The following is a 72,089-nucleotide window of genomic DNA, read 5'->3' as shown; positions in this document are numbered from 1 at the left end:
TCGCGTTTTTTGTTGTTGCGACCGCCGGTAAACGGTTAATTACCGGCGATCGCAACTCGGAAGTCGGTAAAAACCCCCGAATCATGTTCTCTGGGGTCTCGGCTACCCCCGGCAACTGAGACCCCAGAGAAAATCCGACTCTGGGGGGCGCTATTCACTTTTTCCACAGCGCCGTTAATTAACGGCGCTGTGGTTTAAGTACCCTTAGCGGCCGCCGTTAAAAGGCGTATCGGCGGTCGTTAAGGGGTTAAGGCCCTCCATGAAAGACAGTAGCATGATTTACACTGCAATGTCCCACATTCTAACATCAAACCCACAAAAAGAGGAATTGAAAATCCTCCAAAAAAATCTATAAAAAAAAATACCAAGAAACAGGCAGAGATGCTTACCTGCCCCGGCCTCGAAACAAATGCACTAACAGGGTGCAGAAGACCCATTTAAAGATGGCGGCTACACAGGTGCAGTAATACCGATGAGACCGTCAGCCTACAATCAGGGGACTGGCCGTTTGGTACACCAGTGCACAAAAAGATACAGTCTGTATGCAGCAATGTTCACAAACATTAAACGTTGCCACATACAGAGTATCTATTTGTGCACTGGTGTACCAAACGGGCAATCCCTGATTGTAAGCTAGTTGTCTCATCGGTATTACTGCACCTGTGAAGCCATCTTTAAACCCTCCATGACCTTGGGATTTTCCGTTTTTCAGTGTTCGTTTTTTGCTCCCCTTCTTCCCAGAGCCATAACTTGTTTATTTTTCTGTCAATATGGCCATGTGAGGGCTTATTTTTTGCGAAACAAGCTGTACTTTAGAACGACATCATTGGTTTTAGCATGTCGTGTACTAGAAAACGGGAAAAAAATTCCAACTGCGGTGAAATTGCAAAAAAAAGTGCAATCCCACACTTGTTTCTTGGTGTTTTTTAATGTCCCGCATTAGCCATAAAACTACATTCAGCATCTAAGTACCACCCAGATCATATGTACTTACCATTCATCTTTCTCTTTGAGTCATCTAATAACTTCTGAGTTGGTGGAAACAATTTACCAGGTATGTAGAACAGGTGGGGTTTGGTTTTGGTTCTTATATACTTGACAATTTTCACATTATGTTCATTCCATTCTTCTTGCTGAAATTAACCAAGTACATTAGAAACAATAAAAGCCGATATGTACAAACCCAGAAGTTGATGTTGAATAATTACTCACCAAGTGTGCCAGTTCAACTTTTTGCTCTAACAGACGCAACTCTGTCTGTTTGGCACGCCTTTCCTCAAAAAGTTCTCTCCTCTCGTTTTCCACCTGTTTTTTCTCTTCTTCTGCCTGCACTTCAAGCTTTTGTTCAATTTCTTGTCGTCTCTTTTGCTGGAAGACAAAAAAATAAATAAATAAATAAAATTATACTGCAGAATTGTTCTAGGGTCTCTGACTGCCATTTAAACCATTGCAGCCATTTGGTAAATTCAAGAAAGTTCTTTTTTTTCCCCTCATTAATGCACACTCTGCACCCAATCTTTAAACTCGTTTATTAAACATAAAAGAAACCACAACAAGGTGCACATGATATTGTAACCAAACTAATACACAAGTATAATTCCAGTCATCTTAATACGCAACTTGTTATACAGCTTCGTTCATAGAAATGTTAGGACATTACAGTACACCCAAGGAACCTATAATAAAACTTTGAGCTTTGAAAAACCCATCATCTTGCTGCCAAAAGGAAAAACAGAAACCAAAATCCACTGTAACGAACATATATTTTAAATATTGAAAAGAGGCGGTGACCAATGAAAATTCTGTCATTTAATGTAGGAAAGCTAGGCTATCCATCACGTGACGACATGGTGAGGTACGATGAGTTCCATATATCCCAGATCTTATCAAATTTTCCCATACAACCCCTATTCTGGTATAGTGTGCGTTCGAAAGGTATTACTGAGTTCACCAGATCGACCCATGCTCTGAGTGACGGATTATTGTTCCCCATCCATCTTAAAGCTATTATTTTCCTGGCTAAAAAAAGTGTTTCTCTCAGAAAAATTTGTACATGGTGCCCCCATATCTCATCATCTAGTACTCCGAATAAACATGTTAATGGATCTAAAGGGACAGAAATATGCACTAGAGAGGATAGTAAGGATATCACCTCACTCCAAAAGGATTGAATGATTGGACAGCCCCAGATCATGTGTAGAAAATCCGCCTCCTCTGTATGGCATCTCAAACATTCCGAAGAGCCACTCCTACCCATTTTAAATAGCCGCGACGGGGTTAGATAAGCTTGATGTATTATATATAGCTGGATCATTCTATTGTTAGCCGAGGGGGATACCTTGGATGGGGACTCTAAAATTATTTCCCAGTCCTCATCCTGAAGATCTGGAATTAAAAGCTTCCATTTCCCTTTAACCGGCAATACCTCAGAATCCGCACCCACAGACAACAGATGTGTATATAGCGTGGATATGAGACCTCGGGGCCCCTGTGATTTGAGGATCCCTATTAACGGAAGGGATGATATTATTGACATAGAACCCATTCTGCGTATATATGATTGTAACGCTGATCTAAGTTGCAAATAACGAAAGAATTGGGATCTTGGAATATCACATTTAACTCGTAGCTGTTCAAAAGACATCAACACACCCTGTTCATATAAATTATTAATGGAAGCAATCCCATGCGAGATCCAAAATTGGGTGGATGGGTGATCTAACAGCTCCCGGAGACACTCATTATTCCATAATGGCATTTCGGCTATAATATTTTCAAAGTGAACGACTTTTTTCCCCTGACACCAGACCGATCTTGCCAGGCGAAGGAGTGGTAACAATTTAGGGGTATTGGGTTTGTCTATTTCCAAAAAACCCAGTAAACACTCCGTTTTTGCAGCATGGGCCAGATGACTTTCCGAATTTGGAAGATGACCCCCAGGCATCCACGCACTCAGAGCTCTTAATTGTCCGGCTAAGTAATACAGAAAAAAATTTGGTAACGCTACACCCCCCATCTGTTTGGATCTATGCAGAGTAGATAGCTTAAGTTTAGGTCTAGATTTCCCCCACACAAAAGATGATATCAAGGAATTTAGGTTTGAAAAAAAGGATCTGGGGACAGGAACTGCACTGTGCTGAAGGGAATAGTTGAGCTTCGGAAGTAGTATCATCTTAATCAGATTTATACGGCCAGAGACAGACAATTGCAATTTCTCCCACACCGTAAATTTATATTTAACTAGATCTAATAATGGCAGAATATTAAGTTGTAAATCAAGTTTGCTACATCTAGGTATATTTATTCCTAAATATTTAAAGTGGGACACTACTGGTAATGGTGATAGCTCCTCAAGGTGATCAGCCGGAGCATGGGAGAGGGACATCAAGGAGGACTTATCCCAATTTATATATAATCCGGAGTACCCACTAAATTTATTTATGATGGAAATCACCTGTGGCAGTGTCTCTTCTACATCATCCATAAATACTACCATGTCATCTGCATAAAGGCCAACAGTCTCTACACGGTTAGCTATCTCAATACCTTTAATAGACGGGGTAGATCTCATACGTGTCGCTAGTGCTTCGATAGCAAGGGCAAAAAGGGCCGGCGAAAGGGGGCAACCCTGCCGGGTCCCTCTCATTAGGGGGAAAGCATCTGACTGGGACTCTGCACCCAATCTTGCCCGAAAAAAAAAAACAACAAACAAATGTAGAAATTTTTAAAAATGTATTAAAGAAAAACTGAAATATCACATGGTTATAAGTATTCAGACTCTTTGCTCAGTATTGAGTAGAAGCACCTTTTGAGCTAGTACAGCCATGTGTCTTCTTGGGAATGATGCAACAAGTTTTCCCACACCTGGATTAGGGGGATCATCTGCCATTCTTCCTTGCAGATCCTCTCCAGTTCCATCAGGTTGGATGGTGATTGTTGGTTGACAGCCATTTTCAGGTCTCTCCAGAGACGCTCAATTGGGTTTAGGTCAGGGCGCTGGCTGGGCCAGTCAAGAATGGTCACAGAGTTGTTCTGAAGCCACTCCTTTGTTATTTTAGCTGTGTGCTTAGGGTCATTGTCTTGTTGGAAGGTGAACCTTCGGCCAAATCTGAGGTCCAGAGCGCTCTGGAAAAGGTTTTCATCCAGGATACTTAGCCGCATTCATGTTTCCTTCAACGACAACCAGTTGTCTTGTCCCTGCAGCTGAAAAACACCCCCACAGCATGATGTTGCCACCACCATGTTTCAATGTTGGGATTGTATTGGGCAGGTGATGAGCAGTGCCTGGTTTTCTCCACGCATACCAGTTAGACCTTTTTGGTCATAATTCTATCTTCATCTCATCAGACCAGAGAATCTTATTTCTCATAGTCTGGGAGTCCTTCATGTGTGTTTTAGCAAACTCTACGCAAGCTTCCATATGTCTTGCACTGAGGAGAGGCTTCCGTTGGGCCTCTCTGCCATAAAGGCCCGACTGGTGGAGGGCTGCAGTGATAGTTGACTTTGTGGAACTTTCTCCCATCTCCCTACTGCATCTCTGGAGCTCAGCCACAGTGACCTTGGGGTTCTTTACCTCTCTCTCACCAAGGCTCTTCTCCCACGATTGCTTAGTTTGGCTGGACGGCCAGGTCTAGGAAGACTTCTGGTGATCCCAAACTTCTTTCATTTAAGGATTATGGAGGCCACTGTGCTCTTAGGAACCTTGAGTACTGCAGAAATTCTTTTGTAACATTGGCCAGATCTGTGCCTTGCCACAATTCTGTCTCTGAGCTCCTTGGCCGGTTCCTTTGACCTCATGATTCTCATTTGGTCTGACATGCACTGTGAGGTCTTATATAGACAGGTGTGTGCCTTTCCAAATCAAGTCCTATCAGTTTAATTAAACACAGCTGGCCTCCAATGAAGGAGTAGAACTGTCTCAAGGAGGATCACAAGGAAATGGACAGCATGTGACTTAAATGAGTGTCTGAGCAAAGGGTCTGAATACTTATGACCATGTGATATTTCAGTTTTTCCTTTTTAATAAATTTGCAAAAATTTCTACATCTGTTTTTTTTTTTCAGTCAAGATGGGGTGCAGAGTGTACATTAATGAGACAAAAATATGAACTTTTTTTAAATTTACCAAATGACTGCAATGAAACAAAGAGTAAAAAATTTAAAGGGGTCTGAATACTTTCCGTGCCCACTGTGTATGTGTAATTATATTTACTAGAAATCAGTTTAGACACATGCTGCTTATTTGACAGCTTTTCATCGATCTACTATAGGTAAGTGGTTTATCAACAGTGCCCGAACAAACAGACAATCTTATCTTTGGCTACCCTTACAGAGTAATTTAACTTTGCTCCTGTTTTTTTCCCTCATTTTTTAATCTATAGAAGATTGACAGGAGTCTCCATGCAGTGCACAGCTCAGGAGCCAGGAGCACAACTGCCCAAGAGCTCACACAGCCCAGAGTAAGACTACATAGCTAGAGATGATTGAATAGCTTGGGATAAGTGTGTATCCGAATAACTGTAGTGCTTACTGAATAGCTGCATCAGTGACCTGGAGCGCTCCCGATAATCAGCTGTTCAGTGCAGCAGCTGCATGTGTCGCGGCTGTGTGACAGTCACAACACATGCATAGAGAGATCAACAAACAGGCTATCCATGCATGTGTTGTGACTGTCACACAGCCGCGACACATACAGTGCAGAACAGCTGATTATCGGGAGCGCTCCAGGCTACCGATGCAGCTATTCAGTAAGCACTATAGCTATTCAGATACATACTTATCCGAAGCTAGCAGATCAACCCTATATATAGCCTAAGCTTCGTATTGAATCCATACACCACTGTGTGCACACTCAGGCGTGAGAAAAGCACCATGGGGGTGGGGGAGGTGTCTTGATCTATTGATGAGGGAGTTATAGCCCCTGCTATATAAGAATAAGAAGGAGGGTTTGTTACTCTTTAAATATGGTACAATTATTAACCCCTTCACCCCCAAGGGTGGTTTGCACGTTAATGACCGGGCCAATTTTTACAATTCTGACCACTGTCCCTTTATGAGGTTATAACTCTGGAATGCTTCAACGGATCTTGGCGATTCTGACATTGTTTTCTCGTGACATATTGTACTTCATGATAGTGGTAAAATTTCTTCGATATAACTTGCGTTTATTTGTGAAAAAAACGAATATTTGGTGAAAATTTCGCAATTTTCCAACTTTGAATTTTTATGCCCTTAAATCACAGACATATGTCACGCAAAATACTTAAGTAACATTTTCCACATGTCTACTTTACATCAGCACAATTTTGAAACAAATTTTTTTTTTGTGACGGAGTTATAAGGGTTAAAAGTTGACCAGCAATTTCTCATTTTTACAACACCATTTTTTTTTTAGGGACCACATCTCATTTGAAGTCATTTTGAGGGGTCTATATGATAGAAAATACCCAAGTGTGACACCATTCTAAAAACTGCACCCCTCAAGGTACTCAAAACCACTTTCAAGAAGTTTATTAACCCTTCAGGTGTTTCACAGGAATTTTTGGAATGTTTAAATAAAAATGAACATTTAACTTTTTTTCACACAAAATGTATTTCAGCTCCAATTTGTTTTATTTTACCAAGGGTAACAGGAGAAAATAGACCCCAAAATTTGTTGTACAATTTGTCCCGAGTACGCTGCTACCCCATATGTGGGGGTAAACCACTGTTTGGGCGCATGGCAGAGCTCGGAAAGAAAGGAGCGCCATTTGACTTTTCAATGCAAAATTGACTGGAATTGAGATGGGACGCCATGTTGCATTTGGAGAGCCCCTGATGTGCCTAAACATTGAAACCCCCCACAAGTGACACCATTTTGGAAAGTAGACCCCCTAAGGAACTTATCTAGATGTGTTTTGAGAGCTTTGAACCCCCAAGTGTTTCACTACAGTTTATAATGCAGAGCCGTGAAAATAAAAATTCTTTTTTTTTTTTTTTCACAAAAATGATTTTTTAGCCCCCAGTTTTGTATTTTCACAAGGGTATCAGGATAAATTGGACCCCAAAAGTTGTTGTCCAATTTGTCCTGAGTACGCTGATACCCCATATGTGGGGGGGAACCACTGTTTGGGCGCATGACAGAGCTCGGAAGGGAAGGAGCGCCATTTGGAATGCAGACTTAAATGGATTGGTCTGCAGGCGTCACGTTGCATTTGCAGAGCCCCTGATGTACCCAAACAGTACAAACCCCCCACAAGTGACCCCATATTGGAAACTAGACCCCCCAAGGAACTTATCTAGATGTGTTGTGAGAACTTTGAACCCCCAAGTGTTTCACTACAGTTTACAACGCAGAGCCGTGAAAATAAAAAATCTTTTTTTTTCCCACAAAACTTATTTTTTGGCCCCCAGTTTTGTATTTTCCCAAGGGTAGCAGGAGAAATTGGACCCCAAAAGATGATGTCCAATTTGTCCTGAGTACGCTGATACCCCATATGTTGGGTTAAACCCCTGTTTGGGCACAAGGGAGAGCTCTGAAGGGAAGGAGCACTGTTTTCCTTTTTCAACGCAGAATTGGCTGGAATTCAGATCGGATGCCATGTCCCGTTTGGAGAGCCCCTAATGTGCCTAAACAGTGGAAACCCCCCAATTATAACTGAAACCCTAATCCAAACACACCCCTTACCCTAATCCCAACAGTAACCCTAACCACTCCTCTAACCCAGACACACCCAACCCTATTCCCAACCGTAAATGTAATCCAAACCCTAACCCTATCTTTAGCCCCAACCCTAGCCCCAACCCTAGCCCTAACCCCAACCCTAACCCTAACCCTTGCCCTAACCCTAACGCTAGTCCTAACTCTAGCCCTAACTCTAGCCCTAACCCTAACCCTAATGGGAAAATAGAAATAAATACATTTTTTAATTTTTTTTTTATTTTTACCTAACTAAGGGGGTGATGAAGGGGGGTTTGATTTACTTTTATAGTGGGTTTTTTAGCGGATTTTTAGGATTGGCAGCCGTCACACACTGAAAGACGCTTTTTTATTGCAAAAAATATTTTTTTCCTTACCACATTTTGAGAGCTATAATTTTTCCATATTTGAGTCCACAGAGTCATGTGAGGTCTTGTTTTTTGCGGGACAAGTTGACGTTTTTATTGGTAACATTTTCGGACACGTGACATTTTTCGATCGCTTTTTATTCTGATTTTTGTGAGGCAGAGTGATCAAAAACCAGCTATTCATGAATTTCTTTTGGGGGAGGCGTTTATACCGTTCCACGTTTGGTAAAATTGATAAAGCAGTTTTATTCGTCGGGTCAGTACGATTACAGCGATATCTCATTTATATCATTTTTTTAATGTTTTGGCGCTTTTATACGATAAAAACTATTTTATAGAAAAAATAATTATTTTGGTATCGCTTTATTCTCAGGACTATAACTTTTTTATTTTTTTGCTGATGATGCTGTATGGCGGCTCGTTTTTTGCGGGACAAGATGACGTTTTCAGCGGTACCATGGTTATTTATTTCAGTCTTTTTGATCGCGTGTTATTCCACTTTTTGTTCGGCGGTATGATAATAAAGCGTTTTTTGCCTCTTTTTTTTTTTTTCTTCTTACGGTGTTTACTGAAGGGGTTAACTAGTGGGGCAGTTTTATAGGTTGGGTCGTTACAGACGCGGCGATACTAAATATGTGTACTTTTATTGTTTTTTTTTTTATTTAGCTAAAGAAATGTATTTATGGGAATATTAAATATTTTTTTTTTCTTTATTTAGGATTTTTTTTTTTTTTTTTTTACACAAGTGGAGAATTTTTTTTTTACTTTTTTACTTTGTCCCAGGGGGGGACATTACAGATCGGTGATCTGACAGTTTGCACAGCACTCTGTCAGATCACCGATCTCACTGAGAGTGCAGCAGGCTTACCAGCGCCTGCTCTGAGCAGGCACTCGGTAAGCCACCTCCCTCCCTGCAGGACCCGGATGCCGCGGCCATCTTGGGTCCGGGACCTGCGGCGAGGAGGGAGGTAGGAGACCCTCGGAGCAACGCGATCACATCGCGTTGCTCCGGGGGCCTCAGGGAAGCCCGCAGGGAGCCCCCTCCCTGCGCGATGCTTCCCTATACCGCCGGTACACCGCGATCATGTTTGATCGCGGTGTGCCGGGGGTTAATGTGCCGGGGGCGGTCCGTGACCGCTGCTGGCACATAGTGCCGGATGTCAGCTGAGATATGCAGCTGACACCTGGCCGCGATCCCCCCCCCCCCCCCCCCCCGATCGCGTATGACGTACTATCCCGTCGGTGGTCATACGGGCCCACCCCACCTCGACGGGATAGTACGTCAGATGTCAGAAAGGGGTTAACTTGCAGAAAAAAAAGGAGATTTTTGTATACTCACCGTAAAATCTTTTTCTCCGAGCCACTCATTGGGGGACACAGGACCATGGGCGATATGCTGCTGCCACTAGGAGGACACTAAGTAGACAGAAAGATTAACTCCTCCTCTGCAGTATACACCCCTTCACTGGATACAATTTCAACCAGTTCGGTAGTAAAGCAGTAGGAGCATGAACAAAGACACTATGTCAAAACCAAGAAGTAACAACAAGCCAAAAAACAGGCTAACAGGGTGGGTGCTGTGTCCCCCAATGAGTGGCTCGGAGAAAAAGATTTTACGGTGAGTATACAAAAATCTCCTTTTCTCCTACGCCTCATTGGGGGACACAGGACCATGGGACGTACAAAAGCAGTCCCTGGGTGGGGAGCAATATGCTAATACCCCATGTACCACTGGCCTACGGCTTAAGGAACTGCCGCTTGCAGAATGCGCCTGCCAAGGGCGGCGTCTGCAGAAGAGATAGAATGAATGTGGTAATGCTTGGTAAAAGTGTGCAAACTGGACCACGTCGCAGCCTTGCAGACCTGCTGTGCTGACGCCTGGTGCCGAATGGCCCACGAGGCGCCCACCGACCGAGTAGAATGGGCCTTGATCCCCTCTGGGATAGGAACACCTTTGACACGATAGGATTCTTGAATGGCTGACCGAATCCATTTAGCCAGAGTGGCCTTTGAAGCGGGAGAACCCTTCCTGGGCCCCTCTGGAAGTACGAACAGGACGTCCGACGTGCGGAAGGGAGCCGTCCTCGAGACGTACCGACGAAGAGCCCTCACCACATCAAGAGTGTGTAGAGCCTTTTCGATGCGATGGGCTGGTGCCGGGCAGAACAATCTCCTCATTGAGGTGGAAAGAAGAGACAACCTTGGGCAAAAAGGTGGGAGAGGTCCTCAATACCGCCTTGTCCGGATGAAAAATTAGAAAGGGAGGGCGGCAGGAGAGTGCAGCCAACTTCGAAACCCTTCTGATGGACGTAATGGCTACTAGGAAGACTACCTTCCAAGAAAGGAAGGTCAAGGAAACGTCCTGTAGCGGTTCGAAGGGAGTCTCCTGAAGAGCTCTGAGAACCAAATTAAGATCCCACGGATCCAAGGGCGATTTGTAGGGAGGCGCCACACGGGAAACTCCCTGGAAGAAAGTTTTCACCGGCAACCTATTGGCAATCTTCCGCTGGAAAAGGACTGACAAAGCCGAAACCTGACCCTTTAGGGAGCTAAGGGCAAGTCCCGACTCTAGTCCAGACTGAAGAAACTCTAGTATGGAAGGGATAGAGAATACCAGAGGAGATCGTCCCTGAGCATCACACCATGAGAAAAAAATTCGCCAGGTACGGTGGTAACTGCGCATGGAAACAGGTTTCCTGGCTCTGATCATGGTGGAGGACACCTTGGGAGTGAAACCCGCTTGGCCTAGAATCCAGGACTCAACGGCCAAGCCGTCAAAGACAGGGCCCCTGAGTTCTGGTGGTAAATCGGGCCCTGTGAAAGAAGATCCACGCGATCTGGAAGACGCCAGGGGACATCGGCTACCAGCTGAACCAGTTCGGCGTACCATGCCCGACGCGGCCAGTCTGGCGCGACGAGAATCACTGGTACCCCCTCTGCCCTGATCTTTTTGATGACCCTCGGTAGCAGGGGAAGAGGAGGAAAAATGTACGGGAGGCGGAATTGGCGCCAAGGCAAGACCAGGGCGTCTACTCCGAGGGCCCGTGGGTCGAGGGACCGAGCAAAGAACTGAGGAACCTTGTTGTTCATCCTGGAAGCCATGAGATCCACATCCGGGGTCCCCCAGCGATGGCAAATCTGCTGGAAGACCTCCGGGTGAAGGGACCACTCTCCGGAGGCGAGGCCCTGGCGGCTGAGGAAGTCCGCCGCCCAATTCTCCACACCTGGAATGTGGATCGCCGAGATGGGCGAATGGTTTGACTCCGCCCAGTGAAGGATGTGAGACACCTCGAGCATGGCCGTCCTGCTGCGGGTTCCGCCCTGACGGTTGATGTACGCCACGGCCGTGGCGTTGTCGGACTGGATTCTGACTGGGTGACCCGCCAGAAGGCGGTGAAACTGGAACAATGCTAGCCTGATCGCTCGAATCTCGAGGATATTGATGGCAAGGCGAGACTCTTGAATGGACCACCGCCCCTGGGCTGTGTGATGGTTGAAGACCGCTCCCCAGCCTACAAGACTGGCATCGGTGGTCACCACCAGCCACCATACTGGGAGAAAGGACCTTCCCTGGGTTAGGGAGGACTTCAGCGTCCACCACCTGAGGGTCTTCCTGACCCGTGGGGACAGGATGAATCGGTGGTCGAGGGAGGACGGGTTGCCGTCCCAAGCCGACAGTAGCACATGCTGCAGGGGACGGAGGTGAAACTGCGCAAATGGGACCGCTTCCATGGCAGCTACCATCTGCCCGAGAACTCGCATGCTGGCACGAATGGAGTGGGAGACTGGACGGGAAAGACTCTGGGCTCCCTGCTGCAAGGCCAAAGCCTTGTCTTGAGGGAGTATGACCAGACCGAGGGAAGTGTCCAGTATCATCCCCAGGAAGGAGATTTGTTGAGCCGGAATTGGAGAAGATTTTTCGAAGTTTATCTTCCATCCCAGGCGAGAAAGGGTATCCACCGTGAGAACGACGGACTCTTCGCACGCTGGGTAGGAAGGACCCTTTATCAGTAGGTCGTCCAGGTACGGAATTACCACCACTCCCCTGGAATGAAGAATGGCCATGGCAGCCGCCATGACCTTCGTGAAGACTCTGGGAGCGGTGGCGAGACCGAAGGGCAAGGCCACAAATTGGAAGTGCTCCCCGCGAAAAGCGAAGCGGAGGAACTGCTGATGCGGAGGGAAGATCGGTATGTGCAGGTAGGCATCCTTGATGTCTATGGATGCCAGGAATTCTCCTTTTTCCATGGACGCGACCACAGAACGGAGGGATTCCATCCTGAAGTGTCGGATTTTTACGAATCTGTTTAGTAGCTTCAGGTCTAGGATCGGACGTAGTGATCCGTCCTTCTTTGGGACCACGAATAGATTCGAATAGAAACCCTTGAATCTTTGTTCTAGGGGGACCGGAATGATGACTCCGTCCCTTTGTAGTGCCCGTATGGTCTGGAGAAACGCTGTGGCCTTTGACCTTTGAGGGCAAGACTGGAAGAAGCGCGTGGGGGGGGGGAAGGAAAATTCTATTTTGTATCCGGTGGACACCAGTTCTCTGACCCACTCGTCGGAAACGACTGAGAGCCAGGCTTGACGGAACAAGAGCAGACGTCCGCCTACTTTGTTGGTGCCCACCGGATGATGCAAGGAGTCATTGTGCGGAGGATCCATGGGATGTGGATCCCTTAGACCCGGGTGGTTTAGGCCTGGGTCTCCAGTTACAATTAGGTCTGTAAGAGACCTGGGTGCCTCGGCCACCGCGCGAACCTCGTCCTGATGTGGGGGTAGAGGATGTAGAAGACCAGTTGGTATTGGGCCGAAAAGGCCGAAATGGAGGTTGCTGCTGGTACCGAAAGGGCCGGGTAGGTTTTTGCTGGGGGAGAAATTTACTTTTCCCTCCGGTAGCATCCGAGATCATTTGGTCCAATTTTTCTCCAAATAACCGACCAGCCTGGTAAGGCAGGGCTGTTAGAGAACGCTTGGAAGCCGAATCTGCTCGCCAATCCCTGAGGCACCGGGCTCTCCTGATGGAGATTGCATTGGCGGCTGCCTGTGCAGCGCAATTGGCTGCGTCCATAGAGGCGTTGACTATGAAGTCTCCGGCCTGCGCTATCTGGTTAACCAGAATGCTGGCTTCTGGAGGTAAGTCAGTGGCTTGGATGTTAGAGGAAAGAGTCTCGGTCCAAGAGACCATAGCCTTAGCCACCCAAGAGGCGGCGAAGGATGGGAAGAGAGACGCTCCTGTGGCCTCGAAGGCGGAACGAGCCAGATAATCAATCTGGCGATCGGAGGGGTTCTTAACGGAGGAACCGTCCGAAAGAGACAGGATGGTCTTGGACGCGAGGTGTGACACAGCAGGGTCCACTGAGGGAGACTGCAGCCAGTCCTTGACTAATTCCCGAGAAAAAGGGTATTTGGCTTCGATGGACTTTTGTCCCATGAAACGTTTATCTGGGCGATCCCTATGTTTTTGTACAATCTCCTTGAAGTGAGGGTGAGTGACAAAAGCCTTTTGAACACGTTTAGTCTTTTTGAAAGACACCACGTGTTCGGGTTCCGATACGGAGTCCTCAGTCACCTTCAGGGTCTGGTTGACCGCCTCGATGAGAGAGTCGAGAGACTCTTGGGAGGAGGGGGAGTCCTGAACGTAGGCAATGTCGGACTCATATTCAGAGTCATACGAGTTTGGGGAAGGGGACCGGGAAGCAGAGCTTGCAGGTACTGAAGGGCCCGCTAGCTCATGGTCAGGGGATGAAGCGTGAACACGTTTTCTAGAGCCCCGGGTAGAAAGTGACCGGGTACGCCCCCTGCTGGTAGACGGATCCATACCGTCGTCTGAATCCTCCACGGTCCGACCTGGAGAGGGGCCCCGGAGGGAGTCAATTGCCCTGGCTAGGGAAGCCACAGATCGTAAAATTAAAAATCAAAAATTAAAATAAAGTTGGGGTCTGAAAAAAAGACCCAAGTGCCTCCTACAGACACTAAGCAAGAACTGGTTGAAATTGTATCCAGTGAAGGGGTGTATACTGCAGAGGAGGAGTTAATCTTTCTGTCTACTTAGTGTCCTCCTAGTGGCAGCCGCATAACACCCATGGTCCTGTGTCCCCCAATGAGGCGTAGGAGAAAAGAAAAGCACTATTCATATCAGGGTAAGTAGATTAGAAATTGGTAAATCTACTATATAATTGTCTAAGGGGTACTTCCGTCTTTCTGTCTGTCCTTTCTGTCACGGTTATTCGTTCGCTGATTGGTCTCGCCAGCAGCCTGTTATGGCTGCCGCGACCAATCAGCGACGCGCACAGTCCAGAAGAAAATGGCCGCTCTTTACTCCCCGCACTCACTGCCCGGCGCCCGCATACACCCCTCCAGTCGGCGCTCACACAGGGTTAATGGCAGCGGTAACGGACCGCGTTATGCTGTGGGTAACGCACTCAGTTACCGCTGCTATTAACCCTGTGTGACCAAGTTTTTTTTACTATTGACGCAGCCTATGCAGCGCCAATAGTAAAAACATCTAATGTTAAAAATAATTAAAAAAAATAAAAAATGATTATATACTCACCTACGTCGCCTTTCCCGCTCCTCGCGATGCAACCGGCACGTTCCGGTGCCACGGATGGTCTGGCAGAAGGACCTGCCATGATGTCACGGTCATGTGACCGCGACGTCATCACAAGCCCTGCTCGCCTGCGCGGAAAGGACCTGCCGTGACGTCACGGTCATATGACTGCGACGTCGCGGAAAGGACCTGCCGTGACGTCACGGTCATATGACTGCGACGTCATCACACCCTGGGACCGGAAGCTGCCGGCTGCACCCCACACAGGCGACACAGCTACAACGCACCAGCGGAAGGTGAGTATATGTTTATTTTTTATTTTTTTAACCTGTGTCATACGTGGCTGGGCAATATACTACGTGGCTGGGCAATATATTATGTGGCCGGGCAATATACTACGTGGCCGGGCAATATACTACGTGGCCATACATATTCTAGAATACCCGATGCGTTAGAATCGGGCCACCATCTAGTTATACCAATAAGGTTATACCAGGAATTGCCCATTTTAAAGCATAACATCCTTATGTATATTTACATTAAATATGCACACATCTATAGGGAAAGATATACAAAACTTACCCTCTCTGTGGAAACATTAGATTCTTGTTTGAATTTTTGAAGGGTACCCATCAACAGGCCAAATATACGCCGATTTCTAAAGGGGAACAAAATCAATAAAATTACAACATGATAGTACAATTACTTTTTAACTACACTGGGCTGGTAACGAGTATGAGGAGAGATTCAAACACTATAAAAAAAAAAAAAATAAAAATAAAAAAAGCAGCTGCAGAAATTTTAGGAGTTGTCATGAAGACAATCCGCATCTAAATTCCCTTATTAGGACATGATGTCAGATATACAAGTCATTACAGAGTAAAGGCAGAAATGGCTTAACAAAAAAAGCAAAGCATTCCGTAAAAATATCTGCAACACAACATGGCCTTTGCAAGGAATATGGATGCAGTTACCCCTTTGTAAAGGCTTGGCTGCTGTCACATGGCACTCAGATGTATGTATGTATGTACAGTCATGGTCAAAAGTATTCACACCCCTGCAATTCTGTCAGGTAATACTCAGTTTCTTCCTGAAAATGATTGCAAACACAAATTCTTTGGTATTATTATCTTCATTTAATTTGTCTTAAATGAAAAACCACAAAAGAGAATGAAGCAAAAAGCAAAACGTTGATCATTTCAGACAAAACTCCAAAAATGGGCCAGACAAAAGTATTGGCACCCTCAGCCTAATACTTGGTGGCACAACCTTTAGCCAAAATAACTGCGACCAACCGCTTCCGGTAACCATCAATGAGTTTCTTACAATGCTCTGCTGGAATTTTAGACCATTTTTCTTTGGCAAACTGCTCCAGGTCCCTGATATTTGAAGGGTGCCTTCTCCAAACTGCCATTTTTAGATCTCTCCACAGGTGTTCTATGGGATTCAGGTCTGGATTCATTGCTGGCCACCTTAGAAGTCTCCAGTGCTTTCTCTCAAACCATTTTCTAGTGCTTTTTGAAGTGTGTTTTGGGTCATTGTCCTGCTGGAAGACCCATGACCTCTGAGGGAGACCCAGCGTTCTCACACTGGGCCCTACATTATGCTGCAAAATTTGTTGGTAGTCTTCAGACTTCATAATGCCATGCACACGGTCAAGCAGTCCAGTGCCAGAGGCAGCAAAGCAACCCAAAAACATCAGGGAACCTCCGCCATGTTTGACTGTAGGGACCGTGTTCTTTTCTTTGACAGCCTCTTTTTTCTCCTGTAAACTCTATGTTGATGCCTTTGCCCAAAAAGCTCTACTTTTGTCTCATCTGACCAGAGAACATTCTTCCAAAACGTTTTAGGCTTTTTCAGGTAAGTTTTGGCAAACTCCAGCCTGGCTTTTTTATGTCTTGGGGTAAGAAGTGGGGTCTTCCTGGGTCTCCTACCATACAGTCCCTTTTCATTCAGACGCCGACGGATAGTACGGGTTGACACTGTTGTACCCTTGGACTGCAGGGTAGCTTGAACTTGTTTGGATGTTAGTCGAGGTTCTTTATCCAACATCCGCACAATCTTGCATTGAAATCACTTGTCAATTTTTCTTTTCCGTCCACATCTAGGGAGATTAGCCACAGTGCCATGGGCTTTAAACTTCTTGATGACACTGCGCACGGTAGACACAGGAACATTCAGGTCTTTGGAGATGGACTTGTAGCCTTGAGATTGCTCATGCTTCCTCACAATTTGGTTTCTCAAGTCCTCAGACAATTCTTTCGTCTTCTTTCTTTTCTCCATGCGCAATGTGGTACACACAAGGACACAGGGCAGAGGTTGAGTCAACTTTAATCCATGTCAACTGGCTGCAAGTGTGATTTAGTTATTGCCAACACCTGTTAGTTGCCACAGGTAAGTTACAGGTGCTGTTAATTACACAAATTAGAGAAGCATCACATGATTTTTCGAACAGTGCCAATACTTTTGTCCACCCCCTTTTTTATGTTTGGTGTGGAATTATATCCAATTTGGCTTTAGGACAATTCTTTTTGTGTTTTTTTCATTTAAGACAAATTAAATGAAGATAATAATACCAAAGAATTTGTGTTTGCAATCATTTTCAGGAAGAAACTGAGTATTATCTGACAGAATTGCAGGGGTGTGTGTGTGAATACTTTTGGGTATGTATGTATGTATGTATGTATGTATGTATGTATGTATGTATGTATGTATGTATGTATGTATGTATGTATGTATGTATGTATGTATGTATGTATGTATGTATATATATATATATATATATATATATATATATATATATATACACACACATACACACATATATACACACGCACACACACATACTAGAGTATAAGCCGAGACCCTTAGTTTTGCCACAAAAAAACTGGGAAAACTTAATGACTCAAGTATAAGCCTAGGGTGGAAAATGCAGCAGCTACCGGTAAATGTCAAAAATAAGAATAGATACCAGTAAAAGTAAAATTAATTGAGACATCAGTAGGTTAAGTGTTTTTGAATATCCATATTGAATCAGGAGCCCCATATAATGTTCTATATAGTTCATGATGGGCCCCATAAGATGCTCCATAGAGATATTAGCCCCCATATAATGCTGCACATGGCCCCATAAGATGCTCCATAGAGATATTTGCCCCAATATAACGCTGCACATGGCCCCATAAGATGCTCCATAGAAATATTTGCCCCCATATAATGCTGCACATGGCCCCATAAGATGCTCGATAGAGATATTTGCCCAATATAACGCTGCACATGGCACCATAAGATGCTCCATAGAGATATTTGCCCAATATAAAGCTTCACATGGCCCCATAAGATGCTCCATAGAAATATTTGCCCCCATATAATGCTGCACATGGCCCCATAAGATGCAACATAGAAATATATGCCCCATATAATGCTGCACATGGCCCCATAAGATGCTCCATAGAGGTATTTGCCCAATATAATGCTGCACATGGCCCCATAAGATGCTCCATAGAGATATTTGCCCCCATATAATGCTGCACATGGCCCCATAAGATGCTACATAGAAATATATGCCCCATATAATGCTGCACATGGCCCCATAAGATACTCCATAGAGATATTTGCCCCATATGCTGTTGCTACGATTTAAAAAAAAAAAAAAACAAAAGAAAAAAAAAAAAAACACACTCACTGCTCAGGACCCCGGCACTTGCTATACTCACCTTTCCCGTTCCGCCGCCGAGCACCGCTGTGTCTTCCCCGTCCTCCACACCGACACTCAGGCAGAGGGCGGCGCACACACTAATTGCGTCATCGCGCCCTCTGACCTGAGCGTCACCGCAGAGGACGCAGAAGACACAGCGGCGCATATAGCGCACTGCCCCAGTTATACTCACCTGCTCCCGGCGTGGTCCCTGCACATCCCTGGTTCTCCGGGCGCCGGCAGCTTCTTCCTGTATTGAGCGGTCACATGGTACCGCTCATTACTGAAATGAAAATGCAGCTCCACCACTATGGGAGTGGAGTCGGGTCCATATTCATTACTGTAATGAGCGGTACCATGTGACCGCTCAATACATGAAGAAGTGGTCAGCGCCCAGAGAACCAGGGACCGCTGAGTATTAGACAGCTGCTGCTCCCCCTCCCCTGCTGACCCCTGGGAATGACTCGAGTATAAGCCGAGAGGGGCAATTTCAGCCTAAAAAAATGGGCTGAAACTCGCCAGCAATGATGAAATGGGGTTTGGAAATTTGATAGGGGCCAGTTTCCAAATTTTGCTATTAAACCCAATTGTTTCATCATCACTAGATGTATTATTTTGCACTGTGACATAACTATTTTTACCTGATCTTGCCATGTTGTTTACTGCATGGTAATATTTCTCTATGCAATAATCAAGTTTTAGAATTGTATATGCAATAGCCATGTACATGGACGTCCCTGTTATTACTATCAAATCAATAAATATTCTACCTTTGTTTTCCTTTCTCATCCATGTTCTGATCCTGTATGAGATCTCGGCGTGTTCGTTCTTTGGAGGTAGCAACAACAGAGGATTGCAACGCTGGCTGTTAAATATGACAAAACACAATTCAGTTGATATATTCATAATAAGCTACAGGTTTTTACTTCATTACCAATTAAATGTCAAACACTTACTTTCTTATCATCCTCTTCCTCAGCGTCACTTTCCTGGCGCGACTCTCTCCTCTGCCGACGCTCTCCACCCAGCCTGAAATATTTTTTAACAAAATTTCAAACTCAAGTAAAATTGTTTATCTTTGTAATTTCTAGATGTATATGCCAGAGTATATTCCATGGAAGGGAAATTTAGCTTTATAAAGGGGTCACAGTGACATGCTTGTATATTTCCTAACAAAATGACCACAACTACATTATGAACAAAATACAACATGTCGGGATATCACGAATTACCAAATATACAGTACATAAAAAAAAAAAAAGTATATATTACCTGCTCAGTGCACCCTCATAGTCCCGTTGTTTGGCTGGGGGTCCTCCTCCTCCATCTGAGAGTCCACGCCTACAGAGAAGAACATATCAAAATATTTAACACACAACACCAAGGTTTGATAGCAAAGCTTAGCACTTCATGCAACACCCACACCTGACACCATGACAAAACTCAACAAACTCCAATCTAAGTCAATGATATTCTTCAGTCCATTTAGATAAACAGATTTGAGAACTATGTTTATTTCCTCACTTATCAGACTGTAAGCCTACATTCAAGCACTCCATTTCATTGTAGCAGATTTTTTTTTGCAACAATTTCAGAAAACTGCAGTAAAACAACGTGCAAGAAAAAAGTGTAAACACATCGTAAGCAGGCTAGCAATCTGCCTAACCAGCAAAATTCTTGTTAGTAATGAGCAAGCTTAAAATTAATTGTTCTCGGCCGCACATCATCCCTTGTTAAACAGGATGTGCTACTGATAATAAAGTGTTCTATGCACACAGAATGATTATATTAAACGTTAGTAATGTGTGGATATAAACGTGATCGAGGCTATCTAAGAATGATGATGGGCTTGCATATATATTTCAGCTATATGCAAGAATATAAATAATACAGACATTAATAAAGACAATTCAGGACACGCTTTCCAAAATAGTATGGGGTCAGCTTTTCGATGTTCATTAAATCCTTCTCTACTCATAGCACCACTAAGGCCTCTTTCACACTTTTTTTTTTTTTAGAATCAGTCAAAATCCTTCAAAGTGTTGAAAAGACAAAGAGAGATTCCTGAATGGAAAAATGGGCTACATTACAGGAATAGAAATTCTTCCGGGCATGCTCAGTTTAAAAAAACAAACGGAATCAGTTGCTGGATTCCGTCTTTTGACGGACAGCGACAGATCCTGTGCCCATAGGCTTCCATTATAGCCAACAACAGACGGCGCAGGATCCGTTGCTGTCCATCTTTTCGACGTACAAAAAAAAACAAAACATGTTACTATATTCGTTGTCTCCGGGCGACGGACACAGACTTTACAACGGATCCGTCAAACGACGTATGAAACAGAAGGCAATCCTTCGCCAATACAAGTCTATGAGAAAAAAAACGGATCCAGTAGCAACATTTGCTGGATCCGTTTCCCCCTCCAAAAAAAACTACGGATTTTGACGGAAACAAACAGACTGAAGTGTGAAAATGGATGGCCATGCACATGAGCTTGGTTTTGGCCAAACATTACTTTAGCCAACAGACAACTCAGTCAACTTTGCCATATACAGGAGAAATCGCTCAGCCGCGCCTTCCTGTATTGTTCATAAGAGCTGCTGGCTGATACTTCGGACGGTGGCTCATCTCTGGGAAAGCAATGCGATCGGCAGTCCGAAAATTGGACACGTGTGGCTGACATCTCCCCCGACCATCCACTGGCAGGTGCCCCATACACATAAAATCATAGGCCATACACGTGGCTATAGGAGGATTCGGTCAAGATTATTTAATGTGTATGGGGACCTTAATGCTCTGCACCAGAATAACAAGCTACCGTATTTTACGCTTTGTAAGACGCACTTTATTTCCCCCAAATTTGGGGGGGAAATGTGGGTGCGTCTAACAAAGCGGATATACCGCTTACCATTACAGGCTGGGATGAGGGGGTGTCCGCCGCCGCTACCGGGGTTGTCCGCTGCTGCCCCGGGTGATGCTGGAGGCTCCGGTGCTGCGGGGGGCTCTGGCGACATTTTGTGAAAGACCAGAGCCCCCCGGCAGTTCGTCCATGCGTTCCAGTATGACTAACTCCGGGAAAATGGCCGCCGGAATCTCGGGAGATGAGATTTCAGCGCTGAGATCTCATCTCTCGAGTTTCCGGCAGCCATTTTCCCGGAGTTAGTTCCAGTATGACTGACTCCGGGAAAATGGCCGCCGGAATCTCGGGAGATGAGATTTCAGCACTGAGATCTCTTCTCTCGAGATTCCGGCGGCCATTTTCCCGGAGTCAGTCATACAGGAATGCATGGACGAACTGCTGGGGGCTCTGGTCTTTCACAAAATGTTGCCAGAGCCCCCCGCAGCACCGGAGACAGCCCTGGAGACAGCCCTGCAGCACCAGAGCCCCCCGCAGCACCGGAGACAGCCCTGGAGACAGCCCTGCAGCACCAGAGCCCCCTGCAGCACCAGAGCCCCCTGCAGCACCAGAGCCCCCTGCAGCACCAGAGCCCCCTGCAGCACCAGAGCCCCCTGCAGCACCAGAGCCCCCTGCAGCACCAGAGCCCCCTGCAGCACCAGAGCCCCCTGCAGCACCAGAGCCCCCTGCAGCACCAGAGCCCCCTGCAGCACCAGAGCCCCCTGCAGCACCAGAGCCCCCTGCAGCACCAGAGCCCCCTGCAGCACCAGAGCCCCCTGCAGCACCAGAGCCCCCTGCAGCACCAGAGCCCCCTGCAGCACCAGAGCCCCCTGCAGCACCAGAGCCCCCTGCAGCACCAGAGCCCCCTGCAGCACCAGAGCCCCCTGCAGCACCAGAGCCCCCTGCAGCACCAGAGCCCCCTGCAGCACCAGAGCCCCCTGCAGCACCAGAGCCCCCTGCAGCACCAGAGCCCCCTGCAGCACCAGAGCCCCCTGCAGCACCAGAGCCCCCTGCAGCACCAGAGCCCCCTGCAGCACCAGAGCCCCCTGCAGCACCAGAGCCCCCTGCAGCACCAGAGCCCCCTGCAGCACCAGAGCCCCCTGCAGCACCAGAGCCCCCTGCAGCACCCCATCATGCCAGCCTGCTCCACTCCTGCCTCCAGCAACGACCCTGGGACCCTGATCCACCTCAGCCACAACCTCTGGTAAGCAATAAGACGCATGGATTATAAGAAGCCCCCCCAATTTATTAAAAAACGTTTTTTCCTATTTTTCTCCTCAAAATTTGGGGTGCGTCTTATAATCCGGAGCGTCTTACAAAGCGAAAAATACGGTAAGTGTTTTGTTGTTTTTTTTTTTTGTTTGTTTTTTTACAGTTAATTTATTCATTATTACATCCACATCTTTGTAAGTTTCTAAGTAATAATGAACAATACAGCAGCAACTACAAAATAGAAACATGACACAAATTAACAAAAAAGGAAAATATATCTTCATACAAAACTATTAATATGGTTAAAAAAAAAATAATTACCGTAGCACAATGCCACCACGGCCTCTACCTCCAATCGCATTTGCGCCTGTGACAGTCATCCGCCTTGTTGGTATCAGTCTAGAAAATATCACTAGTGTTAATACAAAACATTAAAACAAGGTTCTTAATGTTAAAACACTAATAGGTGTTGTCTAGATGCTTTCAACTGTATTTCAGTGGGAATACAATTGATTGAACTCTCTTGGATAGAACAAACAATGGCTTTTGTGATAAGAAACCTTCAATGTGGTACTATAGGTGTTTTTTTGTTTTTTGACAACAACTTGGCAAAAAAAGACAACAACAAGAATTAACATTAATTAAACAAAACACTATTTAAATCGGAAAGGAAATGAGTTATGTAAACAACCAAACTAGACTAACCCTAGAAATCCAATCAACTCATGCAGATAGAAATCTTCTGCACACAAAAGAATTAATAAAATACAATCAGTCACTTCTTAGGGCACAAGGAAGAACACATTATTACACAGCCAACACTCCAGGAGGGCTTTTTTATGGATATATTTTCCTTTTTTTAAGTGTCCTGCAGATCAATGGTACTTTCATTCTCTGTCCCTACATTGAACCTGTGGATTTTTTTTCCTGCAGCCAAAATCTACTCTTGGCAGTAAGTACAAAAAAAAAAAAAAGGCAGCCTGTTGTGTGTTATTTCTGCAACTTTTTGGATGCAGAGCACATGTGTGCAGTGTCTACGGTACATAAACAAAGTTAGTTTAATTAACAAAAAATGCTTCAACACGGTGAAAAATGTTCTGTTACGTTCTTTCCACAGTCTCATTGATTTCTATAGGAGAAAAAATGCTGCCTAATCACTGAAAGAATTGACACGCTGCAGATTTTTAAAAAATGCTGCAGTTCTCAAATTCTGTCAGAAGGAAAAGTGTGCATGACATTTTTGACACCTCATTGCTTTTGCTTTAAAATTTGCATAAAAAAAAATATGCCATCTTTTTTGTAATCTTCATGTGAACATACCCTTTATGAGTCCTGTCTGGGTTCTGTTCAGTTCTGCAAGCTACGCTTTTTTATTCCGTTCTAAAAATGGACACAAGTTGGAACCCAGATGTTCAATAAAAAAGGGCAGCTCAGTTAGCAAAACCAATGCGTTTCGACCACGATTAAGATCTTTTGGTGAAAAAACACGTCGGCTGAAACTATGTTGCGAAAATGAGCAGAATCAGATCACAGGTGAGAAGAAGACGGGATTAATCTCTGTCTTGGGGTATACACCTGACTGAACTCGGATGACATCTGACTGCAAGTCCGGATTTTTGCATGCACCCATTCACTTGAATGGGTGTACGGCATGTGAAATACGCTGCCTACTGCAGCATGCTGCAACTCTGTTCTCATGCCGAAGCGGTGTGAGAAAAAAAATTGCAAATCCGCACTGCCTCATTGAGTAACACTGGTCAGAATGCAATGCAAGATTTTCTCGCATTGTATGCCTCTATTATACACCATTGAGAGTGAGCCCTTAAATATATCACTTTTCTACATTAATTCCATTGGTCTGCTCCTCTTGGTGGAACCTGAAGTGTGAACCTCGACTTATCGCCAAACATAAGAAAATGGATTTATGTATTCAACGCAGTGAAATTCAAGTCACCAATCCATTCTAATGACCAGCAGTTTACCAACTGGATCTTACATTCAATGGGAATAAAGAAGAAAAATAAATAAAATCAACACTGTGGAAGAACATCCAGAAAGTGTATCTTATACAAAGATGCCCATAGAAATAAGAACACATTTAACCCACAAAAAACAGGCGGTCATGCTCCTATTACTCCCTTACTAGAGCTCATTGACAAAACGGCATTTAGCACTCTCCCTTTAAATACATTCAAGTGGCTGATAACAGAGAACAATGGCTTGGAAACAGTGACAAAAATAATTAGAAAGACTAAAGGGCGCGGCACAGTGAGCCCCAGGACTGCAGCCACGGTCACGCAGGACGGTGGTGGGGAGCGTGGGGTGAAGCAGGATGCACACACCAGTATTTCTATGGACGCCCAGACCACGCGCCTTCTGTCTGCACCTCTGCTACACGGAGCACACCTCTCCGGCACAGCGGCCTCCTTACCTCGCATCGTTAGGGTCACGGCCGGTCAATTTCCGGATATTTTCGTCCACATTTTTCAGACTCTCCTTCGCCTTTTCCAGTTGATCTTGCAAAGTGCGCACAGCTACCGCCATCTTGTCCGCCCAACTCGGCCCGAGTATCACGTCCGGGTTACAGAGCTGCCGAAAAAAGTGAGCTGGCGACCCGGCGTGACATCAGTATGACACACCAACCGGAACTGACGTAGGAAAAACGCGCCAGACTGTGGTAACCAATCAGAAAGAAGGGGCGTGGCATTCACGCTTCTGACTGGAACGCAGAGCAGTGATTGGCTGCTTTTACGCAACCTATATTTATAGCTACAAGAAGCAGTTCTAGTCTTGGAGCCCATAGTAACCTGAATCTTTATGGTTGCTATGCTCATTTTTTTCTGTCAATATTCATATATTTATTTGACCTATTTGGTACATTCAGCCCTTAGGGCATCTGCACACAGAGTCTGGTCCGCTAAATAAAATAAATAAAAATCACTTGAAAAGATCCTTCCTATTCCTTTCTATTGTAAAATGACTTTTCTGCTTCATACGCCTAGGTTTTAATATGCTTCAGATTTTAAAATTAGTGACTGCAGTTCTCCAGGCCTTTTACAGTAGGAAACCGCTCCAAACTTTAAAGTAGAAGTCAATGGCAATCACCGACTAAACTAATACTGAAGTCCTGAACAAAAATGACAATTTGGGTCCCAGAACATTCACTATAATCTATATTAAAACGTTACTTTCATCAATTTTCAGTCGCATAACAAGTATCTGATGGGCCCCGATGAAAGATGTTTGACCGGGCCCCCCCATCCTGATATATATATACTAGATGGTGGCCCGATTCTAACGCATCGGGTATTCTAGAATATGCATGTCCACGTAGTGTATTGCCCAGCCACGTAGTATATTGCCCAGTGACGTAGTATATTGCCCAGTGACATAGTATATTGCCCAGTGACGTAGTATACAGCACAGAGCCACGTAGTATATTGCCTAGTGACATAGTATATTGCCCAGTCACGTAGTATATTGCCCAGTGACGTAGTATATTGCCCAGCCACGTAGTATATTGCCCAGCCACGTAGTATATTGCCCAGCCATGTAGTATATTGCCCAGTGACGTAGTATATTGCCCAGTGACGTAGTATATTGCCCAGTGACGTAGTATATTGCCCAGTGACGTAGTATATTGCCCAGTGACGTAGTATACAGCACAGAGCCACGTAGTATATTGCCTAGTGACGTAGTATATTGCGCAGCCACGTAATATATTGCCCAGCTACTGACGTAGTATACAGCACAGAGCCATGTAGTATACAGCACAGAGCCACGTAGTATATTGCACAGCCCATGTAGTATATTGGCCAGTCACGTAGTATATTGCCCAGCCACGTTTGTCACAGGTTAAAAAATAAATATATACTCACCTTTCCGAGGGCCCCTTGTAGTCCACGGCAGCTTCCGGTCCCAGGGTTGGTATGAGCGCAGGACCTGTGATGACGTCGCGGTCACATGACCGTGACGTCATGGCAGGTCCTTCTAGCGCAGGCGCGCAGAGCCTGTGATGACGTCGTGGTCACATGACCGTGACGTCATGGCAGGTCCTTCTGCCATACCATCTTTGCCACCGCAACCTGCAATGGAAGATGGCGGGCGGCGCGAGCGGCTCAGCGGACTACAGAGGGTGAGTATAGCAGGGTTTGTTTTTTTTTATTATTATTTTTAACATTACATTTTGTACTATTGATGCCGCATAGGCAGCGTCAATAGTACAAAGTTGGGGACACACAGGGTTAATAGCGACGGTAACGGAGTGCGTTACCCGCGGCATAACGCGGTCCGTTACCGCCGGCATTAACCCTGTGTGAGCGCTGACCGGAGGGGTGTATGCGGGCGCCGGGCAGTGAGTGCGGGGAGTAAGGAGCGGCCATTTTCTTCCGGACTGTGCGCGTCGCTGATTGGTCACGACAGCCATGACAGGCAGCTGGCGAGACCAATCAGTGAACGAATAACAGCGACAGACAGACAGACGGACAGACAGAAAGACGGAAGTGACCCTTAGACAATTATATAGTAGATATATATACCCTCCATCCTGGTATACATGTCTGTTGTGCCCCATCCTGATGTACACTGTGTTCCAAATTATTATGCAAATAATATTTCCTCATATTTTCTCTAAATCACCCATCTGATTTGCAGTCATTGTTATTTTCCAGTCATCTACTATTCTAGTATAATTGCAATGTTTTGGAACAAACTGTCTATGAAAAGAGTATCAAAATGCATGTTCCAAATTATTATGCACAGCAGAGTTTTCAACCTTTTTTTTTATTTCGAACAAAAAAATGGCCAATTGTGAAGTTATAAGCATTATCAGCTTATTACAAAATGAAATCAAACAGTTTTCAAGTGAAAACTTTATTCTAGGTGATGTTACATTTGCACATAGGACTTCTTGTTCGAAAGAAGCTTCTGAACTCTCTCGTCCATTGAATTTGTCAGTTTTTGGATGGTTTCTGCTTCAATTGTTTTGCATGTGGACAGAATCCCCTCCCAGAGCTGTTGCTTAGATGTGAACTGCCTCCCGCCATCATAGACACTCCTTTTGATGATGCTCCAGAGGTTCTCAATGGGGTTGAGGTCAGGGGAAGATGGTGGCCACACCATAAGTTTGTCCTCTTTTATGCCCATAGCAGCCAGAGATGCAGATGTGTTTTTGCAGCATGAGACGGTGCATTATCATGCATGAAAATGATATTGCTGCGGAAAGCACGGTTCTTCCTCTTGAACCATGGCAGGAAGTGTTGTTTTAGAAACTCCACATATATTATGGAGTTCATCTTTACCCCTTCTGGGATCATAAAGGGGCCGACAATCTCTCTCCCCATGATTCCAGCCCAAAACATTACTCCACCTCCTCCTTGTTGGCGCCTTAGCCGTGTTTTCATGGTGTGTCCATCAACCAGCCATCCTCCACTCCATCCATCTGGACCATCGAGCGTTGCACGGCACTCATCGGTGAACAAAACAGTTTGGAAGTCAGTCTTCACGTTTCGTTTGGCCCACTGGAGCCGTTTCTGCTTGTGTGCAGTGGATAGAGGTGGTCGACAGGATGGCTTACGCACAGCTGCAAACCTCTGAAGGACCCTGCATCTTGTTGTTCTGGGGACGTTGGAGGCACCAGCAGCTTCAAAAACTTGTCTGCTGCTATGACAAGGCATTTTTGCAGCTGCTCTTTTAACCTTACGCAATTGCCTGTTGGAAAGAGTCCTCAATTTTTCCTTATCAGCACGCACACGTGTGTGCTGGGAATCAGCTACATACTTCTTGATTGTGCGATGATCGCGATGAAGTGTCTTGGCAATGTTGATTGTAGTCATGTCTTGACCTAAATACTCCACAATTTGTTGCTTCTCAGCAGCCGACACATCCTTTTTCTTTCCCATTTTGGAAATGTAGGCTGCTTAATAATGTGGAACAGCTGTCTTAAGTAGTCTTGCCTTTATTTGGACACACCTGCCAAACTAATGTGCACAGGTCTCTGCAATTGCTTTCAGTGATATAAAGAGCCCTGACACACATCACCATCAATGAGTTTAAATGACAAACAAAAAAATTCTAACCTTATCACTCCTAAACTCTTTGTGCATAATAATTTGGAACACAGTGTATACATACCCCATAAAATGGTATTCTCATGTTTGAACGTATACAGCAGAACTTCCCGATTGTTGAGGGCCTGACCACTGGGACCTCCACTGATGGCAAGAACCAGGGCCCTGAGAAGTCGGTCATGAGCAGTGCCGCTTCTCTCCTCGTTATTGGGAGAGATGAAGATAGATGAGCGCAGCACTCGTCTGCTGTTTGGCACCCCTATAATGTATGGAGAGTAAACAAAGAAATGTAGGGGCTACAAAAGCCCAGTCTGTTCACCAACAGAAACAGGAGCACGTGAACTCCTCCTGACCCAGACGTAGCTTAAGCTGAAGACGTAGAAAATGTGAATTATGGAACTATCTTCACATTTTCAATGTATGGAGAGGCAGTGCGCATGATAGACCTCTGCTTCATTCATATGGGACGCTTCAGAGCCCTGGTTCTCACTTGGGGGCCACCAATGATCCATTTCCAATCCTGAGAATACCCCTTTAAGGAAACATAACCGCCACATCTATGATTGGAACCCAAACGCTGCCAGGAAGTATAAAGTTAATTTCCTCCCGGCAGCATGGGTCTTAATGTCAGATTCACATCACTATTACCCTGGAGATTAACAAAATATCTGCAGGTTCATAACTCTTTTTTCAGGTCACAGGTTCCCTTTAAATCTGTGTGTATCCATTAAAAACAAAATATTTCTAACAGTTTTAATGGGTGCATAGCTAAGTGACAATGTAAAAAAGTTCAGACAATATTCCTCCTTCATATCAAAACCCCCAAATATTTTTTTTCCAATTTTCCCATGAGGCAAATAGCAGCATTGCAATTAATAAACCACAGTTGAGAAGCAAAGAAAAAATGACAGAGGGCACAAAAACAACAAAATAATAATTATATAAAGTTTATTAACATTGAATAGCAAAGAATAACAAACTTTGGTAGGGATAGGTAAGACTAAAAACATGAATAGGACGTAGAGTTGATGTAGATCCGTATTGGGATCCCATACTCCCTATAGTGGGAGGCAAGGAAGAGACCCCTATAGCCGTGCTCCCAATCGGTAATAGCAGCAGTATACAAAATATGAAAAAATATGTAATAAAATAAATGAGCAATCATCTACAGAAGAAATTGCACTAAAAATAAAACTAGTACATAGGAAGATTATAAAATACAATATACTTAGAAATATAAAGAAAATTGTACCTGAATTAATGAAACTAGCATGCAAGGATGAAAAAAACACCAAAAGACTCACTGATTAGGAAAGGAATAGACCCGTAATGAGAAATATGCCCCAGGAGACATTTAGGGTGTAAATATCATATAATCATAATAATAATACCTTTTGGCATTGCGCATGAGTTAAGCCAAAGGGAGGACAGGGGAAGGCACACAATCACCTAGACCGCACTGGGCTTCGTCATGAAGCGTAAATGTTCCTCCTTTAGTTTTTAAAAACGTGAGAAAGAACAGTCAGGTTTCAGCATAAAATAAAATGGGAAAGTAATTTGTGAATTCACTCTTAGGCCTCATTCAGACTTCCGATTTTTACTTATGAGTACTATCCATGGTTTTCACGGACAGCACTCATACCTGCATCTATGGAACCATTCATATGTCCGTGATTTTTCACTCTGATGACATTTATTGTAATTCTAGACTATGTGCAGACAGTTTTTGTTGAATTTTTGGGAGTGCCACAAAGGTCACCTAACAACTATTCTTCTTACTCATTTAAATGTTAATCCTCTTTATTCATATGCAGAGGTATTTTTTTTCCCACTTCATGTTTTGTCAACAACAATAAAAAAAGCCTAGTGGGAAAAAAAGTGTATGCCACTTCTTTGAAGTGAATCCTGATGACATCTGCTGAAAACAAGACACTATCAAATCCAAAGGGTACAAAAAATAAACACTTCCCAAATGCTTCAAGAGCTCATCAAAACCACTGCAGAAAAAGAAAATCTCCAAAAACTTCTCAAAAAGTTTACATGCAGATTTTGCTGTAAATTTTACATTTGAATGATGACTGACATATTTGCCAATTCAAATCTGCCGCATGCTCTCAGATCTTCACAGTTTTTGCATAAAGCGGATTCCATTTTTTTTAGCTGAGCACACTCCGATCCAATTAGCCAGATCCGCTAGTTGGATCCGTCCAAAAATAGGATCCGTCGCTTCAGTTTTTCACAATCTGCGATGGATGCGTTGTTCCATCGAGCCAACGGATTGTGACTGACGGCAAAAAACTGATGTGTGAAAGGGGCCTAACAGAAACTCGTCACCACTTCAGAATTTATCAGCCACTCCTGGTTTTGGCTTATAAAGACTAAATGTGAAATACTGACCAAATACTGACAGAGTCACCATAGCCTTAATTGTGGACTTTCATGTTGTGTTCAAACGCGCAGCAGCCATACGCTCCATTGCCATGGAGTTTTGCAGGTGGAACAGTGATTTACAAAGCTAAGTGATTGTGCAAGAGGGAATAACAAGACCCCAGCGGCACAGGGTTTTCAGTCTCAACATTGTGAACATAGGCCCCAATTAATCAAGGACAGCATTTTTTATGCCACTCTTGATGAGAGAGTGGGATGGAGTGCCCGGCACCTCATTCATTAAGAGGCATGTCATGCTATCGGATGGGCCTGGTCATCACAAGGGGCACCCAGGAGGACAGCATTTCAGTGCCAGCAGAGGAGGCGGCTTCCATGAACTACTACTGATGTGGATGCTGAACTAGAGTCCTTCAAATCTCTTTGCTCAGCTCTACACATACAGCAACATATGATCGCATAGTTCCATTCCCACATCACAAGTAATGATTCTGTTGTCCAACCTTATTGGTTTTCTGCATGATACCGCTCACTATCATTACTTGCGATTGTGACAGAGAGACTTTTTGGTTTGATTTTGCATGGCCACCCATACAGTGTATCCGTAATCTTAGTTTTGAATTTTATGTATGTCTGCTGTGCCAAGTTATGGTAAAATATAGGATGGGATAAAATTGTAAATAAGCGGTCTGGAAAATCTCCTGAGATAAAATGGTAGCAATATGGTAATTATCTGCTAGAAAGAGCTATACTTAGCATGTGAATTCTGCGCATCGGTCCTTGTAGTATGAGGCACTTTGGACCCTCCTATTGTACGTCCACGTAATCTTATTTCATGGTGAACCTTGACCAGGATATGTCCACAAGTTCTGCTGCTCTGGGTGACAAGATTGTGACTTTTTTAATACAACATTTGAACACCGAGAAAAATTGAGAAGCGCAGAAAACTGTTATTATTCTCTGAAGGCATTTACAATTTTTAGATGTACGCACACACCTGAATTTTTCATTGTGGCTTATTATTATTATTATCTGCATCTGCCATACAGGGTGTTATATACTTCAGATCTGTAATAGGAGAAAGGTTTGAGACAGTTGCATCAAGAAACATGTCAGTCATGTCCAGAAGATGTGGTTGTCTCCGTCTGCAGATCCGTATTTCAGACAGGTGTAGGAGCAACCTTCGATTGCCTACACTATTCTGGTCTGTAAGATGGACCTAAATAATGCATGTTGCAACCTTTTTTAATACAGACCATCAGTCTATGGCCTGGGTCACACTTGCGAGTGTGATGCGAGTCTCTCGCATCAATACCCGGCACTGCCGCCTGCACTCGGACCGGAGCGTGCGGCTGCATAGAAATACATGCAGCCGCACGCTCCGAGTGCCGACGGCAGTGCCAATTATTGATGCACGAGTTTCTCGCATCACACTCGCAAGTGTGACCCTGGCCTATGTGTAAAGACACCCGTGTGCACAAGCATAGGCAAAGTGCAATGTGCACTTTAATTGGTCCCCGTGTGTAGCACAAATTGCACATGGGCAGCAAATAGGCTAAACAGATGTTTGTCTGAAGGACCCTGTAACAGAGAGTCACCCCAGCCTGTTTGCATGAACCATACTGTAATCAGGCCTACATTAACATTCCTTGTCCTGTATCTGGTGGGGACATGCTTGTCTTTGTTCCTCTATGTAGGGGGCATCTCCAATACACAAACCTGTATCAGGCAGTGCCCAGTATCGCATGGTGATCAAGTGCTCGGGCCTCTGTAAGAAGTTCATTTGAATCATCTGAGACGCGCACTGCACTGAAGCGGTTTATTCCATTGCTGGCGGGGCAGCGATTCCTCTGTTAGCCAGACTCTTTGTGAGTTGTAGAACTGGAGAGAGAGAGATGGACGTCCGGAAAAATGCTGAAGCTTCACATTCCCTTCCATCATGCTCGCTACTCGAGTCGAGCACACCCTAGCATCCGACACGTTCAACTCGAGTACCGAACATTTCAGTGCTCGATCATCACTATGAGGCCGGGGTAACACTACCGTATAACACGGACGAGTGCTATGTGAGAGAACATCGCATAGCACTGGGACCAGTGTTAAGGTACCGTCACACTCAGCGACACTGCAGCGATATAGACAACGAGCCGACCTAAACTAGATCGCTGGAGTGTCGCTGTTTAGGTCGCTGTAGAGACGTTAAACACAGCAACTCCAGAACGATGCAGGAGCGATCCAGTGACGTAACGGCGACTCACTTCTCGTTCTCGCTGGTTGTTAGCTCCATTACATCCATTGTTAGCGTCGTTGCTTTTGATGTCAAACATGACGATACACGCCGACCTGGCGACGAAATAAAGTTCTGGACTTCTAGCTCCGACCAGCGATATCACAGCGGGATCCAGATCGCTGCTGCGTGTCAAACACAACGAGATCGCTATCCAGGACGCTGCAACGTCACGGATTGTTGTCATTCTCTTTGCAAAGTTGCTGAGTGTGATGGTACCTTTAATCTATGGGGCAGATCACATCTGCGATTATTTTCTCATGCCGAATCAGCATGCGAGAACAATCAGAGTATGCTGCGATTGGCACTGAAACTGGGCCGAGTATCGGCTCACTTGCACCCATATAAGTTTCTGGGTGCAAGTGACACAGCACACATCACTCGGATATGATCCGAGTGCTGTGCGATATACGCCGATAATGGAGGAGATGGAGAAATTAGTTTCTCTGCCTCCTCCACAGCTGTACTCCGATTCTGTGCGAGAGGATCAGACCTCAGTAGCGTGACACTCTGATTCCGCTTGCAACAGAGGAGCCGAGGGTCATTAGCATATTGCTCTCGCATCGGATGCCATACGCTAGTATGACCCCGGCCAGGGCCGGACTGGCCATCTGGTAATTCTCGCAAATGCCAGAAGGACCTCTCTGGACGTGGGCTGCCTTGTCTGCTACATTGTTAACAGAATCGGTGTTCTAAAGATACCATACTGTAAAGAGTTGTGATGGAGCACAAAGTTGCTGACTCCGTCACTCACCCCAGCAGGCCACCGGTATCATTAGAAATATTGGTCTTGTAGTAAATCTTGCTTTCCTCCATCCAGGGTAATATTAGTAATATATTCCATCTAGTACTTGGGGATGGGGACAACAGGGGCCTGTGTGATTTGAAATCCCAGGGCTGAATTTCATCCCCAGTCCGTATCTGACCCCGGCATTAGAGACATGAGTAGTCAGGCAGCCACCCTTGTCGACAATTCAACTAAAGCAGGGTAGGGTGAAGCCGATCGAGGGCCACTCTGGAATTTCCCTATAGTCTCCAATTGGCTTATCAAGCTATGGCCCCAACCTGTCAAAGCAATTTTGCCACAACTCTGGCATAAGTTGCTTTTGAAAAACATTTGCACACCCAACAATTCATGACGAGCTGTGGCGTTCTCTACTGTCCAAATCTTACACCAGCCAGGGTGACACCATGTAATGAGTCAGGCATGTTCTTGAGTGGCGATAGACATGGTTTTCAAAAAGAGGGTTAAAGGGCTGCAATATCTTACTAGTAATATCAGTCTTACCCACAACACTGTGTGCCTATAATCATATTGTTGTTTTTTTGGCTGCTTTGGTCTTTAAACATGGAATACTTTCAGGTTGCGTGTCCACAATGAGTTTTTGACGCTGCATGTTTTTTCTTTGTCCAAAATGTAGCGTTTTACAGTTCCACCGAAGTGGATGGGATTTATAGAAATCGCATGGCCACTGTGCTTCTTTTTTTACACATTGTAAATTGACCCTCGGTGCAAATTGAAAACCGTAGAATGTCAGTTTCTCTCGCGGGTACACTGAGATTTATGTGCGGATTATCCTCATAGACTTGCATTAGATGCGGAAAATCTGCAAGTAAAAGAAAAATCTCATCCACTTTGCTATAACTGGAAAAAATTGCATTTTTCAGCAAAGCAAAAATATGCAGGGTCAAAAACTCACCAAAAACTCATTTTGTGCACACGAGTGGATTGTGCTGCATATATGCAGTGGAAAAATCCACACCAAATCTGCAGTATGTGATCATTTAGATAATATTTTTTAATAGCTAATACGTATATATATATTACGAAATGTAACCCCTTCATGACCTTGCAGGTATAGGTATGTCCAAGGTCATGTCCCTGCCCTTGATGCGATCTCTGGTGCTGAGCCTGCATTTTTCCCTGCACATGACAGCTGATCTGATCAGCTGTCATGTGCCTCTAACAGCAGCAGGTGGATCTGAGATCCTTCCGTGGCTATTAACAAGGTAAATGCCGCTGTCAATCAGTGCCAGTGGCATTTAACATGCGCCGGCTGGATGTGCATTACAAGACTTTCCAATTGGTGGCCCAATCTGGTTGCCATGACCAGAGTGGTCTGCCGAAGACCCACATGCCTGTCATTGTGGATCTCCTGGCTCGTGTCCAGCGTTCATAGGTGATCGTGATTTATGTGCACATAGTTCAGGCGATCGGTAGATCTCAGCTTCAAGTCTCCTATGGCGACTATTGAAGCCAGTAAAAAAATAAATAAATTAAAAATATTAAAATAAAAAAAAACACAAAAGTACAAATCACCCTCCTTTTGCTTCATTCAAAATAAAACAATTAAAATAAAAGAATACACATATTTGGAATTGGTACGCTCAGAAATGTCTGATTTCTCAAAATATAAAGTAAGTTAATCCGATCAGTAAATGGCGTAACGAGAAAAAAATTGAAACGTCAGAATTATTTTGGGCAACAGCAACATTGCGTTAAATGCAATAACGGGCGATCGAAACATCATATCTACCCAAAACTTGGATCAATAAAAATGTCATCCCAGTGCGCAAAAAATAAGCCCTGCCCCAGATCCAGAGAAATGGAGACGCTACGGGTGTGGGAAAATGGCGACAAAAGCTATTTGTTTTTTTCTTTCAAATTTTGGATTTTCTTTCACCGCTTAAATAAAAAAGAACCCAGACATGTTTGGTGTCTATGAACTCGTAATGACCTGGAGAATCATAATGGCAGGTCAGTTTGAGCATTTAGTGAACATGGTAAAAAAAAACTGAAAACCCCAAAACAAATGTGGAATTGCACTTTTTTTTTCTCCCGTTTTCCAGTATATGTTAAAATCAATGGTGCCATTCAAAACTCGTACCGCAAACCAAAAAGCCCTCATACGGCCACATTGACGGAAAAGTGAAAAAGTTATGGCTCTGGGAAGAAGGGGAGCAAAAAATGGGAAAATTGCAAGTTGGTGCAGGAATTAAATGAAACTTTGTAAAAAGTAGCAATAATTTAAAAACCTGGGTGCTTTTTAGCATTATTACAGTTCCCAGGGTGCTGCAAAAAGCTGCAAGCAATCATAACATGCTGAGAGTTGTAGTCCCACCCAAATAACACATAGCTTCAGACAAGACACCAGCAGCCTCCTCCTAGTCATGTGACTGTGATGTCATCAGAGGGCTCACTGCCCCCTAGTGGAATGTGTGAGCCACTGCACAGGATGTCAGGCTGATGCCAGTCAGTGTCAGGGCTGAGGGCAGTACTGGGCTCTGCTGTTGTGTTGTGGGGCATTTATCTGCGGCACCCTCAGTGCCAGTGTTGCTGGGCAGCTGGCAGCAGCCATGAGCAAGCAGGATCTGGCAGATGAGGCTCTGTTCCTGCTGCTGCACAATGAGATCGTGTCCTGTGTGTACAAGTCCTCGGAGCAGGGGGATGTGGTGAGTGACAGCAGCAGCAGCAGCCATGGCTGTGGCAGTGGATCACATACACATTGAATTGCTGCAGTTTTTGCCATTCTGGAGTCTGGGAAAGCAGAGTGACACAGGAGGTTTGACAGCTGCCATATTGGTTGGCATTCATCTGTCCTAGCTCCAATGTCATTATTTCTTATGGAGTCTATATCTTAAACCACTTGATGTGTTGCATGTTTGCTTCAGGGTATCTATTGCTGTTTGCTTTAATGTGAACGTGTCCCTTTAAGGTCGGATTCCAGTGATTGACATTTACGGCCCAAAGTTAGGTTATTTTCCTGCAGTGTATTTTTATTGGAACAGATCCGCTGCAAAGAAGTGATTTAGATGGGTTTTTGCAGTTTTTATTTTTTGGGGTGCAAAATTTCAGATGAAAAACCAAAAGTGCACGTCAAATTCCAATGGAATCCGCTCTATAACTAGGCACGGATTAATCAAAAAGTCTGAAAGAGAAAATCTACAGGAAAAAGATTCTTTCAAAACTGCTGCAGGAAAAGAAAAATTGTCCCAAAATGCAGTGTTTCTTGAAGCAGTTTTGAACACACCAGTGTGAACGTAGCTTTAGGCAACCATGTTCTGTGTTTTTACCAGTGACTCTAAGGCTATGTGCACACGTAGGAAAAGAGGTGCAGAATTTTCTGCACAAAATCCGCATCTCCTAGCAGAATCCGCAGCCGCGGTTTTTATGCGGATTTTGTGCGGTTTTGATGCGGATTTTCTGCGTTTTTTGCCACTGTGGATTTTTATCATGGAGGGCTGCAGATCCGCACAAAAGAAGTGACATGCACTTCTTTGAAATCCGCAGCAATTCCACACTGATTTTTCCCCACCATCTGCACAGCTTTTTTTTTCCCCATTGAAGAACATTGTACTGTAAATCACAGTGAGGATCTGCAGCGTTTTTGCGCGGAAAAATCTGCGGATCCGCAGCAAATCTGCACCGTATGCACACAGCCTAAGGCCTCATTCAGACATCGGATTTTCGTGCACGTTTGCTATACGTGGTCTTCATTGATGGCACTCGTACCTGTAATTAGTCTATGGGGCCATTCACATGTCCGTGACTTTTCGCAGATCGAGTGGTCTGCGGAAAATCCAAGAGATGTCTTTAATTTTGATCGGAGGGTCGGGCCAAAATTGGCAATGCAAGTCTATGGGTACGGGTACTCTTCATTTTACTTACATTTTTCCCCCATAGACTTGCATTAGATGCTGAAAATCTACCGCAGTGCATGGACTGCTCGGCGGTTCATGTATTTCTATGCAGCTGTCACGCTCGGAACGGGAGAGCCGCCGGCCAGCTGGGCATTGCGTCCTGATCTCCGTCCGATTTATACAGCCGTCTGATTGCGCCTCTTTTGGTTTTTCATGATTTTGTTCTGCCTTATGTTTTTTTACAGAGTGCAAAAAAACAAAACAAGACATGTCACTGTTTAATCATAAATATTTTTATTGGTTTTTGGAATAAAAAGGTATCAGGGAGGGGATACAGAAAGATGAGGAAGGGGACATTATAACTATTACTACAACAACATAAAAAAAGCATTAAACTCCTATAACATGATATTAATAAAGATTCAAATAAAATGGATTGGGCAGGTGGGAGAGGAACAGGAGATGGGAAAACATGTCTGACTTTGATCCAAAGAAAGGAATCCACCAGAAGGTACAATTATAATTTTTTTTATTTTGTTGTGCAAGAACACAGAGCTATGGTGTGGGATCAAATTAAGGACAGGAGAGCGACAAATTAAGGGCATTTCGACCCATCCAAGGTCTTCATCGTAGAGTTGCTGAGTTCAGTGAGCAGGGCAGAAGATATAAAGTATGTGCTTATAGCACTATGGTGAAGGCTGAAGACGTTTTGACTCACCCTGAGTTTTTATAATGTTTTTGATCCAAGTTGTAGATTAAACTGGGTCATTCAAATCAATGGATCATTAAAAAAACAAAACAGCACTCAGATGTCATCCACATCATTTCACCCACTTTTAGCTTTTTCAGGGGGTAGGAAGAGGCTTGGAAAATGTTTGTTTTCAGTACAAGGAGAATATGTTCTACATGGTCCACACGCAGATCAAAAATAGCTGAAAAATAGTTTTCCATTAATGTGATGGATCGATCTGTTACTTTTTTTTTTTTGCATGAGAAAAAAAAAAAGTCTGAATGAGGCTTTACCACACAGGGAGGAACCATGAAGCTGCAGCAGAGATAAACTAATTTTTTGGCACCTTCATTCTGGAGATTAGAGGGTGTCTTAAAGGGAACCTGTCACCTGAATTTGGCAGGACCGGTTTTGGGTCATATGGGCGGGGTTTTCGGGTGTTTGATTCACCCTTTCCTTACCCGCTGGCTGCATGCTGGCCACAATATTGGATTGAAGTTCATTCTCTGTCCTCCGGAGTACACGCCTGCGCAGGGCAATATTGCCTCACAGCTGTGGGCTGCAACCATCAGCTGTCAGTGTTAGCAAGGCTGGTTATCACGAATAGAGTGGTCCCCACACTGTTATTTTAAATTATTTAAATAAATAATTTTAAAAAACGATGTGGGGTCCACCCCATTTTTGACAACCAGACTTACTAAAGCAGACAGATGGGAGCTGGTATTCTCAGGCTGGTAAGGGGCCATGGATATTGGCCACCAGAGCCTAAAAATAGCAGCCCGCAACTGCCCAGAAAAGGCACATCTATTAGATACGCCAATTCTGGCACTTTGCCCGACTCTTCCCACTTTCCCTGGACCGTTGGCAAGTGGGGTTCATATTTGTGGGGTTGAGGTCACCTTTGTATTGTCAGGTGACATCAAGCCCACAGATTACTAATAGAGAGATGTCTATAAGACACCTATCCATTACTAATCCTATAGTTACATGGTAAATAAAGACACAGCCAGAATAAAGTCTTTTATTAAAAATAAAACAAAACACAGTTTCCCATTTTTATTTAAAAATAACAAACACGGTTATACTCACCTATCGTCTATTCCACTGAAGCCCTCGTTCTCCTGTAATAAAACTAAAATAAAAAAACCGTAATATCCCTCACCTGTCTTACGTTCTGTCCAACGCTGTAATCCATGTCTGAGGGATAAACAGTTTTCAACCTTGATGGTGCCAAGATGCGACCGTCCAGGCTGAGAACCACTGGTGAATGAGCTGCTGTGAGTGCAGCATCATTGACCAGCGGTGACATCATTGTGGTTACCTCCGGTCAGTGAGGCTGCATTTCCAGCCGGGCTCAACTGCGGTGACCTCAGCACCATGGAGAAATGTCAGTGATGAGGTCACCGCAGTTCAGCTCAGTGACTACACTGCAGATCACGATGAGAAATTCATCTGCTATGAACTGGCCTAAGGCCGTACTCGCATATCGGTGTTTTGCAGCTCTTTTTACATTTTTAATTGCAATTATTAAGATAGGAATTTGTCCTTGTTTATTGTTTTTAATTGTTGGATGCCAAAAGCAGCCTCCCTTTAATGAATACGTTTTGGAGATCTGTTTTTTTCTTGCTTATCAGACGTTTCTTGAAGTATTTTGAATAATGTCTTCATTTCTTTTACAGGAAAATGGAAGGTGCATTACGAAGTTGGAAAACATGGGTTTTCGAGTAGGACAAGGGCTAATAGAAAGGTAAACTCTTCCGAATAGTTGCCGAGTAAAACTTGTTTTTAATTGTTTAGTATTTGTTGCTCTTTATTTACTTTTTTTATTTTTTTGCCCTGTGTTAAAGGGGATTTCACCTCTCATGAAGTAATGACATTTTACTATAATATGCAATCACTTTAACACAGATCCTGAGAAAAGTGAGGCTGCAATGCTAGCGTCCCGTATTTTTCTCCTGTACAGCAACCGCTTGCCATGTAAATGTGCATAAAAAGACAGTGTGGGCCCATTCAGGTTAAATGGGGCGTGCTCAACTTTCTTGCAACACAAAGTAGCAAGGGGTGACAATGTACAAGGAAATGCGATCCATCACTGTATCCCCTTCATTATCAGAGGGGGTTCCAGAGGTCAGATCCCCCACCAATCATAAATTGATGACAGCCTAGCTAATAGGAATACTCAACATTAATCTGAGCTTTGGAAAATTGAACTCTATGAAACTTTTTTGAATTGAAAAACGAATATGAAGTATTAACACTTGCGTTAGCGCGAAACGGGCAGTTGCAATTTAACAACATCACAATCTAGTAGATCAGACCTAGTCAAAGTGCGGCCTGTGGGCCACATCCGGCCTTCTGGCTGTCTCAGTCCAGCTCCCGGGGGGGGGGGGGGGTTGGGGTGACATGGTGCTGCACATGGGGGGACGACATGGTGCTGCACATGGGGGGGTGACATGGTGCTGCACATGGGGGGGTGACATGATGCTGCACATGGGGGGGTGACATGGTGCTGCACATGGGGGGGTGACATGGTGCTGCACATGGGGGGTGACATGGTGCTGCACATGGGGGGGTGACATGGTGCTGCACATGGGGGGGGTGACATGGTGCTGCACATGGGGGGTGACATGGTGCTGCACATGGGGTGACATGGTGCTGCACATGGAGGGTGACATGGTGCTGCACATGGGGGGGTGACATGGTGCTGCACATGGGGAGGCTATGGGGGCGACATGCAGTGTATACAGGGAGGCTGTGTGGGGCTCATGCTGTATATTTGGAGGCTGTGTGAGGCTCATGCAGTATATAGGGAGGCTGTGTGTGGCTCATGCTGTATATAGGGAGGCTGTGTGGGGCTGATGCAGTATATGGGGAGGCTGTGTGGGGCTCATGCAGTATATAGGGAGGCTGTGTGAGGCTTATGCAGTATATAGGGAGGCTGTGTGAGGCTTATGCAGTATATAGGGAGGCTGTATGGGGCTCATGCAGTATATGGGGAGGATGTGTGGGGCTCATGCATTATATGGGGAGGATGTGTGGGGCTCATGCAGTATATGGGGAGGCTGTGTGGGGCTCCTGCTGTATATAGGGAGGCTGTGTGGGGCTCATGCTGTATATAGGGAGGCTGTGTGTGGCTCATGCTGTATATAGGGAGGCTGTGTGGAGCTCATGCAGTATATAGGGAGGCTGTGTAGAGCTCATGCTGTATATAGGGAGGCTGTGTGAGGCTCATGCAGTATATAGGGAGGCTGTATGGGGCTCATGCAGTATATAGGGAGGCTGTGTGGGGCTCATGCAGTATATAGGGAGGCTGTGTGTGGCTCATGCTGTATATAGGGAGGCTGTGTGAGGCTTATGCAGTATATAGGGAGGCTGTGTGGGGCTCATGCAGTATATAGGGAGGCTGTGTGGGACTCATGCCGTATATAGGGAGGCTGTGTGGGTCTCATGCTGTATATAGGGAGGCTGTGTGGGGCCATGCCGTATATAGGGAGGATGTGTGGGGTTCATGCCGCATATGGGGAGGCTGTGTGGGGCTCATGCTGTATGTAGGGAGGCTGTGTGGGGCTCATGCCGTATATAGGGAGGCTGTGTGGGGCTCATGCCGCATATGGGGAGGCTGTGTGGGGCTCATGCCGCATATAAGGGGCTGTTGGGGGGCTCATACGATATACAGAAGGGGCTGTACTCGGGTTCAAACAATATAAAGGGGGATGTCAGCATAATTAATTCTGATCAATATTAAGAGATACAATTAATATTAATAAAATTATCACTAATATAATTATAATATATTGATATTAATATTGAGCAGAATTAATTTCGGCCTATTAGTTCGGCCCTCCACAACAGTCACAGTCTCTCATGTGGCCCCTCGGGAAAATTAATTGCCCACCCCTGTAGTAGATGACTGATATTGAGCTATGGATTTATTAGAAAGACACAAAATGGCCTTAAAGGATTTTCTGATAACTAAAAATTCCATTAAATTGTTCCAAATGGGGGGGAAAAAAACATAAACACCATAATAAGTGATATAATATTGATCGTCTGGGTTCATAAACCTTTCTGCTTCTGTAACCCCATCTAAACACAAAAGTCTAGAAAAGCTTGGTGGTAAGAGCTCTGGAGGCCGATTTGGCAGCCCCCATTGATCTTTTTCTCCTGTTTATTAGGTATGTTCACATGTGGTGTTTTTGCACCTTTTTTATGCATTTTTTTTTCTCTGGTGTAAAAATTATTTTTTTCCTGACTAGATTTGAGCTCTGCATCGTTTTTGAAAATCTACAGCGTGTAAATTCTTTGAGCATTTTTTGCAGCATTTTTTTTTACCCATTGAGGGCTATGAGAAATGGCAAAAATACTGTAAAAAAAAATCCATAGTGTAATATTTGTTTCTGCGTTCTTGCAGGGTTTTTGATGAATAAAACTCACTTTATTACCATGTACTGTATAGAAATCACACAAATAATGCCCCTGAAAAAAATCACCCAAAAAAACAGTAATGTTTTATATGCAGCATTTTCTTTTTACTGCCAAGGGTAAGGGTATGTGCACACGTTGCTGATTTTTCTGCGGATTTGACGCTGCGGATCTGCAGCTGCTTTCCATGCATTTTACAGTACCATGTAAACCTATGGAAAAAAATCAGCTGTGCACATGCTGCGGAAAATTCCACGCAGAATTGCTGTGGTTTATTTTCTGCAGCATGTCAATTCTTTGTGCGGATTCCGCAGCGTTTTACACCTATTCCTTAATAGGAATCCAAAGGTGTAAAAACGCAGGTGAATTCCGCACAAAATCCGCGGTAAATCCATAGGTAATCCGCAGGTAAAACACAGATAAATCTAAAGGTTTTGGCTGTAAAAAAAAGTAAAGGCAATTTAGTTTTTTTTTTTTTAACGTTTGTAGATTTACCAAGGATACGGCGAGGTTCAAAGATGAATTAGATATTATGAAATTTGTCTGCAAAGATTTTTGGACAACGGTGTTCAAGAAACAAATCGACAACCTGCGGACCAATCACCAGGTAACCTCCCGGCGTACGTGCTGTCATCATGCAGTTTACTTTTCCATAGGTATTCAGGTCTGTTTGCTGTGTTATGCGTGCACATACATTGTGTGAGTGCCTTGCACTGGTAGATACACAGATGGTCTGTGTATCTGTTTCCATGTTTTCACAGCGTTGGGCATTGTATAGAAGACATTAGCAGTGATTTGTATTCTAATGTGAGCATAGTTTTTTTAATTTTTTTTCATTTTAATATACTTTAAAAAGTGGGATTGTTAAATAGTGGGCAATCCCTTTAAAGTGAACCTGTCAGCAGGTATTTGCTATTTAATCTGAGTGCAATATAATATACAGCTAGTGAGACTGATGGTGACTTTTATTAGATTTAGGGTACCGTCTCACTATACGATTTACCAACGATCACGACCTGCGATACGACCTGGCCGTGATCGTTGGTAAGTCGTTGTGTGGTCGCTGGGGAGCTGTCACACAGACAGCTCTCCAGAGACCAACAATGCCGAGGTTCGCTGGTAACCAGGGTAAACATCGGGTTACTAAACGCAGGGCCGCGCTTAGTAACCCGATGTTTACCGTGGTTACCAGCGTAAAAGTAAAAAAAAAAAAACCGTACATACTCACCATCTGATGTCCGTCAGGTCCCTTGCCGTCTGCTTCCCGCTGACTGAGTGCCGCCGTAAAGTGAAAGCAGATCACAGCGGCGACGTCACCGCTGTGATCTGCTCTCACTTTCCGGCCGGCAGACAGTCAGAGCGGGAAGCAGACGGCAAGGGACCTGACGGACATCAGATGGTGAGTATGTACGGTTTTTTTTTTTTTTACTTTTACGCTGGTAACCAGGGTAAACATCGGGTTACTAAGCGCGGCCCTGCGCTTAGTAACCCGATGTTTACCCTGGTTACAAGCGAACGCATCGCTGGATCGCTGTCACACACAACGATCCAGCGATGACAGCGGGAGATCCAGCGACGAAAGAAAGTTTCAAACGATCTGCTACGACGTACGATTCTCAGCAGGGTCCCTGATCGCAGTAGCGTGTCAGACACTGCGAGATCGTAACGATATCGCTAGAACGTCACGAATCGTGCCGTCGTAGCGATGAAAATGCCATTGTGTGACGGTACCCTTAGTGTAGCTTCAATACAATCAGTGTTTTATCACCAGAGGACTATAGCTCTTGTGCACAGCAGTCCAGTTACGGTAATCTGTATAACCCCAACCCCCACCACTGATTGGCAGCTTGTGTACAATCGGGTGTGGGCGGGGTTACGTATAGCTCAACATTCTAAGGATTTCTACATCTACAACAAGAATTCTATCAAAACTACAGCAAGCAGCCCAGTAAGTCAAACATTGTTGGAATCAGGCTATCTTGCCCTATATTATCCTGCTCTCAGATTACATAGCAAAAACTTTCTGACATATTCCCTTTAATTCAGCAAAAAGGGGTGTTTGCGCTTAATAGTTGTGATTTTTTTATTTTTATTAATTATTTCATTTTTTTTATATTTGTTTTTTACTCTGGTTCAGCAATTTTTTTCTCAAAATGTCCATATCAACTTTATATATATATATATATATATATATATATATATATATATATATATATATATATATGAAAATAAATCATATACCCGTTTTGGGGGGATGCGTTTTTCTCTTTTTTGTGATTTTTTTTTTTTTTCATAATTACTCCTTATCTAATGTTCAGTAGAACCATACACGCTCAAAATATTAATATTGGTCCACGTCCTTAATTGTTTCCTCCACGTTTGCAGCATTTATACATCTATATGTGTTGACTCTTCTATTAAATTTATGCACTAATTATTTATTTATTTATTTTATTCTCTCGTTACATAGGGTATTTATGTGCTCCAGGACAACAAATTCCGGCTTATCACTCAAATGTCTGCAGGGAAACAGTATTTGGAACATGCTCCTAAGGTAATAATACTCCAGATCTTGTAACATATTTGCTATGAAAATGAACTTGGCACATTTCATTACCAATTTGGTAACATGAGATTATAACAGTGATGCAATGAAAGGATATATGTGTAGGGGGTCACACTCCACCGCTCTCTGAGGGAACCTTTCTCAGCGCCTATTATACTCATCTCCTCTAAATCAGAAGCTCATCCGTTTCATATCTTCTACCATGTTACACGGATCATTGGATTTGTTTAGATGCTGCAGGTGTATAGGTAGAGCGATATAGCTGAAATAACTTATCCAAGCAGAGAATTACAGGCTGAAACAAGGGTGGTGTCTCTACTGATAATTTTGTACTAAAGTCCTGCGATCACTGCAAAAAACCTGCACTAAAGCAATATGGAATTTGCTATGCAAGACAAGGATAAGGGATAGGCAGTTGCCTATGGCGCTGGATTAAAAAGAGATCACTTTCAACTTCCAATTGGGTTTGGGATCAATGCCTGTCATAGAGACTTTTGCTGTTCGACAGGTAATCAATATAACTAATTACAGTCATGGCTGAAGATGTTGGCACCCTTGAAGTTGTTACAAAATATGAAGTATTTCTCCTAGAAATTTATTGGATTACACATGTTTGTTATACACATGTTTATTTCCTTTGTGTGTATTGGAACAGAACAAAAAAAGGAAAATTGGCCATCATTTCACACAAAACCCCAAAAATAGGCCGGAAAAAATTGTCACCTTTCCAAAATTGTGGGTAAACAGCTTTGCTTCAAGCATGTGATACCCATTCAAGCGCATCCGTGGCTAGTAACAGGTGTGGGCAATATAAAAATCACACCTGAAACCAGATAAAAGGGGAGAAGTTGACTCAATCTTTGCATTGTTTGTGCCACACTAAGCATGGAGAACAGAAAGAGAAGAGAACTGCCTGAGGACTTGAAAACCAAAATTGGTGAAAATTATCAACGGTCTCAGGCTGTGTGCACACGTAGCAGATTTTTTGCGTTTTTTTCGCGGTTTTTCGCTATAAAAACGCTATAAAACCGCGAAAAAAACGCTAACATTAAGCATCCTATGTAACAGAATGCAATCCGCATTTTTTGTGCACATGCTGCATTTTTTTCCTGAGCGGAATCGCAATCCAGAAAAAAACGCAACATGTTCATTAAAATTGCCGAATCGCGGCGATTCTGCACACATAGGAGTGCATTGATCTGCTTACTTCCCGCACGGGGCTGTGCCCACCATGCGGGAAGTAAGGAGATCAAGTGCGGTTGGTACCCAGGGTGGAGGAGAGGAGACTCTCCTCCACGGACTGGGCACCATATAAGTGGTAAAAAAAAAGAATTTAAATAAAAAATAGCGATATACTCACCTTCGGGCGGCCCAACCTCCTCAACGGCTTCTGTGGTGTGTGTGAAGGACCTGCGATGACGTCACGGTCACATGACCGCGGGTCACGTGACCGCTACGTCAATGGAAGGTCCTGAACACACAGCATTAGGAACGGAAGCCGCTGAGGTGAGTATAACCTTTTTTTTAATTATTTTTAACATTCTACCTTTTACTATAGATGCTGCATAGGCTGCATCTATAGTAAAAAGTTGGTCACACTTGTCAAACACTATGTTTGACAAGTGTGACCAACCTGTCAAACAGTTTCCAAGCGATGCTACAAATCGCTTGGGAAACGCTAGCATTCTGCAAGCTAATTATGCTTGCAAAACGCTAGTTTTCTGCGGGTATATGCATGCAAATTCTGCATGCGATATACCCGCGGCAGGAGGCGCAGAATTGCCGCGGAAATTTCAGCGGCAATTCTGCTACGTGTGCACATAGCCTCAAGGTTACAAGTTCATCTCCAGAGATCTTGATGTTCTTTTGTTCACGGTGCGCAATATAATCAAGAAGTTTACAACCCATGGTACCGTAGTTAATCTCCCTGGTCTTGGACAACAGAGAAAACTTGATGAAAGGTTGCAGTACAGGATAGTCCGGATGCTGGATAAGCAGTCTGTCCTGCACGCTCAGGGTGCATCCGTGTCAGTGGGAACTGTCCGTCTAGATTTGAATTAAATGAAACGCTATGGCAAGAGACCCTGGAGGACCCCACTGCTAACACATAGACACAAAAACTAGACAGTAGTTTGCCAAATGTACATGAGGAAGCCAAAATCCTTCTGGGAAAGGGTCTTGTGGACAGATGAGACCAAGATAGAGAGCTTTTTGGTAAAGCACATCATTCTGCTGTTTACTAAAAATGGAATGAGGTTTACAAAAAAGAACACAGTACCTACAGTCAACTATGGTGGTGGTATAAATGTTTGGGGCTGTTTTGCTGCCTTTGGCACTGGGTGCCTTGATTTTGTGACATCTAAAGAGTACCAAATGATTTTGGGTTGCAATGTAGTTCCCAGTGTCGGAAAGCTGGGGTTGTGTCCTAGGTCATGGGTCTTCCAGCAGTCAATGACCCCAAACATACTTCAAGAAGCACCCAGAAATGGATGAAAACATAGCACTGGAGAGTTCTGAAGAGGCCAGCAATGAGTCCGGGTCTAAATTTCATTGGAACACTTGTGGAGAGATCATAAAGTTGCTGTTGGTAGAAGGCGCCTTCAGATATGAGAGACCTGGGGCAGTTTACAAAGGAAGAGTGGTCCAAAATTCCAGTTCAGAGGTGTAAGAAGCTTGTTGCTGGTTATTGGAAGCAATTGATTGCAGTTATTTTTATTCGAACTCCCATGACAGCACTACGAGAGAGGGGATCCGCCCTTCAGGAACAGGAAACCTACAGATATAAAAGGGCGGCACCTCTCCCTATGCATCCTGGGCGGAAAGATCTGGAGTATCAGGGTATGTTTCCACGTTCAGGAAACGCTGCTTGTTTGACGCTGCGCAGCGCTGCAGCGTCAAACAAGCAGCGTCCAGATGTTCCAGCATAGTGGAGGGGATTTGATGAAATCCCATCTCCACTATGCGTGGAAACCCGCACGCGGTGGCCCTGCGACTACGGACATGCTGCGCGTCTTTTCAGATCGCAGCATGCCCGTAAGGCATATCACAGGGCCCTATGGGACAGAGCGATCATCCCGGATGTGAAGAGTTAACACATCCGGCATGATCGCGTCCCATTAAGGGGGTGGGGCTTAGCGCCGAGCGGCTTCGCCGCTGCGGCGATACCGCCGGCCATCCTGACCGTGGAGTCATACCCTCAGTCGACCAGATATGTAAGGCAGCTACGTGGTCGTCTCCTTCCACCTTTTTCAAACACTATCGGTTGGACTTGGGGTTCTCCTCTGATCTCACCTTCGGGTTAAGGGTGCTACAAGCTATAGTCCCTCCCTAAGGTAGTTTTACATCTCTGTAATTCTCTCGTAGTGCTGTCATGGGAGTCCGAATAAAGCATTAAGCTACTTACGGGTAGCGGCATTTTTCGGAGGCCCATGACAGCACCCTTAGTTCCCTCCCTTTTCACGTGGGGCTTGCACTTCCTATAATGTATATAATGAGATATATAGATCTCACGTGTGGTATCTAGTTATAATGCAATGGATTAATTTTGTATATAATGTATATAATGTATATTTGTGTGCTACTAACCGCGGTAGTCCTCTCAGGCTCTAATATACAACTGATGCATAGGGAGAGGTGCCGCCCTTTTATATCTGTAGGTTTCCTGTTCCTTAAGGGCGGATCCCCTCTCTCGTAGTGCTGTCATGGGCCTCCGAAAAATGCCGCTACCCGTAAGTAGCTTAATGCTATTCCAAAGGGTGTTCAACCAAATATTAAGTTGATGGTGTCAAAAATTTTGTTTGGCCCATTTTGGGGTTTTAGTGTGAAATTATGTCCAATTTGCCTTTTTTTACTCAGTCTTTTTGTGTTGCTCCAATACACACAAAGGAAATAAATGTGTATAACAAAACGTGTGTAATTGCAATAATTTTGTGGAAGAAATGCTTCATTTTCTGGAACAATTTCAAGGGTTACAACACTTTTGGCCACAAGTGTATTGCAAGCGGCAATGGGGTTTGAGAGGGCAATCTGAAACCTTGGCTTTGGGCACCAAGGCCCCATTCACACTATCCGGAATTAATGTGAACTTTTGTGCAGATTCCATACTGAAATCCACTTCAGATCCATCATAAATTTGCCTCCAGTGTAAGTGAATGGGGTTTCCACAGCTTCATTTCAACACACCTGAAAATAAATAAGTAGAATTATATCTATTGTTCTAGATTCTGTTCAGCATGTGTCTATTTATATTAGACTATTAGTAGAAGGCTAAAACTCATGGCTACCCACATCGAGTGTCAGCCTTGGATTTTTCACTCTTAAATACACAGTGAATATGCACTAGGCAAATCCAACATGTGAACACACCCTAAGGGCTCTATGACCCGTCCTGATATTACCAGTACTAGAAAAAAACAGTACTGGAGATATCAGTGTACGTGGGTGTAATACTTGTGGCATACATGTGGGAACCATGTGCCACATCAGTACTACATGTACCAGCACCTGGGAATTTCTCACGGTGATCTACACTGAGGGCACCTCCGTTCAGCCCGGCTGAGAATGCAGCCTCGGTGACCCATCTTATAGACGCCTCTCCATTACTAATCCGTGGGCTTGATGTCACCAGACAGTACAGAGGTGACATCAAGCCTACAAATATTACCCTATCTTGCCACCGCCACAGGGCAAGTGTGAAGCCCGGGCAAATTTCTAGAATTGGCGCATCTAATAGATGTGCCTTTTCTAGGCGGCTGCCATTCTTAGGTGGGGGTGGGACAATATCCTTGGCCTCTTACCAGCCTGAGAATACCAGCCCCCTGGGGTGTGGCCTGCCAGCCTATGGAGATGGATGCTTGATCCAGGAGCTCCACAGCGCAGGACCATAAACCGGCTCTACACGGCTTCATATCGACTTGTATACCCACCCAGACCTGTGTGAATACCTCGTGCCTGTCATGCCCAAGGGGAAACCCCGCAAATCGGCTGTGCCAGCTAAACTTACTGACTTTTATCCGAGGGACAAACCAGCTTCCCCCTCCAGTAAAATGGCCCTGCCATCCTCTGCAGCTGCCTCCCACACATCTCGCTCCTCAGGCTGTGAATCTGCACAGAAAGGAAGCTCCTCTGAGGTACCCCTCACAGAACAAACAATGCAGAGATTGCTATCTTCACTAAGAGCATCCTTTCAAGAAGACTTGAGGGACATGGTAAAACACATTCAGGAGACATTCAGGAGCTGGGGGAGCAAACCTCACACATAGAAGATAAAATGGCACAGTTTAAAGAATGACACAATGCACTCATAGATGCTAATGCAGCACTAGAGGAAGAGGTCTTTCGCCTGAGTAAAAAACTCTGTGATCAAGAGGACAGAGCAAGGCGTAATAATGTTAAAGTCAGGGGTATTCCTGAAGCCATTGCTGACAAAGATCTGCATGATTACTTTTAAAAGTTGCTAAAGTGGGCGTTGCCTGACTGGGATACTGGGGATCTTATCCCAAAGCCCAAAAATATAGACCCATCTCTCCCACGTGATACATTGGCAAGGATTCATTTTTTTCTGGCTAAAGATGGATTCATGCAGAAATTCAAGCAGAATCATCCACCTCCAGACCCTTTCCAGAACCTGAAAATCTTCCCTGATTTGTCTGCTGCTACCCTGGCCAAAAGGTGGGAATTTGCGGGGCTGTCTAGGATCCTCCGTGAAAACAATATTCAGTACCGGTGGGGATTTCCAGTTAAAATGGTGGTCACCCACGAAGAGAGTCTACACATATGCCACTCTCCTTTGCAGTTGGAGAAACTAATAAAAGGATGGAAACTAATCGCTCCCCAAGCCCCTTCAATGGTGAGACCTGGTCTGGGTCATTCACAGAAAAAGCTCTCTTCTGACGGTATAAGGCTTGAACTTAAGAGTATAGGTCCTGTGCTGTTCTTTCCAAACCTGGGTTAAGATAGTATAACCCTCTTGCATGCTCATGGATCAGCCGTGGCTTATGTGGTCCTGGTTGAACTTGTGTTTTTGTGTTCCCTTTCCTTTCTGTCCGTGTTCCCTTCCTGTTGGACGTTGTGAGAGTGCAACAGAAGTTAAGCTAATGTACTTTGGATTTTTAAATGAGTATTAAATTCCTGAGAATGTGAAGGGATTGAATTATCCCATGAAGAGAACTTTAACCCCTTTACCCCCAAGGGTGGTTTGCACGTTAATGACCGGGCCAATTTTTACAATTATAATAATAATATAATAATAATTTTTATTTATATAGCGCCAACATATTCCGCAGCGCTTTACAACTTATAGAGGGGACTTGTACAGACAATAGACATTACAGCATAACAGAAATCACAGTTCAAAACAGATACCAGGAGGAATGAGGGCCCTGCTCGCAAGCTTACAAACTATGAGGAAAAGGGGAGAAACAATTCTGACCACTGTCCCTTTATGAGGTTATAACTCTGGAACGCTTCAACGGATCCTGATGATTCTGACATTGTTTTCTCGTGACATATTGTACTTCATTATAGTGGTAAAATTTCTTTGATATTACCTGCGTTTATTTGTGAAAAAACGGAAATTTGGAGAAAATATTGAAAATTTCGCAATTTTCTAACTTTGAATTTTTATGCAATTAAATCACAGTGATATGTCACACAAAATACTTAATAAGTAACATTTCCCACATGTCTACTTTACATCAGCACAATTTTGGAACCAAAATTTTTTTTTTTACGGAGTTATAAGGGTTAAAAGTTGACCAGCAATTTCTCATTTTTACAACACCATTTTTTTAGGGTCTACATCACATTTGAAGTCACTTTGAGGAGTCTATATGATAGAAAATACCCAAGTGTGACACCATTCTAAAAACTGCACCCCTCAAGGTGCTCAAAACCACATTGAAGAAGATTATTAACCCTTCAGGTGTTTCACAGGAATTTTTGGAATGTTTAAAAAAAAGATGAACATTTAATTTTTTTTCACAAAAAATTTACTTTAGCTCCAATTTGTTTTATTTTCCCAAGGGTAACAGGAGAAATTGGACCCAAAAAGTTGCTGTGCAATTTGTCCTGAGTACGCTGATACCCCATATGTGGGGGTAAACCACTGTTTGGGCGCACAGCAGAGCTCGGAAGCGAAAGAGTGCCATTTGACTTTTCAATGCAAAATTGACTGGAATTGAGATCGGACGCCATGTTGCGTTTGGAGAGCCCTTGATGTGCCTAAACATTGAAACCCCCCACAAGTGACACCATTTTGGAAAGTAGACTCCCTAAGGAACTTATCTAGATGTGTGGTAAGCACTTTGACCCACCAAGTGCTTCACAGAAGTTTATAACGCAGAGCCATGAAAATAAAAAATCTTTTTTTTTTCCGCAAAAATTGTTTTTTAGCCCCCAGTTTTGTATTTTCCCAAGGGTAACAGGAGAAATTGGACCCCAACAGTTGTTGTCCAATTTGTCCTGAGTACGCTGATACCCCATATGTGGGGCGCATGGCAGAGCTCGGAAGGGAAGGAGCACTGTTTTACTTTTTGAACGCAGAATTGGCTGGAATTGAGATCGGACGCCATATCGCGTTTGGTTAGCCCCTGATGTGCCTAAACAGTGGAAACCCCCCAATTATAACTGAAACCCTTATCCAAACACACCCCTAACCCTAATCCCAATGGTAACCCTAACCACATCCCTAACCCTGAGACACCCCTAACCCTAATCCCAACCCTAATCCCAACCGTAAATGTAATCCAAACCCTAACTTTAGCCCCAACCCTAACTGTAGCCCTAGTCCCCAACTCTAACTTTAGCCCCAACGCTAACCCTAGCACTAACCCGAACCCTAATGGGAAAATGGAAATAAATACATTTTTTTATTTTAACAATTTTTTCCTTACTAAGGGGGTCATGAAGGGGGGTTTGATTTACTTTTATAGTGGGTTTTTTAGCAGATTTTTATGATTGTCACACACTTAAAGACGCTTTTTATTGCGAAAAATAGTTTTTGTGTCTCCACATTTTGAGAGCTATAATTTTTCCATATTTTGGTCCACAGAGTCATGTGAGGCCTTGTTTTTTGTGGGACGAGTTGACGTTTTTATTGGAACCATTTTCGTGCACGTAACATTTTTTGATCGCTTTTTATTCCGATTTTTGTGAGGCAGAATGACTAAAAACCAGCTATTCATGCATTTAATTTTGGGGGGGGGGCATTTATACCGTTCCGCGTTTGGTAAAATTGATAAAGCAGTTTTATTCTTCGGGTCAGTACGATTACAGCAATACCTCATTTATATATTTTTTTTTATGTTTTGGCGCTTTTATACGATAAAAACTGTTTTCTATAAAAAATAATTAATTATTTTTGCATCGCTTTATTCTGAGGACTATAACTTTTTTATTTTTTCGCTGATGATGCTGTATGGTGGCTCGTTTTTTGCGGGAGAAGAAGACATTTTCAGCGGTACCATGGATATTTATATCCTTTTTTTTTTACTGCGTGTTATTCCACTTTTTGTTCGGTGGTATGATAATAAAGCGTTGTTTTTTGCCTCGTTTTTTTTTGTGACGGTGTTCACTGAAGGGGTTAACTAGTGGGACAGTTTTATAGGTCGGGTGGTTACGGACGCGGCGATGCTAAATATGTGTACTTTTATTGTTTGTTTTTTTTATTTAGATAAAGAAATGTATTTATTGGAACAATATATATATATTTTTTTATTTAGGAATTTTTTTTACATTTTATTTTTTTTTTACACATGTAAATATATATATATTTTTTTTACATTGCCCCAGGGGGAGACATCACACTACAGTTTCAGATCGCTGATCTGACACTTTGCACAGCACTGTGTCAAATCAGCGATCTGACAGGCAGTGCTCCTGGCTTATCAGCGCCTGCTCTGAGCAGGCGCTTGCATGCCACATCCCTGCAGGACCCGGAAGCAGCCCCGCAGCCATTTTGGATCCGGGGCCTGCAGGGAGAAGGAGGTAGGAGACCCTCGGAGCAACGCGATCACATCACATCACATGCTGTTGAATGCGTCTACATACGTAAGTGTCTCTGGTACATGTGAAAACTGTCACCACACGTGCCGGACACACTGACCTGTGAAAGAGCCCTCAGGGAGCTGGCACTGACTCTGAAGAGACAAGAGTGTGATGTGAGCTAGCAAGTGGGAAAATCAATGGTCGGGACCTGCAGGCTGTTCCATAGTATTGGCAGACAATCAGAACAATGTTCGGACCGTGATTACAGAAGTAGAGCTTTGCACAGACTGGGAGCTTTGAAAGGAAAGGTTTCACATAGGGTCTTGCAGCACTCTGACATTGTTTTTGTCACTACAGGTACCAACTGCACAGGCTGAGAAGCAATGGTCATATTATCACCTTTTAATACTTTATAGTATTTTTATGCCTTTCATAATAGGTTCTTCTGGGTGTGACCAGTGTACATCATTACTATTGCAGAGGTGGACAATTAATTTTCCCAAGAGGACACATGAGAGACTGACTGTTGTGAAGGGCCAAATCTCTACAGGCCAAACTTAATTCTGCTGTTTATTATTATTATTATTATTATTAATAATAATAACAACATTATGTTATTTTATTTTCATTTATCACTTAATATTGAGCATAATTTGGTAAGTTGACTCGATGTTATGGCTAATACATGTTATGATAGGGCTTAGTAACATGTGCTCTTAACTGTAGTAGAAAATCCAAATCATATAGTTCACTGCTTTTTATAAAAAGCAGTAAATTGTACTGTTCCTGTTATTCAGCCCATTACATTAATCAGCAGCTTCCCAAACACCGTCTGATGCCCACATGCAATGAGATGCCCACTTCCCCCACATATAGTATGATGGACACCACAGCCCCCCTACACATTGGATTTTGGACCCCGCAGCTAACCACGCATGGTATCATGGACCCCACAGCTCCCCACGCACAGTATCATGGACCCCACAGCTCTCCACATACGGCATGATAGACCCATAACTCATCATATACAGTACAATATTATGGACTTTAGTTCCATCACTATATACAACGGTATTTGCATCCTGAGGATGCAGCGTGGTGCGGTACGCCACTGTTTGCAGCTCAGTACAGCCAAAGGGCTGTATGTGGCCTGCGGGCTGCACTTTAACTAGGTCTATTCCATTGTATACATCCTACAGTTGGTTGTCCATGAATCTAAGCTTAGAGTGGCCATATACAGTGAAGGAAATAATTATTTGATCCCTTGCTGATTTTGTAAGTTTGCCCACTGACAAAGACATGAACAGTCTATAATTTTAAGGGAAGGTTAATTTTAACATTGAGAGATAGAATATCAAAAATAAAATCCTAAAAATCACATTGTATAAATTATATATTTATATATATTTATTTGCATTTTGTAGTGAGAAATAAGTATTTGATCTCTTTGGCAAACAAGACTTAATACTTGGTGGCAAAACCCTTGTTGGCAAGCACAGCAGTCAGACTTTGTTGTAGTTGATGATTAGGTTTGCGCACATGTCAGGAGGAATTTTGGTCCATTCCTCTTTGCAGATCATCTCTAAATCATTAAGATTTTGAGGCTGTCACTTGGCAACTCGGAGCTTCAACTCCCTCCATAAGTTTTCTATAGGATTAAAGTCTGGAGACTGGCTAGGCCACTCCATGACCTTAATGTGCTTCTGTTAGAGCCTCTCCTTTGTTGCCTTGACTGTATGTTTTGGGTCATTGTTTTGCTGGAAGACCCAGCCAAGACCCATTTTTAAAGGGAATCTGTCACCTGAATTTGGCGGGCTATGTAAATGCCCTGTTTTCGGTCCGATGGGCGGTGTTTCTTCTTTTTTCCTCCACCCCATAGTTTGTGTGTGCGCAATGCAACTTTAATTCCGGAAAATATTGCGGACAGCGGGGAAGGATGGGGTGGAGGTAAAAAGAAGAAACACTGCTCATCGGACCGAAAACAGGGCATTTACATAGCCCGCCAAATTCAGGTGACAGATTCCCTTTAATGTCCTGGCAGAGGGAAGGAGATGGATTTTACAGTACATGGCTCCATCCATTCTCCCATTGATGCGGTCAAGTAGTCCCGCGCCCTTAGCAGAGAAACACCCCCAAAACATAACATTTCCACCTCCATGCTTGACAGTGGGGACGGTGTTCTTTGGGTCATAGGCAGCATTTATCTTTCTCCAAACACGGCGAATTGAGTTAATGCCAAAGACCTCAGTTCTTTTCTTTTCTGACCACCGCACCTTCTCCCAATCACTCACAGAATCATCCAGGTGTTCATTGGCAAACTTCAGACGGGCCTGCACATGTGCCTTCTTGAGCAGGGGGACCTTGTGGGCACTGCAGGATTTTAAACCTTTACAGCGTAATGTGTTATCAATGGTTTTCTTGGTGACTGTGGTCCTAGCTGCATTGAGATCATTAACCAGTCCCCCCATGTAGTTTTAGGCTGATCTCTCACCTTCCTCATGATCAAGGATACCCAACGAGGTGAGATTTTGCATGGTGCTCCAGATCGATGTCGATTGACAGTCATTTTGTATTTCTTCCATTTTCTTACTACTGGACCAACAGTTGTCTCCTTCTCACCCAGCATCTTACATATGGTTTTGTAGTCCATTCCAGCTTTGTGCAGGTCTATGATCTTCTCCCTGACATCCTTTGAAAACTCTTTGGTCTTGCCCATGTTGTAGAGGTTAGAGTCTGACTGATTATTTGAGTCTGTGGACAGGAGTCTTTTTATAAGGCTGGAGTCACACTGCCGTATTTCTTGTGCGATAATCGCATTACACTGCACGGACTGGCCGGCACCTCTCCTGACCCGAGCATGACAGCATGATGGATTACTATGCAGCTGTCAAGCTCAGGTCAGGAGAGCCATCAGCCAGTACAAGTTTTACGATGCGATTCTCGCAGGAGAAATATGGCAGCGTGACTCCAGCCTAAAGGTGACTATGTAGGACAGCTGTCTTTATTGCAGGTAACAAGTTGATTAGAAGCGTCTAACTGGTCTGTAGGAGCCAGAACTCTTAGTGGTTGGTAGGGGATCAAATACTTATTTCTCACTGCAAAATGCAAATAAATTTATATAATGTGATTTTCTGGATTTTACTTTTGATATTCTATTTCTCAATGTTAAAATTAACCTACCCTTAAAATTATAGACTGTTCATGTCTTTGTCAGTGGGCAAACTTACAGAATCAGCAAGGGATCAAATAATTATTTCCTTCACTGTACTTTCTTGTCTCCGCATACTTCCCATTCACCTGCACGCTCAGTTATAGGGGGGTAAGCAGCTCCCAGGCACCTCTAGCGACAGCCTATTCCTCATTAGGATCGGGAATTGCTCAATTTCATCAGCCTGATTCATCTTTTCCCCAACTTCTGCTGACTGTAGAAAAAAAATCTGCAGGTCCGGCCGACATCAATCTATTGTTTATGGCCACCTGTATGTTGTCAGGACATTTAGCTGTTTTGGCACAGGGTCCAATGTGACATTGGCATTGTACCTATTATATACCATAGTATTCATTCAATCAATTAAAAAGAAGAATAAGGGAAATCTACATGGTGACTAGATGATTAGCAATAAGGGCAAACAAATCAAGAGAACTTAGCAAAGGTAAGAACATACTCGAGCTGTTGATTTTGGTCTAGATGAGGATTCTGTATTCCTATGCCCTCGGCACCGGCCTTAATAGTGATGTGGCACCAACTAGCTGATGCCAGCTGCTAATGGCACAATGTAGTCTTATGACTTGTCTGTACTCGTTCCAGGTCATACCTGTATATAGGTTCTTCCCGTCTACTAAAACTAATTCATCCGGAGTCTTTTTTTATTATTTTTTTTTTTGCAGTATTTGGCATTCACATGTGGTCTAATTCGAGGAGGATTATCAAATTTGGGAATACGAAGTATTGTAACAGCAGAAGTCTCAGTAATGCCTGCATGTGAGTATATGGTACTTTTATGCCTATGATTTATTAGTACGTCTAGTAGTGTGTGTGTGTGTGTATGTGTGTGTGCGCGTGCGTGCGTGCGCATTTTGTTTTTTTTTGCAGCAGCAAGAGTAAGGTGCTTTACTATCAAGGGAAATTTAAACTTTTCATAGACAGTGGAGCGCCATCTGTCAACTAATAATTGTGCTCTGTTTAACTGCCCCCATAGACATTAGACTGATATTGGCGAGACATCGGCTAACAGTCTAATGTGTACGGCGACCTCCCAACTGTCAGGTGGAGAGAAAGGTCCTGATTTTTGCATTTCCATAAGCCAAACCCCTTTTTTTTTTTGGTGCCCAGATAAGCAGTGGACAGAGGAATCTGGCAGCGCCTCTTTCGGTGAGCGCAGCGCCTCTTTCGGTGAGCACACCGCCCAGCCAAGTGCTCGTATATATGGGGGAAGTCAGGAGCGAGAACTGTCAGCCGAACATCTATCTAATGTGTATGGGGGCTTCAATGCATCACATAGTCCTGTCACTTTGTCATCCAATTCCACTGTTAAATAGGAAGGGTTTTTTTTACTTATTTCATTAGTCTGCAGTGTTGCCTGTTTGGCCACTAGATGTCAGCACATGTTATCATTGCAGTATAGCATAATTAATTATTAAATGCATCGTTAATTCCTAAATAGTTGTCTCACGCCAGTCATAAGGCAAGTGCTGTGCTGTGCTTTGAAGGTGAGGAAAAGCTATGGATTCTTACTATAAGGAGGTAGTTTTCCCTTTATACCACCTGTGCATATTTTTGATGATGCCCAGAGCTTTGAAGGCTTTTTTTGTGTGTGTGAAAACCTTTATTGTCCATTTATTCAGCAAGCATATGCATAAATACTCTTCTGGGAATTTAGGAATAATTGGTGAGGTTACTGTATGAGTGCCCATACATAATAGGTAAATGTTGGCCGAACCTGATTATTTTTGGACCAGCCAATGGATTATTTTTGGACCAGCCAATGTAAGTAGTGGTGGTGTCCCGACTCTTCCTCCATTGTAGAGATCAGTGGAAAAATGGATCACATGTTTTGGATTTCAGACTTTCTAGTGAAATGCTGTGCAAGCTCATCACTGCTGTCTGAGACATAAGACCACCTAAATTCTGGCTAAATACCCACAATAAATATTTGGTGCATTTTTGACACTGCATACTTTTGTGCGCAAAAAACACAGCTTATTACAGTTCCAGCAAAGTAGATGGGATCTATAGAAATTTCATTTACAAAAATGCCAATTCCTCTTGCAGTGAATATGAGTCTTATTTGCAGACTTTCCCCTGAGATTTGAATGAGATTTGGAAAATCTGCATATACATAATGCAGATGTGTTGTTAGTTTGCACAATGGGAACGCACTGAAAAAATGCATGACCTCAACAATAGTTTCATCAAGGCCAAATAATAGCAGAAAGTATCCAAAATAAAGCAGCTTTATTTGAAACATGACATACCAAAAGCATGAAAAAAAACAGCAGCTGAGAAAAATAGAGGATAAAACTAATATAATTGAATTTAACTAATTGGTTCCAAAAATCTGCGACATTAAAAACGCGCAAATATTAATGGTGGGAACGTCGATTAAAAGGGGAATGGAAAAAAAAATCAAGGAAAGGTGGGAATCAAGTAAACAAGCATATGAAAATATAGCTAGTATTCCGATGTTTCTGCTGCTATTAATGTCTACTGTACATTAAAGTGTTACCCAAGAAAATACAGCTTATTGCAAATCCAATGATTATGACGATGCTGTCTGAAACGTGAAGTCGCGTTTTTTCCACTTATTAGAGGAGTGGGATCCGGTCACCCCTATTGCATTGATAAATTTGGCCATTGTGGTCGGAAAAAAGGACAGATGTGCTGATCGCGTAGCCTTTAAATGGAGCAGCAACTTGCAAGCTTTAGCTCTGCTCTATCCACTTGAGTACATGCAACCTCCTTTCTTATGATCATTGGGGGGTCCCAGTGGTGTGATCCTCAGAGATTAAACATTATCCATATTACCTACTGTTTCAATTCTTCGGGGGGGGAAAACTTTAAAGGGGTTGTGCAGGCTTTGGGCTCAAGTCTGCAGTCAATCATTGTGAGTGCACACTTGTGAATCATCGCACTGTGCGCTGTCAGGATTCTCTGGTGCCGACGCTGGGAGCGATTTGCATGAATGCAGTCACATGCCGACTAGACATGCACAGCCTCGCTCAATACAACTGTATTGAGCCAGGCCAGACAAGTCTAGTTGGAATGTGGCTGGAAGTATGCAGACCACCTATTTGTACTGGAGAATCCTGACTGTGCGTGCTGTGAGAATTCACAAGTCTCCAGTCTCACGTAGAGTAACTGCAGACTTAAGCCTCAAACCTGGACAGCCCCTTTAAGTTACCCTACAGTGGACAACTACGGTAGGAGTCTCTGTGTAAAATACGCCCTACAGAGCTGTTTTTGTCAATCTGCTTTGCATATCATCATTTGGTATTAAGTTTATTAGTGCAGATTATAATTGTGATAAACTGGTTTCTCTTTTTTATAGGTAAATTCCAGGTGATGATTCAGAAGTTGTAGCCCATACGGAGGAATGCCATTAACCTAACTGACTGTCAGTACAGATCATCACACATAAAAGTATCCTCGGCTCACGTAAAAGATGATCTACTTACCGTCGTGTCTCTGAGTCATCAGGAGCCTGCTCATTGCACAAGTCTTAAACCCTGAAATCAGGATGACAGGGGGATAGTTTCACATTTACTCATCTATCTGACCACATAAGAACACTAAACTATGTACACAAGCACATTAACATTTTTTTTAAATGCATAGGAGACCTTCAATTACATCCCTCATGGAACGTGGAGTACTTTATACATGTGAGTGATGAAAATTGCAGTCCATCGAAAGGTACCATAAGCGTAAAAAATGCCTTATTCATGGACGATCTGCCTTCCACACCACTAAATATTGCAATATGTGCAATAATGGGATGAATAATACAACTTTTTGACACTTGGAATCATACATAAATACTATACTAACAATTTTTATTTTTCAGTTCTGCTCTCAAACAAATGCCAATGGAGATTTGACTGGTGGGCATGAATGACGCTGTGAGAACAGGGTTTATGAGATCTACTAAACATCTAACCTAGATGTACCCCAATTCTGGCTTAATTTGCACAAAGAAATGGTTGTACATGTGTTGCAGTAATTCATTATACTGTATGTGTTATGCACATTTTCCAACTCGTTAGAGAAGGGGGCATGGCCTGATATGTAGCCTACCATAAGGGGTATGACGCATAGGCCACATCATATGCCACAATTTTGTGCAAATTATTGACACTAATATATGGTGTAAAGTTAGAAAACACAGTCTAAATATACAGTACACCAGACTTATTGAACAGCCTGAATCACATGCATTTTCAGACGGTCTGTCCGAAATTTAGAACTGATTAAAAATTTGTCCCAGTGTCTTAAAGGGAATCTATCAGTAGGATAAACCCTCCTAAGCCCTCTATATGGGCACGTAGGCCATAGAAAGCCGAATACAATGATACCTTTTATACATGCAAATGGATGACTTATTCTAGAGAAATCTAATGCTTTCCTAATATGTAAATGAGTTGTTAAGATCTATGGGTTGGACATAGATCTCGCCGAGAATCTGCCACCAGAGCTTATTATTAGGGGGGTATTACCAGCGTGAGACATGTAATGGCTGACACTTGGCTCTGTTATCTATAGCTGTGTGTGATTTATGAGAGTAAACACAGTACAACAAAAGTGACCTTTGTCTCATTACAAACACATTTGCAGTTGTCTCCTCATAGTGCTCTCAGCTCTGCTGTACTTCCGTTTTCCTCACACTGACTGCCTGCAGGATGGAAGCTGAAGCACTATGAGAGGACACCCAAAAAAAAGTTTGTAATGAGACAAAGTTCACTTCTGCTGTACTGTGTAATCTGTCCCCAGTGCAGAGCTGTGTGTGATTTTGAGAGCAGACTGTCAGTCATTACATGTCTCACACTGGTAACACTCCCTTTCATTTATAATCAGATTATCAGGGAGATCTATGTCCGGCCCATAGATCTTAGCAGCTCATTTACATATTAAGAAAACCATGTATTCCTCTGGAATAAGACATCGGTTCACAGATATCAAGGTATCACCGTATTCAGCTCCCTATGACCTACATGCCCATATCGACGGCGTAGGAGGGTTCATCCTACTGACAGATTCACTTAAAAAAAATAAATGGTAAATTACCCAAACCTACAAAGGAAATATTTGGGGGACAAGATTCCTTCAATGTACCAATACATTGGATGAGCTTGGTTCCCAACTTACTGGATTTTCCATTTTTACGGAAATTAGTTGTGTTTTTTTTTTTTTTGTTTGATCATTTTACAATGAAAGCTGGGGGGACAGAGTTTCATATCCCTATTTCTGAGGATCTCTCCTCTCCACCTGTGCATGGAAAATATTTCTCTCTGTGAGCTGAACACCTATCGTAATCACATCTGACGTAGGTACGCAGCTTCGATACTTTATTTCGAGGACCTGTCACCAAATCAAATCTTGTTTTTGCTCTTATTTGATTCCTGCCGTTCTCTTAATCCATTTTCTTTTTTGTCAAATCCGCCATACGACTCCAGGTATCTGAGCTTTTTATTTAGTGCTAATTTTTATGGTCTTTACCAAGGAGGCATTGCTCAGAGGGTAATTATGCAGAGCAGCCTAACAAAGCGCTGCAGACAATTCTTTGAGCCATGGCTCTTTGTAAAGACCAAGGGACTAGCAGGAATAAAGGGCAAAAACTGGCCTCTTTTCACCTGGTCCTCTTTTAACAGCATACATGTTAGAGGCCCCCATACACATTAAACTAATATTGGCTTTACAACACTATTTCGACAGGATGGGCCGACCATGTATATGTATATGGGAGGCCTCCCTACTCTTCCCCTACAGATGATGTCAGGAAAGAGAAGGATCCAACCTGTTCAATTTCAAATGCCAAATTTGTGTTCATTGAGGAAGTAAGCCGCTGTCGGGCATTCTTGTGTATGGGATAGTTGGGAAAGATGGCTGTCGGTCCAAACGATTCTTTGGTCGATGGCTATCTAATGTGTATAGGGGCCTTAAAGGTAATCTGTTACCAGGTTTTTGCCTCCTAATCTGAGAGAATCATAATGTAGAGACAGAGACCTTGATACCAGCAATGTGTCGCTTACTGTAGTTTTGATAAAATCACTGTTTTATCAACAAGAGGTGGTCACTAGAGGACTAGTAACCCCGCTGCCATGTAGTCCAGCCACGCCCCCACCACTGATTGGCAGCTTTCTGACAGTGTACACAGGAAGCTGCCAATCAGTGGTGTGGGCGGGGTTATACACAGCTCAGCATTCAGAGAACAGCTACATCTGCAGCAGAGAGAATTAGTGATTTTATCATAACTGCAGCAAGCAGCCCAGTAAGTGACACATCGCTGGAATAAGGGTCTTTGTCTCTACATCATGCTGCTCTCAGATGGGGTAGCAAATACCTGGTGACAGATACCCTTTAAACAAAGACCCTGTACACAAAACCCCCTCAAAATGCTTGTATGAGGCACAATAGAAGTGTCAGGAGGCAGACATGATTGATTATGGATTTTAGCAGTTATTGTGTAAATTGTATTAGCCGTAATCCTAATTACATTTTCTACGTGATGCACAACTACAGATGTCGCTGAATTTAGTATTGACCTATATCTGTAATTTTTGAGAAAATTTAAATTTACTCGCAGAAGAACAAGTGATCTTAAGAGTTTCTATCCTACGGTCACAAAGGTAGAGAGAACTATATATATATACTTACAGATACCTTTTAATATATAGAATATAGATTGACCACATCTGTATATTATAACTATGTGCAAACCTGACTTTCATGGTTGCAGGGATGAAAAATAAAAAAGGGGACATTATTACTTTATTTAATATTCATTATATAACCGTAACACAACTTTTTCTGCTATTGGTTAATTATGAAAAGCTGGTTAAAAAATAAAAATAAGTAACATTCACTGCCGATTTAGATAAGAGATAGAAATGACCATTACAGTCTGGTATGATCCAGTGCATCTTGGCACGGAAAACTAGACAGTGATCTTACAGTAACTGGCGAAGTGATGTATTACTTTCACTTAAGAAAGGAAATATTTTATATATATTATCCATGAGCACATCATGGACCAAAAGTATTTATGATGCTAGCATACGGGAACAGTAGATCTAATTAACAATGCAATCAATAACACCGCAGCATCCTTTGTCTGGCTCTGTAAAATAAAGTGTCCCTCCGATGACTGCGTTAGTTGCATTTGTAAAGGTGCCACCTGCAATAGCGGTTTCGCCGGCAGCTAGTCCTCTAGTGCTCTACATGCAGGATCCACTCATCAGAGTGTTCTTGTGTTTTCAATAGAAAGAGGGAGGGGGGAAGCTTCTACCATCGGCTAATTCCACCATTCGATATGCCCCATCCATCTTTCCTGGAAACCCACCATACTCGTAAGATAGTTGGCCAATCTCACCAAAATTGGTGAATTAGGCCAGTTTTTTTCCAATCTTGATTTGTATTAAAATCGATATCAGCCTTGAAATAGAAGGGAGGATGGGTCCCTATCTAAACGTAGCATAGGTATGTGAGAAAAGTGACTCCAAGATCACCATACTATCACCATAATATCACCATAGTACATATATTGTACTAGGGATTGGGCACAACTCCATGAATGGCGTGATTTACAAACATTTCAGCTGCTGGCCTCTCAGGTTTGGAAGCTGTATCCTCCTATCCAGACTAGCGATTTCTCCACAAGGAAAGTGAATGGTGTAGAGAATCCAGAAATTGAGACCAAGAATGGCGCTGTTGCAGAAATGTAGTAAAGGGAGGCAGTCTTATGGTAAAAACCTTTTATATTAGGTGATTATACAAAGCGTTTTTGGCTGGAGAACTCTGCCTTCATCAGTTAAAATAACAGAGAGCATCATTTTGCTATAAAAGTGCCTCCTTTTACTACATTCTTGCAGCAGCACCAATCTCTGTCTTGCTGTGGATTTTTTTTGCCATTCATCTACATTGTATGTCTTTAGACAGTTGGACTGCCCCATCTGTCTACGACAGCTTCTTCCCCTCTTAGTTTTAGGGCTCTTTCAGATGTCCGTGATAATCGGTCAAATGTTGGATCATAATGCACAGACTGGCCCCACACATCTCTTGACCTGGGGGTGACTGCTCCTATTCCTCTGATGTCTGATCCATACAGACCCCACATCTCCTGCCCCCCGGCATTACAGCTTATATTCCTCCGATGTCAGATCTGCTGACCCGGGGGAGACAGTTTCTATTCCTCCGATGTCAGATCTGTTCTGGCCCCACATCTCCTGACCCGGGGGTGACAGTTTCTATTCCTCTGACGTCAGATCTGTACTGGCCGCACATCTCCTGACCCGGGGGTGACAGTTTCTATTCCTCTGACGTCAGATCTGTACTGGCCGCACATCTCCTGACCCGGGAGTGACCGTTTCTATTCCTCCCATGTTGGATCCGTACTGGCCCCACATCTCCTGACCCGGGGGTGACAGTTTCTATTCCTCGGATGTCGGATCTGTGCTGGCCCCACATCTCCTGACTTGGGGGTGACTGTTTCTATTCCTCTGATGTTGGATCTGTAATGGTCGCACATCTCCTGCCCCGGGTGTGACAGCTTATATTTCTATGAAGCTGTCACGCTCTGGTCAGGAGATGTGCGGCCAGTCCATGCATTACGATCCAACATCGGACCGATTTATCATGGGCATTTGAAAGAGCACTAACACCTCCGTGTTGGCAAAAGACTATATTAACATCTACGTGGGAGACGTCGTGGGTGGTATGTATTATATGCCATCTGCATATAATCTAGGCTTTATAGGAAATAAAATATATCAAATTACATAGTATTGTCATGCCATAGAACAAAACTATTACAGAGATTGCTTGGTATTGTAGTTATTAGTGTTTATTAGTGTTTAAAGGGTAACATGAATCTGCTGAGAAGTCCCCTTTTAAATAATGCTTACATTTTAGTTTTGCATACAATATAAGTTCTTGTGAAGGTGCTATTATTTCATACAGTTTACAGGTTATTTACAGTGGGACATTAGGTATTCACAGAAATAAGTTGAGGATTGATAGATAAATTGTAACACTAGTAATTTGGATAAGGACCCAGTATAGAAAGTGGTCAGCCGGTGGCATGTCCTGGAGTGGCGGCCCACTGCTTCCTTGGTAAAATGCCCTTTAATCCACCTGTCCATGTGCACTGTATCATCATATTCTAAGGCCTCATCTGCAGTTTTAGGTGGATTTAGATGGAACCACCGGACGCACAGTGTGAACAGGGCCTAAGTATTAGAAACAATACAACGTTGTTCATATCCCGTCCATTTTTTTTAAACCTTTGCATGACTGTATAATATATTGAACATCTTTATTGTGACAGTATTATGCTCTACGTTAGCATTATATAAATGTTTTTGCTAATTTTTTTGGGGGGAGGGACTGTAACTGATGGTGTATTTCTAATGCACAAATATATGGAGTAGAAATGGGAGAATAATCAAAGCTAGTAATCATGATACATTCTTATGCATTATTTTAACTTTATCAGATTTCCATATTAATTGCAACATTTCCAGTATGTTTGTATCGTATACATTCTTTCTAATTGAAGAGAAAATAAAGTGGATGGCTGAACGATGCTGATATTGGCGGTTTTATTTCTTTGCATGTTTTTGTTCTTGGCTCTGGTAAACATGCATTCTTTTTTCAATGGGAAAGACAGGTAAGTTGACACTTTTAAGGCTCCTTATCTCCTAGCAGAGAAAACGAATATAGCCCCTCAAACACATTAGACTAATGTCATCTGAACCTGTCTACATCGACAGGTTGAGCGGACGTTAGTCTGTCAAAACCGACTGGTTCGGGGTGTGTCCTAGCTGGCCATGTGAGTGGACACAGGGAAGAGTGCTCCCGCTGCTAAAGGGACAAATATCCTGTGCAAACGTTGATTACCGGACTTTTTTGCCACAAACCGGTTAGGTGAAGGTCTGGGGAGCAAAGCGGTGCTGAGTGGTGGATCTGGCATCAGAGGCAATGACCAGACGGAGGCAGAAGGATGCAGGTGCTGGCGATGCAGGAGCCAGCCAAGATGGCGCCGAGGTCAGAGAAGAAGCTGACAGGGAGAACGCCGCATGTCAACGGCGTATGGAGGTGGCGGCGAAGCTTCAGCAGTATGCCAGAGTGGAAGCTGCAGAGGAGGCAGAGCAAGGAGCTGGAGCTGATAAGGAGGAGGAGGATACAGTCCTGGCTGCACAGCATGAGGTACAGAGGGGGAAGGAGAGAGGCAGCATGGCGGGGGCAGGAGGGGGACCTGAAGGCTTAATGCAGAAAGAGGAGTCGTCCCTCAGAGACGTTGTTGTGCTGATATCCTCGTGCCAGCAATCCTTGAATTCCCTAGCCCTGCAGATGCAGGAGGTAAAAGGGGACACAGCACAGATTAATGCAGCCCTGCAAAAGATGGACAGACGTATGGGAGCGGTGGAGGACAGGGTGAGCACGGCAGAAGACCACATAGTTAAACTGCAAAAAGCTGAGAAAAAGTTCGCCCAAGCAATATCAGAGCTCGCTGCCAAGAATGAGGATCTGGAAAATAGATCCAGAAGGAATAATATACGTATAGTGGGGCTGCCTGAAAAGACTGAGGGGAGAAACCCCACAGAGTTTGTTGAAAGCTGGCTGCTGGAGAAAATTGGGGGCACAGTGCTGACAAAAGTATTTGCTGTTGAAAGAGCTCATAGGGTCCCACCGCAGCCCCCTGCCCCAGGAGCGAATCCCCGTACCATGCTTGCCAAAATACTGAACTACAGGGACAGAGACATTATCCTCAGAAAGGCTAGAGAAATGGAGGATCTGATGGCTGGAGGTCAAAAGATTGCCATCTACCTGGATTATTCTGCTGCGGTTCAGAAACAGAGGATGAAGTTCACTGGGGTTAAGAGACGACTGAGGGAACTAGGAGTGCAATACTCTATGTTGTTCCCCGCAAAGTTGAGACTGGTGGCTTTTGATAAGACCCACTTTTTCCTGACACCAGAGGACGCTACCCAGTGGATTGATACTAATGCGAAAAAAACTTAAGGGAAAGGGTGATTGACATCTCTGCGAGATCCGGACGGGAGTTGTTTCTCTGTTGCTGGAGGAGGGATTTGCCTTTAATGGCACATTGGTTAAAGGGTTGAGCAGCTGTTGAGGGCTCGGCTGTGCCATATTGAGTGATTGACCGGAGGGGATAGTAACGATTAATAAGTACGGGGGAGGTGGGTTATGCCGGGTACTGCAAATTGGTTTGGTAATTTCTCTACATGTTTATTTAAGTTGGAATGTTGGAAAAAACAAAAACTGTGGGAAATTCGGATTGTTACTGCAGCAGGAGGCGCATGGAGAGGGTTAAGTAAGGGAGAGTGTTCGCAATGGGTGGTGGAGCCCCACTCTTGATAAGAGGTAGAATGTGTTGTATTGGGTGGGTTAGGGGGGCAAGTTGGGAGTTGGTAGGGGGGTGGGAGGGATTAGACAGCTCATACTTGGAAAAGTGGATACTATGAAGGATGATGAGCCATATAATGGGGGACCGCATTAAAATATTGAGTTGGAATGTAAGAGGCCTAGCGGATAAAACTCGGCGGGCGGCAAGTCTGCAGTATGTTCGAGAACAGAGGGTCTCAATGATATGCCTGCTGGAGACACATTTAGTGCGGGAAAAGGTGGATGTATTGAACAGGCGCTGGATACAGAGGGCATACCATTCTACCTTCTCTACGTACTCTATGGATGTGTCGGTGTTGGTGCCTGTGGGAGTGCAGTATGAAGAGGTGATGGTACAGGAGGATGTGGATGGTCAGTATGTGGTGGTGCAATGCAAAATAAATGGAGTGTTGATGTGTATAGCGGCAATGTATATTCCGCCTCCATACTCCAGTAAGAAAATTAGAGAGGTGCTGGAGAGGGTGGAAAGCTGGGGCCCGATACCATTTCTAATTATTGGGGATTTTAATAATATATGTGATGACTTTTGGGATAAAAATAAAAACTCCCAGAATAGGACAGTGGGACACATTACTACGTTTGGGACTTATATTCGTGAAGTGGGTATGACTGATCTATGGAGAGTTAGGCATGTTGGGGAAAGGGGGTACTCATGTTATTCACCGGCTCATGGTACTCTATCCAGAATTGATTTGGCATTGGGCAACCGTCTGTTGGACACGATGGTAGGGGATGTGAGATATTTGCCTAGGGCCCTCTCGGACCATAGTCCAATTGAGGTGGAGTTTTGGCCAGTGGGGACAGGGGCCGTGAACAGGAGAGAGTGGAAGATTCACCCTAACTGGCTGCACAGTATAGATCTAGATAAGATAAAACGGGAGTTGGTGGAATTTTTTGAGCTGAATGATGGGAGTGTAGATGCTCTTACTGTATGGGAAGCCATGAAGGCGTACTTAAGAGGGCTGTTGTTTAGAGACATTAGTAGATGTAAGCGGAAGTCGAGAGAGGCAGAAAAGGCAGCGATTGATGGGTTGAGGGCAGCGGAGGATGAGATGGTGACACTGGGTACTCCGGAAGCTGGGAAGAGATTAAAGGGAACCTGTCACCCCCAAAATGGCTGGTGAGGTAAGCTCACCGGCATCAGGGGCTTATCTATAGCATTCTGTAATGCTGTAGATAAGCCCCCGATGTTACCTGAAAGAGGAGAAAAAGACGTTAGATTATACTCACCCAGGGGCGGTCCCGGTGCGGTCAGGTCGGATGGGTGTCTCCGGTCCGCTCCGGCGCCTCCCATCTTCATTCCATGACGTCCTCTTCAGGTCTTTACGCCGCGGCTCCGGCGCAGGCGTACTTTGTCTGCCCTGTTGAGGGCAGAGCAAAGTACTGCAGTGCGCAGGCGCCGGAAAGGTCAGAGAGGCCCGGCGCCTGCGCACTGCAGTACTTTGCTCTGCCCTGAACAGGGCGGACAAAGTACGCCTGCGCCGGAGCCGCGGCGTAAAGACCCGAAGAGGACGTCATGGAATGAAGATGGGAGGCGCCGGAGTGGACCGGAGACACCCATTTGACCAGACCGCACCGGGACCGCCCCTGGGTGAGTATAATCTAACGTCTTTTTCTCCTCTTTCAGGTAACATCGGGGGCTTATCTACAGCATTACAGAATGCTGTAGATAAGCCCCTGATGCCGGTGAGCTTACCTCACCAGCCATTTTGGGGGTGACAGGTTCCCTTTAAGGCAAAAGTGGATGCTTGGGTTAAGCTGCATTTATCTGTGGTGGGCAGGGTGAATCTTATCAAAATTATTTTGATGCCGAAGATTCTGTATGTTCTTCATAATGCGCCAGTTTGGATACCGCTTAGGAAATTTCGGCAGATTAACTCCCTGTTCAGGAATTTGGTATGGGGGAGACAACATCCACGTATCAGACTGGAGACACTTCAGCGACCCAAGGAAGATGGGGGCTTGGCATTGCCTAACCCTGAAGTATATTTTCTTGCAGCCCAGAGTCAGCACTTAAAGGGCTGGGCGCATGAAGGGTCGTCCGGGGCGGTACAGCAATTAATGGAAAAGGTGACAAAAAGAAGGCCAGCAGTACAATGTCTGGAGGATGGCTCCCTGGGGGCTTTGGGGAAATTGTATCCGACTATGTTATTGATATGTAAGCTGTGGGGTAGACTAAAACATATACGTGGGATTACGGGTCTGACCAGATTCTCCCCGCTATGGCATAATAATAATTTAAAGGAGTTTGTGGCAGTGGGGGTACTACCAGAATGGCAGGCCAAGGGGGATTCAATATGTCTATCAGATAATTGAGCAGGGAGAGTTGAAATCCTTTTCCCAATTGCAGGTGGAATTTGATCTCGGGCCTGCGGGGGAATATCAATATTTGCGGAAGAGACACGCATTTGGAGCTCAGAATAGGGACGGAGGCATCAGAATTCAAAGGGATATAGTGTTAGAGTATGTGTGTGGTGAAGGGACTACTGGGGGGGTTATTTCCACTCTTTATAAAGACTTGCTGCACACTTTCCTGTTAAGGTTTCCAATACTGGCGAGAGCTAACTGGGAGAGGGATCTGGGCCCAATGGAGAATGAAACTTGGGAGTCAGTGCTGGAGTGGGTTCCACGGCTGTCTCTGAGCGAAACGTATAGGCTGTCACAGCTTTATGTAATACACAGAGTTTACAAATCTCCGAAGGTGTTATATAAGGCAGGCTTGTGTGATGATTCTGAGTGCCCGAGGTGTAAATCTACAGATGCAGATATATTTCATATGATGTGGATGTGTCCGAGACTGGCTGCTTTTTGGTTGGTAGTTTTGAGTCGTGTGGAAGGAGCATACAGATGCACGGTACCAAGGGACCCAATGGTGTGCTTGTTGGGGTGCGTGGATGAGATTGGAGTGGATAACAACCTGAAGACAGCTATTGCCAGATTGCTGTATATGTCTCACAGAA

The 72,089-nt window shown here is 44.0% G+C and overlaps 2 protein-coding genes across 2 annotated transcripts in view; one reads left to right on the top strand and one right to left on the bottom strand.

The window, feature by feature from the left end:
- The window catches only part of PNN (pinin, desmosome associated protein), a 30,953-nt gene extending 5,826 nt beyond the window's left edge, over window positions 1-25,127 (bottom strand). Inside the window, exons 1-8 of the mRNA XM_077261303.1 lie at window positions 24,836-25,127; window positions 22,726-22,803; window positions 19,568-19,636; window positions 19,252-19,324; window positions 19,066-19,160; window positions 15,181-15,256; window positions 1,213-1,368; window positions 995-1,133 (exon numbers count right to left, since the gene is read on the bottom strand). Coding sequence (XP_077117418.1) covers window positions 995-1,133; window positions 1,213-1,368; window positions 15,181-15,256; window positions 19,066-19,160; window positions 19,252-19,324; window positions 19,568-19,636; window positions 22,726-22,803; window positions 24,836-24,948 — 799 coding nt within the window. The 5' untranslated portion in view covers window positions 24,949-25,127. The remainder of the gene's footprint in view (window positions 1-994; window positions 1,134-1,212; window positions 1,369-15,180; window positions 15,257-19,065; window positions 19,161-19,251; window positions 19,325-19,567; window positions 19,637-22,725; window positions 22,804-24,835) is intronic.
- An 11,239-nt stretch (window positions 25,128-36,366) lies between these two features.
- TRAPPC6B (trafficking protein particle complex subunit 6B) lies at window positions 36,367-61,212 on the top strand. Its single transcript, XM_077261281.1, has 6 exons — window positions 36,367-36,597; window positions 40,195-40,262; window positions 43,427-43,544; window positions 45,408-45,491; window positions 58,377-58,470; window positions 61,037-61,212. Exons 1-6 carry the CDS (start codon window positions 36,502-36,504, stop codon window positions 61,066-61,068), a joined length of 492 nt encoding a protein of 163 aa, XP_077117396.1. The 5' UTR covers window positions 36,367-36,501; the 3' UTR covers window positions 61,069-61,212.
- Window positions 61,213-72,089: the final 10,877 nt, after the last annotated feature.

Source organism: Ranitomeya variabilis, chromosome 1, assembly GCF_051348905.1.
Source record: "Ranitomeya variabilis isolate aRanVar5 chromosome 1, aRanVar5.hap1, whole genome shotgun sequence".
Lineage (NCBI taxonomy): Eukaryota > Metazoa > Chordata > Amphibia > Anura > Dendrobatidae > Ranitomeya > Ranitomeya variabilis.
Note: the sequence above shows the minus strand (reverse complement) of the source record. Positions and strands in the feature narration are given on the sequence as shown.

Coding starts and splice junctions, on each gene's coding strand:
- TRAPPC6B (XM_077261281.1), top strand. CDS start 36,502: ATGAGCAAGCAGGATCTGGCAGATGAGGCTCTGTTCCTGCTGCTGCAC. Junction 36,598..40,194: donor CCTCGGAGCAGGGGGATGTG/GTGAGTGACAGC, acceptor TTTCTTTTACAG/GAAAATGGAAGGTGCATTAC. Junction 58,471..61,036: donor AGTCTCAGTAATGCCTGCAT/GTGAGTATATGG, acceptor TCTTTTTTATAG/GTAAATTCCAGGTGATGATT.